General features: G+C 43.3%; 6 protein-coding genes across 8 annotated transcripts; 4 read left to right on the forward strand and 2 right to left on the reverse strand.

Annotated features, from left to right (window-relative positions):
* Nucleotides 1-201: 201 nt before the first annotated feature.
* Nucleotides 202-15697, forward strand: smc6 (structural maintenance of chromosomes 6). 2 transcript variants are annotated; one of them, XM_084569505.1, is made up of 27 exons: nucleotides 202-367; nucleotides 1243-1394; nucleotides 1487-1598; nucleotides 4003-4108; nucleotides 4194-4330; nucleotides 4856-4917; nucleotides 5035-5115; nucleotides 5913-6014; nucleotides 6123-6242; nucleotides 6400-6495; nucleotides 6684-6830; nucleotides 6918-7006; nucleotides 7092-7262; nucleotides 7372-7550; nucleotides 8075-8276; nucleotides 8388-8502; nucleotides 8840-9000; nucleotides 9373-9508; nucleotides 9609-9689; nucleotides 9798-9968; nucleotides 10089-10226; nucleotides 10342-10487; nucleotides 12188-12313; nucleotides 12406-12511; nucleotides 13336-13488; nucleotides 13615-13712; nucleotides 14224-15697. In XM_084569505.1, exons 2-27 carry the CDS (start codon nucleotides 1257-1259, stop codon nucleotides 14333-14335), a joined length of 3285 nt encoding a protein of 1094 aa, XP_084425631.1. In that variant the 5' UTR covers nucleotides 202-367; nucleotides 1243-1256; the 3' UTR covers nucleotides 14336-15697. The 2 variants fall into 2 exon arrangements, with proteins under 2 accessions (XP_084425631.1, XP_084425632.1); XM_084569506.1 differs by lacking the exons at nucleotides 12406-12511; nucleotides 13336-13488; nucleotides 13615-13712; nucleotides 14224-15697 and having other exon boundaries at nucleotides 10772-12215.
* Nucleotides 15698-17566: 1869 nt separating this feature from the next.
* vsnl1b (visinin-like 1b) lies at nucleotides 17567-19705 on the reverse strand (the record flags this gene model as incomplete). 2 transcript variants are annotated; one of them, XM_084569749.1, is made up of 3 exons in its annotated part: nucleotides 19160-19705; nucleotides 18796-19011; nucleotides 17567-17764 (listed from the first exon to the last, which is right to left on the reverse strand). In XM_084569749.1, the coding sequence occupies exons 1-3, from the start codon at nucleotides 19319-19321 to the stop codon at nucleotides 17567-17569; spliced, it is 576 nt and encodes a 191-aa protein (XP_084425875.1). In that variant the 5' UTR covers nucleotides 19322-19705. The 2 variants fall into 2 exon arrangements, with proteins under 2 accessions (XP_084425875.1, XP_084425876.1); XM_084569750.1 differs by lacking the exon at nucleotides 18796-19011.
* Nucleotides 19706-25965: 6260 nt separating this feature from the next.
* On the reverse strand, nucleotides 25966-28101 carry LOC311505049 (sex comb on midleg-like protein 4; the record flags this gene model as incomplete). Its single annotated transcript, XM_084568451.1, is given in 13 exon segments — nucleotides 25966-26091; nucleotides 26183-26331; nucleotides 26424-26441; nucleotides 26444-26641; nucleotides 26729-26857; nucleotides 26860-26888; nucleotides 27064-27067; nucleotides 27070-27193; nucleotides 27195-27265; nucleotides 27434-27464; nucleotides 27466-27564; nucleotides 27872-27975; nucleotides 27978-28101. Coding segments are annotated over 13 exon segments (1206 nt in total).
* Nucleotides 28102-30242: 2141 nt separating this feature from the next.
* afg1la (AFG1 like ATPase a) lies at nucleotides 30243-37491 on the forward strand (the record flags this gene model as incomplete). Its single annotated transcript, XM_084569421.1, is given in 14 exon segments — nucleotides 30243-30369; nucleotides 30702-30844; nucleotides 30846-30908; nucleotides 31887-31938; nucleotides 32037-32138; nucleotides 32768-32898; nucleotides 33011-33110; nucleotides 33392-33450; nucleotides 33541-33623; nucleotides 33711-33781; nucleotides 33870-33970; nucleotides 34408-34548; nucleotides 34633-34743; nucleotides 36232-37491. Coding segments are annotated over 14 exon segments (1434 nt in total). The 3' UTR covers nucleotides 36382-37491.
* Nucleotides 37492-39730: 2239 nt separating this feature from the next.
* foxo3a (forkhead box O3A) lies at nucleotides 39731-48946 on the forward strand. Its single transcript, XM_084568844.1, has 3 exons — nucleotides 39731-40114; nucleotides 40232-41169; nucleotides 46468-48946. Exons 2-3 carry the CDS (start codon nucleotides 40603-40605, stop codon nucleotides 47779-47781), a joined length of 1881 nt encoding a protein of 626 aa, XP_084424970.1. The 5' UTR covers nucleotides 39731-40114; nucleotides 40232-40602; the 3' UTR covers nucleotides 47782-48946.
* A 423-nt stretch (nucleotides 48947-49369) lies between these two features.
* LOC311505091 (uncharacterized protein C6orf183) lies at nucleotides 49370-54299 on the forward strand. Its single transcript, XM_084568493.1, has 5 exons — nucleotides 49370-51442; nucleotides 52420-52492; nucleotides 52558-52731; nucleotides 52849-52962; nucleotides 53734-54299. The coding sequence occupies exons 1-5, from the start codon at nucleotides 51309-51311 to the stop codon at nucleotides 53974-53976; spliced, it is 738 nt and encodes a 245-aa protein (XP_084424619.1). The 5' UTR covers nucleotides 49370-51308; the 3' UTR covers nucleotides 53977-54299.
* Nucleotides 54300-66737: the final 12438 nt, after the last annotated feature.

Genomic DNA, 66737 nt, shown 5'->3' on the forward strand with positions numbered 1-66737 from the left:
GCTTGTGCGCACATTGGCGATTTGCGACGCCGCGTAAAACGCATGCAACAATCAACAACCATTGGTTTCAGTTAATTGTTGATATTGTTCAAACTGGATGATTTAACCGCGGGTGCAGTCTCAGTTTAAAAAAACAAAAAAACAGAATGACACAACGCTGATAAATTGGACGCGCACTCGCAGGTAGGGGCTGGGCCAATCACGCGGCGCGCTCTTGGTTCCGTGTTTGGAAATGAAATCACACCCACAACTGTCACAGCGACAGTTCACTTCACACAGGCTGACCAGGAAGTCTCAAAACAACGTCCTGTCTGTCAGCCCCCGATCATGGTATTTGTTTGAAGGCTGCACACCCAATCGAACAATGGTAGGCGAAGTTTATAGTTTTATGTTTGCGATCCAGCATATAGCGTAAAGTTTAGCGGGCGTTTGGAGGCTTGCGGATGTGAAGTGTCCAGAGTTCTTTGGTGTGTTGTCTTGAAAGCAGTTCGTCGTTTTTTTTTCTGTCGTGCAGAGTTTTGGGAACGCACGGAGAGCCTAGTTGTTTTTGATTACATATAACTTTGCTTGTCTGACTGAAAGTCTGCAGCAGTCACTTAGAGTTCTGTCTATATGCATGCACAAAACGTTTTGAAATGCCTCTGTTTTGTCCCTGTCAGACTTAAATTCTGCAAGGACACATTAGAACATATTTAAAAGACAAATAAAATAACATTTTCTGTCTCCACGTTGCACTGTAACACCTGTGTCTATTTTCTGCTGAGCCCACTGGTTCAGGCTGCCGCTTCCTGGCTTCAACACAAAAGGCTTGCATTTCTTTTCTTTTTCTTTCTTTTTCTTTTTTTTCCACATGCTCACACATCACCGAGAAACCAGTTTTAGTGTTTTAGTTATTTATAGCTGCTCACTAACTTTAAATATGTCCCTGCGATTGGTTTGACGTAATATTTGCACACTTCTTAAAATATCAGCGGGCACAGTTTCAAAAGTAGGACTGCGTTCAAATAGGAACTTGAAGGACTTGAGTGATGGTCTTAATTAATAGCAAAAATGATTATGAGGGAAATGGTGAAAGGAGGTTATGTCACGTTGTTCTTTGCAAACATCAAGACCTTTATTTTTCTGAGGTTAAAGGGAGTGATGATGTGGCCCTGTCATGCCTGATCCCTAGAGAGAGAAGCACTGCCTTAGACTAATAATATCCCATGGTACTGACTGGTCCTGCTTTGGTTCTGCTTGCAGCGACTTGTTTCAAAATGAGTAAGAGGAAAGGCAAAGAGATCAGTGATGCGACAGCTTTCAAGAGCCGCAGGGTGACGGCTGTTGAGAATGTTGCACGTGACAAAAACCACCAGGTGCCCTCTTCCAACAGCTTCTGCCACTCCACTAATACGGTGAGTAATCTCCCCCCAATCGATCTCAAACTGGCCTTCGCCTCTTGACCAGCTCGATCAGCGGTTGTGTTTTTGTCTTTCTGTGTTCGCAGGGGGACATCGGCCTCATCGAAAGCATCACTCTAAAGAATTTCATGTGCCACCATTTTCTCGGGCCGTTCCATTTCGGGCCCAATGTGAATTTCATCGTTGGAAACAATGGAAGTAAGAACCGGTTTGGTTTTCTCAGTCTTAAAAGACAGAAGAATCCACTTTAAAAGTCCGTAGCTTCATCTCAGGCCGGACTGTTTAAATATCACGTAGCGCAGAGTGTCACTGTTGTGTATGCAAACTAGATATCATCCATGTTTTCTGTATAAAATCGTCTTAAAACCAAAGCAGATTTTCACGAACGTCTTGAAAATACACAAAGAGAACTCAATCAGTCAGAATGAAACAGAAATATTGGATTTGTGTACTCAGGAAAATAAGTTCATTCATTCATTCATCAATTTTCTGTAACCACATGTCCTCTGGAGGGTCGTGAGGGGAGCTGGAGCCCAACCCGAGTTGTCATTGGGTGAGAGGTAGGGTCAGTCTATAGCAGGGCCCTCACACACTCACACCTATGGCCAATTTAGAATCACCAATTAACCTAACCAGCATGTCTTTGGACGGTGGGAGGAAGCTGGAGTACCTGGAGAGAACCCACGCAGACACAGGGAGAACATGCAAAACTCCACACAGAAAGACCCGATGGATTCAAACCCAGAACCTTCTTGCTGTGAGGCATCAGTGCTAACCACCACACCACTGTGCCGTCCAGCCATCAAACACTATTAAGCAGCACTGTAGATAGATCGATAGCTCATTAATCCAAACTGAAAATTCCAGTTATGCCTCTACACCTTCGATATAACCTGCCCCCCTACAAACCATACGTTACATTCTGTCACCCAAAACCATCAGGGAAGAAAACTGTTGGCAAGGGCACTCACTTTCTAAAAGTACTTGGCAGTTGATGAGAAGAACCATCTGCCTGTTACCGTCTCACTTCAATCAGTCAGATCAACTGACAATGTCATGTGGCAGGAGCAAAAGAAACACAGAAATCCTCAGGGTGGAGTTTTGAAAGTAAGCTTGTAGTTAGCATTGTTGGCGGACAACTCTTTATGACTTAGTAAGAAGATTTCCTCGTCAAAGGCAACCCAACACAAGCCATGCAGCTGGTTGCCGCTAGTTCCTCAACAGACGCTGATTGGTCGGTTCTGCACATCCTGTCCCTTCTAGTGGCCAATAAAGAGTTGACCTGCTTATTTCAGGAAAAACATGTACGATAGTGTTTGTCGAATGTTTTGTTTCCGTACACAAAATGAATGTCAAGAGAAATTTGCAGGTCAAGAAAGTTTTTGTAGCCCTGTGATAGACTGGCGACCTGTCCAGGGTGTACCCCGCCTCTCGCCTGATGACAGCTGGGATAGGCTCCAGCCACCCCCCGCCGCCGCCGCCACCCTTCACAGGACAAGCGGTTACAGAAAATGAATGAATGAAGAAAGTTTTTGTAAAACTGTTGTCGTATAAGACTGAGAAGGCGTCATTAGATCAGCTGCACACCGAAAAGTTTTGCACACGACGTTATCATAACTTTTTCCTCCACCTCGAGTTTCCCACAGCTGCCGATGACCAAGATGTATATTTATAGACAGACGGATTCCTTTCTCTGTTAATCTGCACACAGTTTGGTCTGCAGCTTCAGACTTAGTTTGTTTTGCCTCAGGAGTAATCCAAAACAAGATTTCTGCAATTTAAGGCATGGGTGCAGATCCCGGGGGAGACGGCCCCCCCAATAAAAAATAACCTAAATTATTTGAAATTGAACAAATGTATTTTCAGACTTCACATTCTTCACATTTTAGATTCACAACTAAAAAGAAATGATTGTTATGGTGGGTGGCATGGTATGAGTTGCACACCGGGAAAAAAACAGTCGTCCCCCCCAGTCCTGACATCGGCTCTACACCCCTGCTTTAAGGGTTAAGAGGTAACTGACAACCACAGCGTCTAGGGTTTTAACGTGGCCGTAGACCTTTGATGCATCTCCCCCTACCTTTTCTTTTTCAGTCTAACAAATGCAGACAAATGCTGCAGAAATCATAAAGTAAGATCCAGAACCTAAAGATATTCTTTTAACTCAGGCTAAATCTGCACAAGTGAAAAGATGGAAATAGAGTTTGAATTGGAATTTTTATTTTTTTACAGATCACTTGACTAATCGTTTCAGTTCCAATCCCAAGAAATTAGCAATTCTTCCAAATTACGAAAGTTATTTATAAAGACAGTTTAATCTATATCATATAAGAGGAGATATTAGATATTTAAAGATGTGTCTTCATTTCATTTATGGGGTCTAAAAAGCTCCTAGAGAACCACTCATAGAAGGCAATAATTCAATTCTTAGTAGACCGAGCATTTGTTTATTTAAAAATTGACTTCCTAAGGCATGTCTGCGGCTCTATGATTTGTAATTATTTGCATACAATCTTCAGCCTGAGAGCCACTTCATGTACGTACATGCTTTAAACGCCCTGATTGAATCTATTCTCTTTGTTGATTTCTATTTCCTTCTCAGGTGGGAAAAGTGCCATCCTTACTGCTCTGATCGTAGGCCTCGGCGGAAAGGCCACCGTGACAAACAGAGGGCTGTCGCTGAAGGACTTTGTGAAGACAAACGAAAAGTAAGTGGGACTTTATAATGGTACACACAGTGAGCGGCGTCCTCTTGATACCAGAGTGCCGTCATGAATGTGTTGTGCTCTTCAGTACTGCAGATATCACAGTGAAGCTGAGAAACCGAGGACCGGACGCTTACAAAAAAGACATTTACGGCGACTCCATCGCCATTGAGCATCGGATCTCAGGGGATGGATGTCGGACCTGCAGGCTGAAGAATAAATCAGGTGACCTTCCTGGGACGCTCGGATTTTCTTGAAACCTTTCCTAAATTACGGAAGCACTTCAGTCCAAGTGTCGCCTCTTAATTCTGTGTACATTCTTCACTCTGTCAGGAGTTTCTTCTCTAAACGTGTGCATGGATTTTTATTTGCATGGTGCTGCTCTCCTGCTCTGTAGCGTGTGCGTCGTATATTTACATTCACAGCCGGACTGTTTTCTGTGCGCCGTAAATGTCACTGAGTTATTTGTTATGAACTGCACCAGCGTGTTTCTGAACGAGCACCGAGAAAGATTTGCTTCTGAGCTTGGTCCTTCACTAACTATTTATCAATTAATCAGTGGATTATTTTCTTTAATGTGTCAGTTAAAATGGACTTCTTTAGAGAAGCTGGAGCTTGAGGCATCTATGCTTAACAAGTAATTAATTTTCTGTTAATTATCTATTCATTGGTGCTCTTATACTGAGCCTCGAGTATTCCAGGATAACAAAGGTTTAAACTACATTGCTTGTGTTTTATTTTGTGTTTTAGGACAACTCATCTCAAACAAGAAGGAAGAATTAACGGCCATTTTGGACCATTTTAACATCCAGGTATATGCACATACAGAATACTTTACTTTACTTAGTGTAATTTGACATGGTTGCATGCATGTACTGCTTTTTACAAACCTTAAAAACCTCACCAGGACATTTGTGTGTTTCTTTCAGCTAGATAACCCAGTGTCCATTCTCAGCCAAGAAATGAGTAAACAGTTCCTGCATTCAAAGAATGAATCAGACAAGTACAAGGTACAGCACTTCTGTGTTCGTTCTAAGTTTTGCATTTTTAAAGCCGCAGTGTGGAGCTTTCACATACATAAATGAGTCTCCATTACATTTACGACCTTGTAAAAAGAGATATGTGCCGAACAGACTTATCAGCTAAGCGCTGCAATTAACCAGCGATGAAGAGGAGAGCGCTGTTCGTCTTTAGCAGCTAGGAGTATGGCGGATTTTATGGTGGAGAAACGAAAGTTATCAATGTAACTCAGGTTCCATGAATTCACGCAGAATTAAACAGAGCTTAGGAAGTTTCCAAGAAACGTTCTTAGCCTCCAGATGAAAAGAAAGAAAGGACTGATGGCGAGGACAAACATTTGGATGGACAAAGCCTCTGTGACATCACTCAGTGGATTCCCGAACGGTGGTTCTGAATCTCAGCGTGGCGGCTCCATACGTCGCCGTCTTGGCAACGCTTGACTTCATTTAACTACAGGCTGATTCAAAAATAGGCAAAGAAGTGGTGCATGACGCAGGTGGCTAGACTTTTTAGCAGACAGCCAGAAACCTAGAGGGTTGTTGTTCAAAGCAACTGTGCTTTTAATTATGCACATAAAAGCCGACATACAAATTTAATTGGACGAGTTAGAGGAACTGCAGTTTTTAGCTTTATTCCCCAGGTAACGTCGCTGGTGTTTACAGTGATTGTGTTACTGCTGAGGACAAAAGCTCCGCACTGTAGCTTTCAGGCCTGTGCGGAGAGAAGCTCAGATCAGGAGCATGTGATTTATGCTTAAATGAATCTTTTCTCCTTTTGTTGTTTGTAGTTCTTCATGAAAGCTACTCTGCTGGAACAGATGAAGAGAGATTACATCCACATTAAACACACTAAAACAGTCACACGGCAGCAGGTTGAGAGACAAGAGGAGGTACCGCACCAACACACAAACCTCACGTCAAATCTTTCAATATCGATTCATCATTTTCCGAACCTTAAATCTTCCTAATTTGGAAGTTGTAACTCTTTCTGTGTGCAGTGTCTCAAGGACCTGAAGCAGGAGTTCCTACAGAAGAAAGAACGATATGAAAATCTGGCGTCCTTCAGTGACATGAAGGTGGCTATGGAGAATCTGAAGAAAGCGATGGCGTGGTGTTTGGTAAGAGCTCACGTGTCATCAGGGTGTATTAACAGACCAACAGTGCTGCTTTCTCTAAAGAGAACATTAGTTTAAAGGATGCACTCCTACCAGGCTCATCATTTTCAATAAATTGCCCTATTTGAACATGATGAGGGCTATTTCTCATGGCGTACAGGTCAGCGAGAAGGAGCAGCTCCTGCGGCAGTTGAAGGAGGACATTGAAAAAGAAGAGAATAATCGCAAACATCAGGACAACCTTCAGCTCTGTCAGGTGAGTCGCAAGTGTCCCTCTAATGTTAAATATACACGGGGCTATTTTTAGATGTTGGAGCTCTTCAAACTCTCACCGCCGTGTAAACCGACTGTCCTCCTCTCACAGGGCTGTTTACAGACGCTGACAAAACACACTGTAACTCGCAAGTAATTAATTTTATTGTCTTTGTATTCTCTCTCTCGCAGAACAAGATCATACAAGTAGAGAAGAAGCTCCAGTTCATCAAGAGCAGAACTGACAGTCTGAGAGAGGAACAAGATTCTCTGTCAGAGGGAAATCTTAAATTGAGAGAGCAAATGAAGACTATTAGAAAAGCCCACAAGGAACAGGAGGTATTCAAGCTACGCCTGTGCAAATTTGCATTTTTTGCATTTGTTGATTGATTTAATTTCAGCTAAAGAAAATGTCTTTTCCCGTAGCTCGTTTATTTCCGGGCTCTGAACAAACTCAAGCAGTCAGAGCAAGATCAAAGCCTTCTACTGGAGAAAATTAACAAGTCAAAAACCAGGTAGGGGAGCGCAAGACAAAGAAAGACACTGAATTATGTGTTTCTTTGTAGCACGGTGTTAATTAGTTGTTTTGTTGTGTTTCAGCGAGAGTGTGAACAGTGAGGGAGAGACTGATTATACTAAACAGCAGAAGACCTTATGTGATCTGAGAGAGCAGCTTGCAGAGCTTCAGGACAAATGCTCGCAGCTGAACGAAGAAATTAAGAACAAACATCAGGCGCTTTTCACGGGGAAGGAGGAACGGGACAAGCTGAGGTGCACCGAGTTACATTCGCTTTCACACCAACACGCTGCAGAGGAGGTGTAGTTTGTTCTCGAGTCCGGTGAAGTTTTAATGTTGAGCTCTGTTTGGATTTTCTTCTAGCGTGGAAGAAAGGAACGTCCAGGCGCTGCACGAGTCAAAGCTAAAGAAGAAGAATCAGCTCCTCGCCAGCCGGTCGAACAAACTCAAGCGGTTTGGAGACCTCGTTCCCGACCTGATGAGCTCCATCAACGAGGCTTGTGCCACAGGGCGCTTCCTCAAGAGACCTGTTGGTCCAATAGGTAAATGTATTTCCTCTCTTTTTATTTACTTTTTTAGTTGACTTCTGCTTTATAGCAAAAAAATGGGAAGTTTAACATTTATCTCAATACGATCTGTTTTCTTTAAAAGGTGTAGATGAGAAATTATTGAGTCTGTAGAGTAAATATGCAGCTGCCATTTAGCATTAGGACTTAAAACAGGAGGAAACGGCTAGCCTGGCTAGCTAGCATTAGCTATAAATCTCACAGTATTTGTTATTGTTTGGTGATTTATTGTACGGTTTAAGCAAACATGGTGTAATTGGTGAGCTTCCGGGATGCTGGTAGATGGTTTTATCCTGCTTCCTGTCTTGATGCTAAGCTAAGCTAAGTGGTTGCGTGCAGAAAACTTCATATTTTCTGTACAAACTGACAGAGAAAAGCTGATCTATTTTACTTGCAGTGATTCCATATAAACGACTGTGACTTTCTCTGCATCTTTTAAATCTGATTCCGTTCAGTATATTATCAGTGCGGCAGCTGACAGCCTGTGTGTTTGCTCTCAGGTGCATGTATCAGCTTAAAAGATCCCACGTTAGCCGTGGCCGTGGAGTGCTGCCTGCGGAGCTTCGTCAAGGCCTTCTGCTGTGACAACTACAAAGACGAGGCCGTCCTCCAGGACCTCATGTCCAGCTATTATCCGAAGGGCAACAGGCCGCAGATTATCGTCAGCCCTTTCTCCGATAAACTCTACAACATTCACGGACGGTCAGCGGCATTTGTCGGCTTCTTCCGCCACGTTTTGCGTCCAGTGCATTCTTCTGCTGCTGCTGCTGCTGCTGTGGTTTAAGTATGCATTTTGTTTCCCGTGTCTCACAGGAAGGCGCATCATCCGGAATACCCGTCTGTGCTGGACATAATCACAGCAACGAGCCCGGTCATCATCAACTGCCTGATTGATATGCGAGGGATAGAATCAATTCTCATAATTAAAGTTAGTGTCTCATGAAGATGTGTTTATGTTGAATGATGTAGCAGAGGACGATAATTAGAGGCATGAGTCCCGGAGTACAGAGGACAGCAGTTAGTGGAATTACAGGCAAAATGAGGAAACAATACTCATGATCTGGTGAATGGACCTGCAGACCTTAGGTATATAAATACTGCAGGAGTGGATCAAGTGTGCAGGTAGGCAAGGGAACGGATCCACGCCCAGACAGACGCACGGGACGGACAAGAAACTCTGGGGAGGTGAAAGCAGGACGCCCAGGAGGCCCAGCCCGAACTATGACATTAGTTAATTTTGTCTGTGTTCTGATGTTTGATGTCAGGAAAAGGACAGAGCGAGGAGGGTCATGCAGCAGGGCCGCCCGCCTAAGAACTGCCGCGAGGCCTTCACCGCTGAAGGAGATCAGGTGTATCCGAATCGTTACTACACGTCCGACTTCAACACGGCCATATATCTTGGTGGAGATCTGGAGGCTGAAATCAGGTAGAACCGCTACTGATGTAAAGACTTTGAAAGATGTGCACTGTTTAATAGAGTCGGGGAGGAAGGAGTGGACCCAAGTTGAAACACAGATTTAAGTCGGCTGCTGGCAGTGTGCTTATTCTTTTGGAAAGATACTGAACAGATTATGGTTCACTGTAGGACAGTGGTAGATAAACCAAAGAAGAAACTTTTATTTAAAAAGCAAAAAATGTCAAACTGTTCTTGTACTCCTGTGTTTGTCAGTCCCGATGCTTTATAGACGCTCTCTTGTTTTACGGGAACCTCAGTCCTGCTGGTTTATTTAGGGACGTGGTACATTTACGAGTGCGTCGAGTTCTCATCTGACATAAAAATCGATGGCGTCTGTCGCAGCATGCTGGAGTCAGACCTGGAGAATCACCAGGCTCAGCTGTCCAGGTTTCAGTTCCAAGTGAACTCTGTGACTGAAGACATCGCCAACATGGAGAGCAACCTGAACAGCACCGTCATGACCCTGAAGAAGACCCTGGTCAGTGAGCACTGCTCTCGCGGCATGTGTGCGCGAGTAAGCCGCTGTTGAGGTTTAACTTCATTTTCTTCAGTTGAATCTTTTTATGTTTTCACTGCAGGCCTCTGTGAATCAAATTAAAGCAGCGATAAATGAGCTGGAGACCGCCGGTGAGGAGCAAGTCAACGACATCCGCTCCTTGGTGATCCTTGAGTTTTTATTTTTATCTCTCTCGCTGTCTTTTAAAAGCAAAACAACAGACAAAACTCTGAACATGAATTATTTAACTTTGGTGTTTAAAAATGTGCAGGAAGAAGTTGCCCAAGAGAACCAGCAGAAAATCGAGGCCGAGAAGCAAATCGTTCAAGAGGCAAAGGCGGAGCTTGACCGGCATCGTGAAATGGTGGAGGACGCGGACTCCAAGTATTCTTCTGTTAGGGAACGGGTCGATCAGCTTGCAGAGGAGATGGAGCCACAGAAGGTGCAGTAGTTTGGGATTTTACTTCTGTACCTCTGGTTTTAAACATTTCACATCAGCAATCAGCAATCCTGCAGAAGTGTTGACAGTGAAAGTGATTCATTTTATTTTGTTGGCCTAAAGGATGAGCAGCTGAAATTGGAGGCAGAGTGTGCGAAACATGAACGAAACCTTAAGATTTTAGAGAACAAAGTGAAGGCTCATGAAGACACCATCCAGGCCATGAAAAGCGACCTGGCCCAAAGAGAAGAAGAGCTACAGGTAACAATTTTTTAGATTAAAACCCAGTGTTTGAGCTGTACCGCCGCTAATCGAGTCGGCGAAGAAAAATGTTTTGCCAGATTGTCAACACACACATTGCCTGATGTGATGACAGGAGTACGTGGCCAAAGCGACGGAGATCAGTCCCGAGCGGCACCAGGTGAGCGGCAGCACCAAGAGCATCGACACGGAAATCACTCGACTGAAGAAGAAGATCAAAGTGTACGAGAGCAACCACGGCGAGCAGGAGCAGGTGGTCAGGTGAGAAATCGCAGGATGCATTTTAAACACCTGGGACATCCAGGCTGCTTCGCGTTTCGGTCTGCTTCGCTCCGGAGGCTGAAAACTAGTTTTTCGCTGAGCAGTTTCATCCAACACGTCAGTGCATGCAGAAAACCTGCAGTATGTCCATATCAGGCTTTTTTTTTTTATTATATGATTTTTTATTATGAAGTTTATGCACAACTGAAGCAGTGATAACATCATATACTGAGATATTTTTCTCTTATCTGATTTGGTCTTGTCTTCTTGTCTGGTCTATTCAGGTCTTGTCTTGCCTGGTCTGGCCTGGTCTGGTCTTTCCTGGTCTGGTGTTGCCTGGTCTTGTCTTGTCTTGTCTTGTCTGGTCTGGTCTGGTCTGGTCTTGCCTGGTCTTGCCTGGTCTTGTCTTGTCTGGTTTGGTCTTCTGGTCTTGTCTGGTCTATTCAGGTCTGGTCTTGTCTTCTTGTCTTGTCTTGCCTGGTCTGGCCTGGTCTGGTGTTGCCTGGTCTTGTCTTGTCTTGTCTTGTCTTGCCTGGTCTTGTCTGGTCTGGTCTTGCCTGGTCTTACCTGGTCTTTCCTGGTCCGGTCTTCTCTAGTCTTGTCTTGCCTGGTCTGATCTGGTCTGGTCTGGTCGGGTCTTGTCTTGTCTTGCCTGGTCTGGTCTGGTCTTGTCTTGTCTGGTCTTGCCTGGTCTTGTCTGGTCTGGTCTGGTCTTGTAATGTCTGGTCTTGCCTGGTCTATTGTTGCCTGGTCTGGTCTGGTCTTGTCTTGTCTGCTTGTGCCTGGTCTGGTCTTTCCTGGTCTGGTGTTGCCTGGTCTGGTCTAGTCTGGTCTGGTCTTACCTAGTCTTGCCTGGCCTTTCCTGGTGTGGTCTGATCTGGTATTGTCTTGTCTTGTCTTGTCTTGTCTTGTCTGGTCTATTCTAGTCTGGTCTTGTCTTCTTGTCTTGTCTTGTCTGGTCTTGCCTAGTCTGGCCTGGTGTGGTCTGGTCTTCTCTGGTCTTGTCTTGCCTGGTCTTGTCTTGCCTGGTCTGGTGTTGCCTGGTCTGGTGTTGCCTGGTCTGGTCTTTCCTGGTCTTGCCTGGTCTGGTTTTGCCTGATCTGGTCTTGCCTGATCTGGTCTTGTCTTGTCTTGTCTTGTCTTGTCTTGTCTCCTCCTGTCCCGTCTTAATTATTGTCATTATTTCAACATTTTGAGAGCTTTAATCACAAGATATTGCATGCAAAAACTCTGGTGGCCACTTTATTAGGTACACCTAATGACTTTTAATGCAAAATAAGATACGATGGACCTTTTTTGATCCACAGTGGGGAAATATATAAAACGTTACAGCAGCACAGGTGATAGGAGAGTATCTAGCTTCTATATAAGCTAAGCTAACTAGCTATTTTAGACAGTTTGCTATAGATTAACTGTTTCTTATTTGTGTCAGAAGAGCCATTAAAGAGCTTTCTGGCGTCCGTTAATCCAGTCATTTTCACACGGTTTCAGCTTTGTAATCCACTCATGAAAAAAAAAATGTGTTTCTGTCCACTGAGACTTCTTCCGTCGCCGACTTTTTTCCCCTCCCACATACATTATCTGCCTGTTGGCGATCGCTAAATCTTCTCCTGCCCTCGTTTTTTACACTGAAGTCTGAAGTCGGAAAAAAAAATAAAAATATTCAGGCTATGCCACTTTCTTCCCTGTGACCTGATTAGGGAGTACGCCGAGGCCCTCGCTCTCTACAGAGAGAAAACCAACCAAGTGAGGGATCTGCGGAGGTTCATCGATCGGCTGGATAACATCATGTCAGACAGGCAGAACAGATACAAAATAATGCGTAGGTAAATGACCGCCTTGTACCGTTTGTTCTGGAAGTAAAGTGTTTATTTGAAGGTTTTGCTCTTGTCTGATGCTTCGCTCTTCTTCCCGAAAGGTCCCTCTCAGTCAGATGTAAGTTATACTTCAATAACTTCCTGATAAAGATGAACTGCTGCGGCTCGATGATCTTTGATCACAACAATGAGACCCTCTCCATCTCTGTGAGTTTGTTTATGACTTTATTTTGTTTCTGTTTGTTTTCTAGCATGATTCTGCTTTTTTTGGTTGCCATAATGGAAACAGAATCTTTGAGAAGTCTTAATAGCAATATACAGTACACCGATCAGGCATAACATTATGACCACCTGCCTAATATCGTGTAGGTCTCCCTTGTGCCTCCAAAACAGTTGTAACTCATCAGAGAATGGACATGGACCTTCTGAGGGTGTCCTGTGGTGTCTGGCAACAGAATGTTGTTAGTGGGGGGGTCTTTGAGGGGAGGGGTCTCTGTGGATCATCCCACAGATACTTAATCAGTTTGGGATCTAGTGAATTTGGAGGCCAGGTCAACACCTAGCTGTTCCTTAACTGTTTTTGTGTGTGTGCCTGTGTCAGGCTGCATCCTGCTGGGGATGGCCACTGCCATCAAGGGGTGTCATTGCTAAGGGGTGGGGGTGTCTGCTCTGGTCTAAGTGGGTTCTACATGTCTAAGTAACATCCACACGAAGGAATGCCAGGTCCAGAAGTTTCCCAGCAGAACACTGAATTGTCACAAGATGGTCAATGTTATTCACTTCTCCTGTCAGTGGTCATAATGTTATGGCTGATCATTGTGCAAAGGTGCTCTAAATTACATCTTACTGATAAAAAAAAGACTGTTTTCTGTTTGAACATTTGAAGGTAATATTCTAAGCAAATGTTAAATTTCAAGAAAGATGAATTCATTAAAGGTGAATGCATCAGACTGGTCACTACTCATCCTGGCTTTGGTCGCCAGGACGACGAGACCTGTACAAGTAACACACAAACCCGTTCTGACTCAAAGGTAAAGCCTCCAGGCAGAGAGGAGGATGGCGTGAGTGACATGAGGTCGCTGTCCGGAGGCGAGCGCTCCTTCTCCACCGTTTGCTTCATGCTCTCCCTGTGGGAGATCACAGAGTCGCCCTTCAGGTGCCTCGATGAGTTCGACGTCTACATGGTGAGCTCACAACGAAAAGATTAAAAACCCAACGTGATGGGGCAGACGCGCAATTTATTTTATTTATTTATTTTAAAGCTTTTACTCACTTGGATTAACGAGTCCCTTTTAATTACACCCCTGCAGGACATGCACAACCGGAGGATCTGTCTGGATCTCCTCCTGGAGCTGTCAGAGCGGCAGCACCTTCGTCAGTTCATCTTCATCACTCCGCTGACCACCAGGTGACGCTCGTCTCAGTTTCGGACTTTTATTTATTTATTTATTTATTTATTTAATTTGACTTTTATTTATACACCATTTTGACCGTGGAGGCTAATGTTTGCTATTAGAACAATTAAAGTAATTCTTGTAATAATTAATAATTTTAAAAACTGTAAAAAAAAAAAAAAAAATGGCAATAAATAAATAAAAATAGTAATTCTATTTTATTTAGAATTTAACTGATTTACAGTTATATGAGTGTTTTTTTTAATCCAAAATTATTTGTTGTTAATTCTGCAGAAATCCTTTTAATTGCATCATTTTAATACTAAATTGTTTCATCTAATATTAATTTCCATTTACAAAACAGTGAAACAGTCTTTATTTATTTATCGTGCCGCCCTCGATGCCGCCGTATTTTTTTGCACGCTTTCGCAGTTAAACTTCCTCTTGTCCGTGTTTGGGTTTAAAAACGAATTCAGCATCAGTATTGTCAAATAATAACTGATCAAATGGTTTGTGCCTTTACAGCAATCTACCCAAAACAGACCTCATCAAAATCCACCAGCTTCGGGATCCAGAAAGAGAGCGGGGTCAGACGGGAGATGAAGACGAGCGGCCGCAGCACAGAGCCTTAATGTAGTGACAGATAATGAATGTTCACGTGCACTATTACTGTATCTAGCAGTGTTATCATATGTTCTAATGTGTTTTTAAAGGGGATACTTGCTTTTACAAAAGCCGGGACAAAACGCTTTGTTAAAGGGGAACTACGTTTTTTTACAACCTGGACCTTATTTCTGGCATAAAATACGATCGGTTACTCACCCATATAACTTTTTGTGTCATTTGGAGTCATTCGGACGATATGTCGATCTGCGTATATCCATATAGTGGGAGTGAATGGGGCACCGAAAAACAGCCGCTAAATAACGCATTATCTCCAGCGAAACTTGTTCATTTCACCGATATTTTGTTATGAGACGCTAGTGCTATTCCCCGTTGAGTCCGGAGTTACCTGTTATCATCAGCGGTCAGCTTGTTTACCTGGAATTTGCTACTGCTATTTTTTTGCAACATGGCTGAATATTTCTCCAATTCTGAGGTTGTGGACGAACCATAGCAGTTGCAAATTACAGGTAAACAAGCTGACCGTCGCAGGTGTGCGCGGCGCTCAGAATATTGGTGAAATGAACGAGTTTTGCAACAGATAATGCGTTATTTTGAGGCTGCGTTTCGGTGCCCCAGTCACTCCCACTACATGGATATACGCAGATCGAAATATCTCCCGAACAAAGGTTATATGGGTGAGTAAACGATCGTATTTCATGCCAGAAATAAGGTCCAGGTTGTAAAAAAATTATAATTCTCCTTTAAGTTTCCATTTAAATCTTTACGATGTTTTTCTAAAGAGAGAGAGGAGCGTGTATTCTGAAGGTTAAAGAAAGGTCACAGGTCTGATTTCTGCTGCATAACCATCACTCTAAGGAAAGGAAGCACACTCTCGGGTCAGGTCAGGTCCAGGTTGGGTTTGGGTCAGATATTGGATTTTGAGTTCTCAGTTTATGAAATTAGTGATGGTCAATGATGCAGTTTTTCACCTTTTCCTTTCCCAAAAGGTAAGACCTCTTTTAATAATGAAGTACTGAGTAATAACGTTTGTGGATCATTAGACTTTTTCTTTGTTAAATTTTAGACAGTTTTTGTTGTCAATAAGAGTTGTTAATTTTTTTATGAATATGTTATAATATATGTTATAATGAAAGCGTTTTTAAAAAGATGTCGTCTAGACTCTTAATCTCTCTACTCTGCCGGCCAGTGTTAATATAACAATGGACAATGTTGCTGTTGAGAGTCGCACTATAAGCATCTACACTCGGCAAGGGAAGGCAGTTTTAATCTGTGCTAGCCCTCGCCATCCAGTGACTGTCAGCGAAGAACCTGAAAACCATTGTTGCAATAAATCTGAAGTAGAAAATAATAATAAAAAAAAAGCCGTTCCATCCACGCGTTTCATTTATCCATCATTTATCCATCCACGCACTGCAGCACATCTCCGACACAATCCAGACACTCCTCCCTCTTCTCCATTAACTCCACCTGCCAGCGACGTGTCTTTTGAAAAAGCCCGTTGATGGTTTATTCGTTTTAATCACTACAGATTTGATTTCGGGTGCAACACATGCCACATGTATAAAAGAATACAGTCACTTGTATTATGATTTCTCATATTTGATATAAACATTTACTTGACAAAGAATCTTGACATGGTGACAGGACTGGGGTTTATAAATAATACAGACACTGATAAAGTGAGGTTTGGGTTTCAGCTATGTGTTGTGTCACGTACAGAACGATGAAAAGCTCCTGCAACCTCCGCTGCTGTAAGTGGACTACAAGCAGACACTCGGTCCGTGCTTGCATAGCCTAGAAATGGGGAAGCGAGACTGTGAAAACGGATTCTCTGCACTAGCTTCAACCTCTATCGTCGACCCAGCTGAAGAATCTCTTTCAAGCAACCACCTCTCTTTAGGGTCCTGCATCTTTAATGACTGCTGCGGAACGGAATAGATCAGAAGATGAGATCTTTCAATAAAAAGTTTCTCCTTACAAAAAAGTCTTATACCAAGGAATGCAGTGTGTCCAGTAAACATATATGAGGCTTTTTAATTCATTTATTTCTCCTCTTTTTGCTGCTTTGGAAGTGGAGCCCCTCTCACAAGGTTCCCAGCCTCGAGAGCGAGCTCCCAGCAATGAGGTCAAAAAGCCAAGACTGTACTCGTTTTGCAGTGCTCTTCATTTCTGTAAACATGTTGATATGTACCCGGTAAAGTTAAATCAAATAAGCAGCCCCGAAAAAAAAAAAGGAGACAATTTTGGATCGTTGCCGAGAATAACGTGCGAGCACTCTGCCCTAATGACAGCTGTAATTTTGGCCTTTCTTCTAGATTAAGCGGCTGCGGCGCAATAATATAATCATAAAGGATGCTCTGTAAATATATTTCTGCTCATCCCAGAAGTCACTGAAGCAAAACGTAATACGATGTTTATGCGAAAGCTCTTCCCTCGGAGATTGGCCCACAACTGTAACCCGGATATCGTTCGAACACTCAAGTGTCACACATAAACGTGTTACCGAATGGAGGGACGCATGCTCCCACGTTACTGGAGGTGAACTAACGACCTAATGAGTCACATACTGTACAGCCCATGCAACAATACTAAATGAATTTAGTGTGAGGGTTTCTCTTTTATAACCACCTAAAGATGCAAAAGGTAAAGAGATTATATTTTTTGACACGTAATATATGCATGCAAAGAACCTACTCTTCTTGGTTCCATCGTGTGAAAACATCTGGAACAGACAGGAGCCTCTCTATCCTCCAAGAGCTCAACAAGTCTGGATAGTAGAGACAGTTACAATTATCATAGGAATTATTGTTTTGTTACTATTATGTAAAGCGTACAGCAGTTGCAGCAGTGAACACTGGGGTATCCTAAATACTGCAGAAACATAATTTAATGCAGTGCTCCACCGATATACAAGCTAGGGTCGAGTGGGAATGTATAGGGTCACTGTGCACAAATCACATTGGCATGTTCTGAAATAGAAATGTATGATATCTTATAGCTATATTCAAAATTATTCAGCAGTTGACATTCTCATGCATACAACCACAAAAAGCGAGTCCATTGAAAAATAGTCCAAGCATTGTTTTTTTTTTTCTTTTTTGTTGTTTTCCTGTGGAAATGGCAGAGAACCTAATGAGACATTAAACCGTGTGCTGCTGTCCAGAGTGTGTGGATACAGACGGTGGGGGGAAGAGAGGTGCGAGCAGGGGAGTGGGGTGGTGGTAGTGGTGGGGGGTGCGTCTCACTTCTGCATGTCACACTGCAACAGGAGCACGATGGACGGGTCGCTCTTCGCCGCCTCCTTGAACTCCTCCAGCGAGATCTGGTCGTCGTTGTTTTTATCCATTTTGCTGAAGATCTTGTCCACCCGCTGCTCTGGTGTCAGGCCGTCCTCGTTCATCTTCATCATGATCACAGTGCCCACCATTTTGTAGATAGCCTGTGGGCGAGGCGCAGCGAGAAATTAGCTGAGGATTTGCGGGTTTGCTGTGTGAAAATGCAGTGAAGCCTACGTGTGTTCGTGAGTGAACCCTAATCTGCTGGTGTTTGGTTTTGCAGGTGCACGACGTGGAGTCACAGGATTCTCGGACGACTGATTGTCACCATCTTGGCAGAGCCTAACTCCACCTAACTCCCGGCTAATTTAAAGAGTTGGCGCGTGACTATAGATGAGGGGGACTGGTGACGACTAAACAGGTTGTTAGCAACCTGTGATGGCACCCGCCTGTCCCTTCATTGTTTGTGCCGTTTGGCCCTAATATAAGGTGAGTGAGTTATATAAAACTTCCATCATGTACTACTGTTACGATTAATTGTGGAATTAGCAAAAACATCAGCTCTAAATCACTTTAACATGGACAGGTATGGGGAGTGACTCGGTTTCGGAGCCAGCCCTCAAGTGGCCGTTAGAGGAACTGCAGTTTTTCTTGGCTTACAAGTGTTAAATCCCACTGTAAACAAATAACAACTAAGATTTTAAATAAAAGGGAACTATTTTTTAGTATATTCCACATATTTCTGCTGCAATAAGATAAATAATCTTTACTAAAGATAATAGATTCTAATGTAAACAATGTTACTTAGCTAAAAGCAGCAAAAACGTATAACGGTAGAAACAGCTGAAAGCAAAATACTGACAATTTAAAACCTCTTCTATGTAATTACAGAGGCATATTTTGAAAACAATAGGTTTTACGAATCGAATGTGTGCCTCGGGTGTATCTTTGCAATAAAACACTATATTTATCACTACAGCAATATGTTCCGATATCACCGATACGTATCAGATTTACTTTCCTGATTTCTCTGTCCACAAATAGCCCAGTGCAACTCAATACAGCTGCAGTTTTGTCATTACGAAACTGTGCCCGTAGTCAAGGCGTTGCAGGTGTGCAGGAGACTGATAACAACACGAAAAGCAGAGCCAGTCCCCTGATGAGTGAAGGCTTAATGACTCGATAATCCCCTCACCTCGATTATCTCCAGCATCTCCACTCTGGTGATTTTGCCGTCGCCATCCAGGTCATACATGTTGAAGGCCCAGTTGAGTTTCTGCTCAAAGCTGCCACGGGATGTGATGGACAGGGCGCAGATGAACTCTCGGAAGTCGATGGTCCCGTCTCCGTTTTTGTCAAAGGTTCTGAAGGCGTGCTGCGCGAACTTTGATGCGTCGCCGTAAGGGAAGAACTGCAGATGTGAAAGTGATGTGCTCAGTAATTCAGTCGGAGCTTTGTTGTGACAGTTTACGAGGGAAAATGGCTGCAGCGCGGTCAAACTTTCAGACAGATAACTCTAACAGATGTACAAGAAGCAGAGGCCGCTGGTGCACACAAACCTTGACATAAAGCTGCTGGAACTCGTCCAGATTCAGCCTGCCACTGGGGCAGTCTTTCAGGAAGCCTTTGTACCACTGCTTCAGCTCATGTTCGTTAAACTCTGTGCTCTTCACCAGATCCTCCATCACCTCGGGAGTCAGCTTGCTGTTCTGCTTTCCCATGGTTCCTGTGGTGCAAGAACATGTGAATAATGCATTTCTCTATGCTTCAGCAATGGCCGTACAAAAAAAATTTTTTATTTCCACTTCAAACACGACTACAGAGACTAAATATGTTTTTTTTTCTTTTCTTGGATGACAGAAAATATTTCCCCGGTGTTCACGTTCTATTTCTGTCCCCTCCGCCTGTTTGTGCCAGTCTGTGGCCCGGGTAGCACTGACCTGGATCATAACTGTCAGAGCATATCCAGTTCATCAAATGTTCGATCGCTGCTATCAAGTTTCCACTGCAAACGCTGTCCTATAGTCTGACAGTGACAACAAAGCCTGGGCTTGGTTGTAAAAAAAAAAAGGCGCTGCTGCTTCTGCTGCGGAAAATCCACAGACCTGAGTAAGGGCAGCATGCAGGAGCACACAGCAGGCCTTCTGTAATCTGGATCAGAGGGGAATATAGCTTATAACTGAGTGGTCTGTCTGTAATATAGTGTTTAAAGCAGCTGTGGGAAATCCACACACCAATCAGCCTGGATTTGTTTGTTATCCACACTGAAGGCCCTCAGTAGCAATCATGACAACTTGAGCAACCACACCAGAGCAGCCCGTCAGAATCCCCACATTCATTAATTATTGACTCATGATGTGGCAAATGACATAAGGTGGCAGAGAATGCGTCAATTTCCCAATACATAATTTAACAAATGAGGCAGCAGATTATGATTTACATAACCCAACGCAGGCCATGGCGGGAATGTCCACCACTGGAGACCAACATATGGTCCACGTCTCTGCAGCGGCAATGACAGCAGGCTGGACAGCTCCACCACACCACACACAGCACTGCATTGGCTTGGGCCTTCCACAACAAGCAGCAGAAATGTGTGCTGCAGCCAAAATCAGTGCAAACCCCATCTTTTAATGTGCATCCCCAGCGTGCTACAGAACCAGTCCTGGCGAGCATGAGTGGTAATTACAGGAACTGATCTTGGGTGTTATCTCTAATATAGGCAGCAGTGAATGACCTTGAGGACAAACATTTTTTTTTTTTTTTTTGCAGGAAGATGACAAAACTGTTTCACGGAGCGTTGAGCTGGGAAGACAGCTCGACAACACGCAACTGCGGCGTTTTAAGCGTACACCCGCCACATACCCAAACAGGCCACATGTATGTACGAGCCGTTCTGCCGAACTCAAGCCAGCAGATGCTGTTTTATTTCACGCTTTGGGCAATGACATCTGAGTTAATGCTATTAAAGCTAACCGCCTCCTGTGGGAGAGCAGAGAGGGAGACGCTGCTGCTGCTGCTGCTGCATTCCGATGGAAACGACGCAGTGAGAGCATTTTCAGATTAGATCCCTCCATCCTGCTCCTAATGGCATCTTTTTCTGTGCGCATCGGAGCGACAAACACGTCTAAAAATGTAATAACCAAACAGACCTATTTTTAAAACACGAGGCAGCTCCCCGGGCGCCGCCGCCGCCGCAGAGCCGCACAGGAGGCGCACAAAAAGCCAATTAATTGCGCAAATCTTCATGACATTTCGTCCATTCGTCAAATAAATCGCTCGCCGTCTTATTTCTGCTTTCCTGGTTGTTTCCAGGCAAAACGCAGAGGCTTCGTTTTAAGGGATGCGCAGGTGTCAGTGAGCCAGCCCTCTCCCCAATCTCCATTCATTCACACAGAAGGAAAATATGAAACATAATGCGCGACACATTAACGCAAACCATTCACCGCGCCGTGCATGTATAACCCCAACAAAACCATTTACATGTGCAGGCAGACACTCCTTACCTTATTACAGCCTATATTTGGAGATTCTCTATCGCAGTGAATCTGCTCTGGCTTCTGCAAACTACAGAAAACCCCCCTTCCGATGGAAACGTTTGCCCAAAAGGGATTATTCTCAACACTGCTCGCCTCCTTTAGAGAAAAAAAAAAACACCCGCTAATGAAAATTCTGGATTTTCCCCGACGTTATTCCAGATGAGGCGCAGCAGGGACCGATCCCACGCCAGTCTTTGGTTATGCGACTTACAGGAGCGCGGCGTCACCCGTGTGCATCACAGCCTGATCATAAGTTCACCGTTGCTCTGCCGCTCGGTTTGGGTTCAGCTGGATCCTGTCACGTTATGACCGGATCCTTCATCGTGATGAGGATGGTCAGCCTGAGATTTCATCATCAGGGAATAAACACGTTGGATCGTGGTGTGGGTAAACAATGCGCAAGATTGTGCGCTGCGTCTAAATGAACTAATTAGGATTCAAAAGACTCAGTGGTGAAATATTTAGGTCCTTTGGTCATTACACGTTGCCAAGAAGATTGATTAATTTGATGAGCAACCAGGGGCTCTTAAAGCAGGGCTGTGCAAGGTCATATTCGTAAGATGTGACCACACAACCACTTAAATGTTCTTATTTTGCTTTGTTTAAAACCTTCAGATTCATCCTAAACTCAAGATCTCAGCTATCCCCCAGAGCCTTCAGCTGTTTCCCTTGTGTGTCCCCAAGGTCATTAAAAATTATTTGGACTATTAATTTATTTAGATTTGGTTTCAAACCCTTTTACTTTACCTTCAGGAAGTGGAGTCTTAGTGGGGAAATGCTGGATTCACCTCAAAGTACTAATATTAATAGTAGAAATTATGAAATTGGCCAAATATAATGTGGATCATCAAGAAATAGGTTCAAATCTTGTCAAATTTTTTCTCAAACAATGTTCACGTTCCCTCGTGTTTATTCGGAAAGAGCCAATGTTGGCTGCAGTTGTTCCTCTTGTGTATTTAAGCGTTTCCAGAGTGACTCCACGAACCTCTTGTCCTCTTTAAAACGGCCCCATCCCTCACAGCAAGTGACCGATCAAGCATAATATTATGACCACCTTCCTTATATTGTGTAAGTCTCCCTTGTGGATCCAAAAAAGTTGTGACTCATCAGAGAATGGACATGGGCCTTCTGAGGGTGTCCTGTGGTGTCTGGTAACAGGGTGTTGTTAGTGGGGGGGGGGGGGTGGGGGGGGGGGTGATTTGAGGGGAGGGGCCTCTGTGGTTCATCCCACAGATACTTGATCAATTTGGGATCTAGTGAATTTGGAGGCCAGGTCAACACCTTGTGCTGTTCTTCATGTTTTTTTTAGTTCTTCCTCAAGCATTTTTGTGTGTGTGCCTGTGTCAGGCTGCATCCTGCTGGGGGAGTGTCATTGCTATGGGGTGGGGGTGTCTGGTCTGGTCTAGGTGGGTGCTACATGTCTAAGTAACATCAACACGAATGAATGCCACGTCCAAAGGTTTCCCAGTGGAACACTGAATTGTCACAAGATGGTCGATGTTATTTACTTCTCTTATCACTGGTTTTAATGTTGTGGCTGATCAGTGTAAACTTTAATCTAATATTTCCCCCGGGATAGTTAAAAAAAAAATCTAAATTTGACTAAAGGTTCATCAGCTCGCCTAAAAAAAGACCTTAGGTTCTGCTGACCCGATTAAGAGCCTTTGTCAGAATCCATCTTCTAATTGTTATTTGAGCTCATAAACATGATGCATGTTCCTGATCTAAAATGATGCATCAAATAATCACCAAGCAAAACCCTGGGATATAATATTTCAGGAAATATTAGACAATGCAAAGATTAGGAGACAAACAGTTGTTTTTAACGGCAGACATCTTGGCTCAAAGCGTCCCAGCAGCAGCAGCATGCACATTACCAGGACCTTGAAACTGAAGAAGCTAAATGGAATTCAGCCGTCATTAAACATATCGTAATGGATGTCAAAATGTCTCCTGTGAAGGAGGATAACAGGGGCCCGGAAGCTCATTTACGCCCTGAAAATCAATCCGTACTTTAACCTTACATTAACATTTATTTGACTCGGTCCTGGTGGCGGCATAATCCTCGAGGACATCGAAATAAATCTGTAGTGAAACATCAGACCTTCAGCAGTAAGAGCTTGATTAATAAAGAGCCTGACAAGCTGGAGCCGGTGAAAAATGCGATATTCTCTAACTATGTTAATCTGCAGTAGGTAAATCATTTAAGGTGTGGACCTGTTTCTGATTTATGGGGACCCCCTGAGAGCCCCTCAAGAAATTCTGTGAGTGTCCCCGGACACCAGAGTCACAGATATAGGTCACCTTTGTTAAATCATGTGTGTTGAAGAACAGATGAGGCTCCCAGCAAAATATAACTCTCCAACGTGTGGACCCAAATCCAAATCTGGATCCATCCGGGAGTGCTAGAGCTGTGAAATAATACAAAAAAAAATAATAGAAAAAAAATCTGCGCCACACACAAACATCTCTGATTACTGGATTTCTTCATTTAATACTCACATACAGTACAGCATACACATAGGATTTCCTTTACATCTCACTAACACAAAAGCAAACAGTTAAATACGTCGATAACTTTTTAGCACCAGCATAGAGTACTGACCCTAGACCTCTTATTCATAGTGGTTTTCAAAATAAAACACCTCGGTTTGATCTCACTAGGCATGGCTTACATGTAATATCTTTACAGCAGCATTCACTTACAAAGGTTAATTGATTAAAAAAGGATGCATACTGTACACCCAAAGTGGTATACAAAAGCAATATTATATTATATACCCATTTACATGGCGGTTGTAACATTTAAGTGTTTGTTTCGTATCAACACTGACGCTTGGTAAAAACTCATGAATTTAAAAAAAAAAATGAGTATACATGAAGAGGCTATGGGGATAACTGGCATTTAACAATCTTGCATATTGAAAACATAAATATATCACGTTCACGATGCTCTCGGTTTCCTTTATATACTGTGTATTTACAAGAGAGCTGCAGTCTTTCTATGTAGGCTACTTTTCGGTTTTTAATATTAAAATTATAATTTTAAAAAAAAAAGAAAGTCAATGGGAACATTACTTTTTTTCTTGTTATACAGTAATGTGAAAAAATAGTATCAAAATGATTCTTCTAAATCTCTCAATCAAAAAGCAATGTCGCACCGTTTGTTTTTTTCTTTGTTTTCTTAAAGTACAGTTGTAGATATGTCTTCAGCTCGGTAAACACGAGTAAACAAGGTGATATAGTGACGATGAAGATCTTTCTTAAGGTATAAAGTGTTATGTCTGTTGTACATTTTCTTGTCAAACGACGGATATACTTCTATATAACGAGATGTGCAGCAGACGGATGCACACACGTTTGTGAGCATAGACTGTATAAAGATGGGACGGCGGCGGAACTGCTCCTCAAAAGTGAAGCCAGAGCAAGTAGAGCTCCCCCTGGTGGCTGGCTGCAGTATAGGTCATAAGCTCCGCCCCCTCCATGTTAGTGGATGGGACTTGAGCCGAACTAAAACACTAAAATATACGTCAAATTATAATTTTTTTCCCTCATTAAGTTGATGCATGTTCAATTGTCAGTTTTTTTGGATACGTTTCATTTTAGTAGAAACAGGATGTAACATAATGGCGACTACTAGTTGCCATGCCAACCGCTCTGTAAAGCGATCCTGTGGGACCATGAGTGTTGTCAAAAAAAATAAAATAAATAAATACAGTGTATAATCCAACATTTCCTTGTAACTAGTGGAGGTAGAGCAGAGCGTAGTATTAATTAAACGAAAACGCAAGCGAGTCTGGTCGTGGCTCCACTCTTGGACCGTGCTTGCGCAGACACCGGCTCCAAAGTCGCAAGACGGCGCCGTAACCGTATCCCCGGGAAAATAGCGTCAGTTTGGCCAATGCAAGGAAGCGGCGAGAAGACGTTGTCCATATTTATACAGTCTATGTTTGTGAGACAGAACGGCGTCTTACGTTGGCCTTCCTCTACCGATTACGTTGTGTTGTTTATTGTGCGTGAAGTATGCGTTCCACAGTCCGGAGGGTTTCGTTCAAAATTAGTTTCGAAAAGTAGAGAACGTAAGAAAAGAGTGAGGGTGATTGGTGATTATTACTACATGACATCATGGAAATCTGTAGCAAAATTAGTACCAAGGTGGTTCAAACCCTCGGTTCTGGTCTGTGAGCCAATGGGAAGAGAGTATGGTGTCTTACGATGTGAAAGAGGTCACGTGATTATGCAGCTTCCCTCGACTTCACTTCGATTTTTAAGGGGGTTTTAGCTTTTTGTTTTGGTTCACTCTCCTAACAACACTGCTATACTCTTCCTGCTTAGCACCAGTAGGTAGACAGGCACGGTTAGAGACTAGCTGGTGGACAACGTGGAGCAATTAGCGGCTAATGAGCCAGGTGTTCCCCCAGGTGCAGATGGAGACCAACAACAGAGCAAAAAGAGAGGGATAATTGGACTTGGATTTGCCACGTGGTCAGAAACATGACTACGAATGAAGGATGATGCTGCTACATGACATTTGCTACCAAGTACTGACTTACAAGCTAACAATATGTGTGTCAATGGTGTGATTGCAACCAGTTTTTATATCGGCATTAAGCTGGATCATACTTTGATGTTGTCTTTACGAAACACTATCTAATACCTGAACAGCTACGGGTCATTGTGTGACATTTTTATCCCCCAATTAAGAGTGAAATCGGAGTTAGTACCCCTCAGCGTCTCTTCCCATTGGCTCACAAACCTGGGGTCCCCGCGGCGCGAACCTTTTCTCAAACGTTCTGCTGGATTTAAGGTGGAAAATACAACAGCACTCAGAACTTAGTCTGCTTTAGTTTGTCAATGTGGTAGCAAAGCTTCAAGGCCGGCCCCAGCTTCAGTCCGAGATACTTCATGATCATGTCACTCTTCAGGAGTAGCAATGCGTTTCCGTCTATCTCCTGAGAAAAGCAGAGCAAGCTCGTGTCAAAATAACTGAGAGATTGAAGTTTAATTAATCATCAGTCGTCGTAAAGGTTGAGAAAAACTTACATGTTTCCTAAAGACATCTGCATGAGGGCCGAGAGCCTGGGGATCTGCATCCCTGATGAACCAAACAACATCCTCCACAGACCAGGTGGACGGGTCCTTATTGGGTGGAGCTTTGGACTCCTGGGACTCTGGAGACGCGTTATATCCTCCTGCAAGACCAAAGAAAAGAAACTTGTTTTTTTTAGCTCTGAGAAATAAATCTCACATCAGCACTGGGTTTTCTCCTGTGACAACTTCCTACCTGTCCTGTTGCTCTCTGGAATGTGTTTGGGCTGGTGGTCGACTGTCTGCACATGCTCATGGAGGCAGAGCCGTTGGAGAACTGCTGCGAGGAACGAAACCCGTAGGAGGACTTTGGCGAGTAGGACGAGCTTATGGAGTTGAAAGCAGAATCGCCGGGGTCGACAGAGTAGCGTTTGCCGTCGTCTAAATGGTAATCCTCGGCCATGGATGTTTCAGCTGAAGACAAGATGGAGATCTCATTAAAAAAACAAAAATGAATTTAGATTCAGTTAAGCCATCAACTTCTACTCAGGAATTTAATACCATCTGACTGGTAGGAGCCACCACTGTGCTGGGTAATGGGCTGATCACTGAAGAGGTTCTCACAGTGCAAGCTACGACAGAGCTTTTTCAGAAACCGAAGCACATAGTCGATGCTGTTCACCACGGGAGGCTCAGAAGATGCTGCTTCCCATCAAATGTGCTGCAAGAGCAAAACAGGGCGCCACTTGAAAAACAGCGTGCACACAGTTTCTTAAAAATCAGGCCATTAAACTTTTACTAATGGTATTTTTGTCTTAGTGCCGCCTTGGGTAAGGTGGTAAAGAAGCTATTAAACAAACAGAGAACAACACCTGATCGAGGCCTTTGTACAACACCTGATATTTTTTCTCCCCCGTAGCCTTGTGTGAGGAGAGTGAACACGGTTTTCTGCTGGAAGGCGCTGTCGATGCAGCCCTGGACGGCCTGATGCAGCACCACAGAGGGCCTGTCGGGTCCGAAGTGATCGCGGCAGCTGCTGGATCTTCTTCCTGTCCAGATTGGGGCCGGTGTTGGCCTGCTTGTTGATGTAGATACAGACTGAGGCGGGGGAAACACAACAAAAATAGCAGAATGAAGGACGGAAAGGGAACGGACGAAGCCTTAATTGTCTTCTGTAGGGAACTGTGTGACACATTAGCGCCAATCCAGACCAAATAAAAGCCATTTATGCGTCTTATTTGGGATTTGGAGAATTTTGTGTCTTACCTGTGAGCACCTGGGGTGTGGCAGAGTGGGGGCATGGTGGCAGCATCCTGAGGAATGGAGCTCATATCCGGCTCAGGGGTGCTACTGGGTGGCGAAATAGCCAACGGTGTCATCACCATCCTGGGTTTGAGCTGCAGAAGAAGAAGTTGTATAGGCCTGTGTTTGTTTTGGGCACATCACTTATTTATGCATACTAAATCATGTAATGTAGGGTACATATAAGAGTGTAGCTTTGATGCTTTTTGTGTGTTTGTTAAGAGAATACATATGAGTTTTTGTCTTAAGACATAAAATAATTGCGTGTCCAACTCTCTCTCTGATACGCTGGGGTCCACAAAATCTGAAAGGCACGGAGCCTCTGTGTCTGTGTACACATGCATTTTTAAACACACTGCACCCACACAACACATCATCCCCATCCCTCCTCATCTGGCTGACCTTGAAGCCCGGCTTTCTCCCCCTCTTCTTCGGCACTTTGAGCGGAGGGAGCGATTCAGGGTAGCGGTTAGGAACATCCATCTTGGCGACATTGCGGAGAGGGGTCTCCCTCTCTTCCTGCCCGGTATCTTCCCCGCCTGGCTGGGGATGAAGGAGGGAGCCACTGCAGCCGATTGCATTTCACTGTTGTTGCTGTCTGATTTCTGTGCCGTTACTGCAGGTACACTCATTGGAGCTGGAGACAAAGGAAACAACCACTGAGCCCGAGCAGGAGAAACACATTAAAATATGCACTTTGCTTGCATGGTAACCCTCCTCCTCCTCCCTCCTCCTCCTCAGAGCTGCTGCACACCGGAGAGCAGCATTAGCAGTAATTTAGAGGAGACGTACAGGAACCAGAGTGGCTTGGCAAAGGTGTCCAGCAGCTAAACACTGCAGAACACACAGCTGAGCAATGCAGTGAGAGGAGCAGCATTTAGCAGAGCAGCATCATAACCAAACAGCACAAAAGAGGCAGCCATGCATGAGCTGTGGAGGAAACAGCACCTCCATCCTGCACTGATAACACACCAATAAACCTGACAGAGGGAGGGGGGTGACTATTACCTGCTGTCTTCTATTGTGAAAAGGCCCAAGAGCCAAGCCCTTTTTGTATTAAATCCCAGGAGCCGACTATTAAAGCTAAATCCCTCACAGTGCAGGGAACGCCATCTTGCTCGTGCTGTATGTGGCTTTCTCCTCGTCCCCTTTTGGTTAACACACTGCTGGTGCTGCTACTCTGCTGCTGCTGCTGCTGCTGCTGCTCGGCACAGAGGCTGCAGACATCTCAATTAGACTAATGCATTCAGCAGCAGGAGAGGGAGGAGGGAAATTGACTTCACCATGGCTACCCCAGCTATGAATTACCATTATGATGACAGCTTCCACCCCTAATCTTAAAAAAACAGGAAAGAAACAAGGAGCAGCTACCAGAAAATGAAACATGGGCGCATCCTCCATGCAGCAGCACAACACACAAGTCTGAGAGAAGACATTTTACACCCACGGAATTTATCTCACGTTAAAGGGGATTTGTCCAGGGACAGGATACGTAAACAAACAATAACCAGACAGCACTCACCATCCAGAACAGATGTGGAGATGTGGAGTATCCCTACGCTCCGCACTGTGCTTCCAATAGCAGAGCACGGATCTCAAAGCAAGGCAGATTCCACTGTAATACTGTATATAAGTCTATGTGTGTGTGTGTGTGTGTGTGTGTACAATGGAGACAGACAGACAGAGAGCGAGTGACACTATGTGTGTGTGTGTGTGTGCATTAGAGAGCGGGAGAGAGAGGGAGAGGGAGAGAAGGGCTCCTCTGTTGTCATGGCAACAAGCCTGTAAGCCCTGTAACAGCCTGACAGTTGTCTGCCATGTTTAGTCTGCAACTCCAACTCAGTGCAGTGGAGGTATAATTAGACAAGAGGACAGAGTTGCTGCTGCTAATTATGAACAGAAACCGCATGTGGTTATTTTTATCTCCTTCCCCCCCCCCCCCCCCCCCCCTGAATTTTCGGTATCAATCATTCTGCAGCTGTCTGAAAGAAAAGATCATTTTAATCCCTTTATCTGAGAAAAAAATATCAAACATTTCCTGGTTCCAGCTTCCACCAAATGATTTTCTTTATCATCCTCGACAATAAAAATAATATATTTTGATTTGGGACTGTTGAAGACGTGAACTTTGAGTTATTGGAAATTATAATCTGATATTTTTCACACATTTTGGAACATTTAATAGAGGGTAAATGATCAGCAATTACAATAATTGTTTATTCCAGCCTAGATTAATTATTCAAAATCCAGTTACTATATTACAGTTTCTCAATGAGAGGCATTTGCTGCTTTATTTCTCTCGTTGGTATAGGTAATCAAAAATAGGCAGATTATACATGTGGTTGTGAAAACAATCATAAACAACAGATATCTAGTATATGTCAAATTTGTCTTTTTCGTAAGTTATTTGAATAAAGCATTTTTAATTACTCATTGACTAATTTGCATTTGGACAGTCTGTATTCTCAAATTATTACACTGTGTTTCAAATATCAATCGCGTTTCATTGACTTTGTTTTATATTTTTATGAATCTTATCTTCCATATAATCAATTCCTTGCTTTACCTCACTGTTTATTCTAAAAGTATTATTATTAAAATATTTATATGCGGCATTATTATCTTGGTTCCTATTATTCATGCGTTATGTTTTATAATAATTCCTGTCACAAAAACCGAAGATCTGTTGCCCCCTGCTGGCGGAAGTCGAGAAACGCTTCCGTTTTTTTACGACGCTGCTAATAAAGTTACGTTGACAGAATTTGAATCCAAGATGGCGGCGTGCATACCGCTGTCTTTAAAGATGTCACCCTCAGCCTCGGTGGGCTTTAGGGGTCTTTTAAAGGAGCAAATTTCTTCAGGGAAGCTGCTAAAATGTTTGGCGGAGCGCTGCAGACGAGGTGAGGCGTATTTTTGGTGAGTTTGAAGCGATAAAATGTGTTTGTCTGGAGGTCTAATCATAGTTTCATAGTGAAGAGTCAACCTAGCTTCACTTTTAGTTGACAAGTTTTGCTAGTTTACGTTATTTTAGAGTTAACTCGGTATTAGTATAAACGTTATTTTGACAGTAGTTCCTGTCAGCTGTCAGATAAGTTACTTGCTAATCTTTGGTCTTATTGATATTAGTATAAGAGCAACATTATCATAACTTTCTGAATCAACAATATGCTGTTTTTTTGGTGTAAACAAACGAGCTAACGTATCGTTTTTGCTTGTGGTTAACATTTTAAAGGTTACTCGGTGAAAGTCCGGCAGTCTGCGGAGGAGACCGGCCTCAGCACGGCCGGGTTCAGGGGCCCTCTGGATCACTACAGCGGGCTGATCAGAGACGGGACCCTGCGGGAGGACGAGCATCAGAAAGCGGTGCTGCACAAACCTGGACCAGCTGCACAAAACCCTGCGAGGATACAGCAACACACCCACATCCATCTTCTCCAAGGTAGACAGAAACATGCCCTGATTATTGCTGATGGTTTCCTTTTTTTTTTTTAAATGTATTATTTATTTATATTTATTGCAGAGAAAAATGAAGCTTTACCTGTAGAAACAAATCCAATTCTGAAGCATCTCCACGCTCATTGAAGTTTTACTTGTCTCTTTTAACCATTTTATTGCACCCTTGCTCGCCAATTCATTAGGTACACTAGTGACAATAAATGCATTATAATATAGCAGTCCTCTATAATCTGTATGATCATTCTGGAGGCTGTAGCAGTAACATAACAGTGTTTCTGTTATGTAGCCTAGCCCAAAATAGACTAAAATGTGGTTGTGAAAATAACAGAAACGTGTCATTACAGCACAACAGAATTAAATAGTACTGCAAACCACAGCCTCCAAAATGAAAACACAGTTGAACTCACAGCTCTCTCAGTTATTTTAAACCAGCGCTGAATACCATAACCTTCATTAAGCTAATTTTTAGTGAAGGACTGTTATATTTGAATGTGTTTGTCTTTATTAGTGTACCTAATAAACTGACTAGTGAGTGTATCTTTCATAGTTGTATCACAGAAGAGCACAGTTATGTGGAGCCCTGCTTTTTCTTTTAATATATCCAGTTATTCCCTAGCTGGTATTGTCTACCTTAATTTCTTTTCACTCACCTTCATTCTGTATTATTTGTAAATACAGCTATGTCTTCTTCCACACAGTCTCTCTACTGTAATCTTCTTAATCAGCCTTATCTTTTGTAGACTGTGTAACTGTGTTTGAATTTGGAGTCGAGATCCATAGGTGCGTGCTTTGTTTCCTTCCTGTGTGTTCGTAACAAACTCACAGCGGTTCGAGTCTCGCTCCTTTTTATCTACATGAAATGAGTTCTATACACAAGTTAGTTCACAAGTTACAAAAGAAACCTGAATAACTGACAGAGGAGTATTTGGCCAGTTCTCATCGCTGTCTCTGCTTCTTTCAGTTTTTCACTAAACCGAAGCCTCCGAAAGGTTACTACATCTTCGGCGATGTCGGTAAGACAAGTGGACCACAGAGCTGATTTGAACTTAATTTCTTCCTGGTGTTTTATGGCTGGATTTGCTGCCAACGTAAACGATCTTTCTTGTTTCAGGCACAGGAAAAACTATGGTGATGGACATGTTTTATTCTTATGTGGAGACTGAAAAGAAGAAAAGGGTTCATTTCCACGGTTTCATGTTGGATGTGCATAAAAGTGAGTAGGATTCACAGCGAGGATGTGTTTCTGAGGAAAACGTTCCTCACTTCCACCTTTAGACTTTTGAGTGAGAGCACAAATGAATGCATGAATTAATGAATTGTTTTGCCTTGTGTTTGTGAAGCTGAATAAAGAACGACAGAGGTGTAAATTAAATTGGAATCTTAAACATCATACCATCTTTGGCCTGTTGTAGAACAACTTGGCCAGATATTTCATATTGGAAAAATCTATCTATTTGCCTCTGAGGCAGAGTCTCTTCTCCTTATCATATTCATTCATTCATTCATTCATTCATTCATTCCTCATTAATTCAGTTCTCCTGACAGTGGATACAAGCAGCCTCCTGAATCAGCAGCTCTGTGCACCGTGATTTGCATCTAGGAGACTAAGTCTGAAGCCAAATATTGAATTTAACAATCAGCTTTAGCTGCACTTCACAGACATCTAACTTTAAACCATTTCACCCCGTATACTTCATACAGTACTGTACATTTGATCTGTGATCTGTCTGTTCCGTTTTACTTTCATCCCTGTGGTTTCCAGTATTCGTGTAGATTGATTAGATTTTACACTCGCTGCAGAGTTACAGTCAAGACTAAATATAATGTGTTTTTAATCTCCAGGAATCCATCGGCTGAAGCAGAGCATGCCAAAAAGAAAAGCCGGGAAAATGGCCAAATCTTACGACCCCATCGCTCCAGTGGCGGAGGAGATCAGCGAGGAGGCCTGTCTGTTGTGCTTTGATGAGTTTCAGGTAATATAAATGAGCTTTTAAATAATCAATGTGATATTCAGTCTTGGTAGAATGTAACCCCTGCAGTCGTGTTCTTTGGCTTTACGAGATTTATTTCTGGCGTACTTTATAGGTCACTGACATTGCTGACGCCATGATTCTCAAGCAGCTCTTTGAGAATCTGTTTCTGAACGGTGTCGTTGTTGTGGCCACTTCTAATCGTCCCCCTGAAGGTGAGCAGCAAGCAGCATAATGCCTTTATATGCGTTGTTGTATAACTTGATTCAAACATTAGTCTGAATAAAATGTCTCATGATGATGTCAAACTTTTTTAGTATTCAGTCCCTTTTCCAGCTGCTTGAGTTGGGGAAGAAAATGCTTGAACATGTTTTTATTGTAATTTTGTGGCAAAACTGTGGCACCATTTCAAAATTCACACAATACTTTTACAGGCAGTGTACTTTAAGAGATATAACAACAAATAAATTAAATAAATATTGTTGTCTTCCCTCAGATTTGTACAAAAACGGTCTGCAGAGAGTCAACTTTGTCCCTTTTATCGCAGTGTTACAGGTAAGAAATTTAAATTTGGTTTCCTCCGCTTTCTTGTGTCGTGTACTGAACATTAAAACGTCTGTGAACTCTTTGTCTCGTCTCCTGCAGAAACATTGCCAAACACTGCGCCTGGATTCTGGGATAGACTACCGCAAACGGAATAGACCCTCCGCTGGAAAACTCTACTTCCTGTAAGAGGAGCTTTCTGTTGAACTGTTAAATCTGCTGAGTGTGTGCACTGTTATTTAATCATTCCCTGCATTTTGCATTTATTGCAGCTCCAGTGAGCCTGATGTAGAAGCGACGCTAGATAAGATGTTTGACGAGCTGGCTTTTAAACAGAATGACAGTAAGTAAATAACATTTCATCTGGTTTTTCATTTCATGTCTCATGTAGCCTCATTTAACCTTTTTTTTTTTTTTTTTTGGTTCTGTAGTAACGCGACCAAGAGTTCTAAACGTTAACAACAGGAAAGTCCGCCTGGACAAAGCTTGTGGGACCATCGCTGACTGCACGTTTGAGGAGCTGTGTGATAGAGTAAGTCTCTTTTATACATATTATTAAATAACTGCTGTTATTAGAAGTGTTTTCTCACAATGGACAAAGCCCTCCCCAAAGTCTGGTTTTATTGGTTTCCGTGATTTTCTAATTGCTGTTGAGTGTTCATGTTAATTGTATAATAGTATTCCTGCATACTGCTGACACAGACCTGCTACCATTCCCTCATAAAGTTGTAATCTGGTGTTATCGGCACCAATTTTACCATCATTTCGGATAAATCCACATGTATTGCTGCATTTTAGAGCCTTTTACCTGCATCTGAGTCTCTTTGATTCTTGGTTGATCTGCTGGGTTAATCCAAAAGAAACTGTGGTTTGACTAAAACATGTGGAAATGTAAACATTAAAGCTGTGTGCAGCAGTACAAAACATCCAGTTTTTGAGTAAATGTGTGTTTGAACATAAATGTTTCAGCCTTTAGGGGCCAGTGACTACCTGGAGATGTCACGACTGTTTGACACCATCTTCATTCGACACATTCCTCTGCTCACGCTGAACAAGAAAACCCAGGCCAGGCGCCTCATAACGCTCGTGGACGCCCTCTACGACCACAAGGTACCCCGCGCTCATCCGTGTTCGCACAGGAAAAACGAAACCTTGAGGAATTCTCTGAGTTGACTTGTAGGTCTCTTGTTTCAGGTGCGGGTGGTGATCCTGGCCGATCACCCGCTGGAGGATATCTTTGTGCAGGACGGGGATCACAGTCACGACGAGAGCCACATTCTCATGGACGATCTGGGCCTGAAAAGGGTGAGAGCGGTTAACACGTTGGGTTTTCTGATTAAGTCAGAGAGTAGAACTGAAACACGCAGCTGAAAGTAAACCACTTTATTGAGGGCACTGTAAAACCACCTTAAGCAGGACTTCACGTAAGGCTCATTTAAGATACTGCAGGACATAGATGCCTTAACCCTAGTACAGTATGTAGCCTACGCCGGTGCGAGTCATGTATACTTGTGTACTCGTCAGTCTGGCTCGCTCTGTAAAGTCTGGTTAATTTTTGTGTCTACTTCCTGCTTCACTTTCAAAAGCGGCGACTGAAACTTTCGCCGTAATGTCGCAGAAGATGACTCGTACAAATGTTTGTATCTCCAAACCTCGATATGTTCCATCTTTATTGGTCCAAAACGGATCAATTTGAAAATTGCGGAGATGGAGAAGCAGCCGGAAATACTAAAGCAGAAACACGCTACTACCATGCGGACCAGTCGCAGCTCTTGTATTCTGCGTAGTTACATTTCTGTGGAGGCGTTAGGGTCTGAGCTGTTGCCGTAGCTACGCTGTTAAACTGACGCAGAAACCTAAACCGCCTATTAACTTTATAAATAGGGTGAGGCTATAAATCACTGAGTGTTCATGCTCTGATCCACTAAATTTATTAATTTAATAATAAGAAATAATCAGTAATATTTAAAGTGAATTTAAATGAAATGGAAATCGTCTTCATTGGCCGCCTATATATGCACACGCACACTGAATTTGTTTTCCACACTTAACCCATTCATATGTACACACATAAAGTAGTAAGCACACTTGAAGCAGAGGGCAGCCTTGCTCAAGGGCACCTCAGCCTCTGGATGTAGATGCAAACCAGTGACCCTACAATCCCAAGTCCACTTCTCTAACCCATAGACCACAGCTCCCCTCCTTTACAAGTTGAATCAGCGTCAGACGATCCAAAGAAAATAACATGTGATCCGTCACCTTCTCCCATTTCTTCACGGTCCAGTTCTGATGTTTACGTGTCCGTTGTAGGAGCTTTCATCAGAGGACAGGGGTCAGCTCCAGCTACCCAGCCCCTACACAGAACACACTGTCGCTCAGATCCTTCCACTTGCTCATTCTTCCTGCTTATAAAACATCAACTTTGGAGGACAAAATGCTCACTTGCTGTCTGATGTATCCTCCTACAGAGAGCTGCCCTGATGATAAGACAGGCTGCGTTTAGGGTTAGGGCCCTTTTTAGTAACTAACAAACAGATGACGTATAACTTGCATGGAGCCCTGACTTAGGAAAAGTAAAAATGGCATAAAGATGATCAGAATATTAAATTAGAAAATCGTATCCAGTGTGTTTGTGCAGGGAAATCGGTGGGGAATCTGACTTAACACATAAAAATGAAAGGTTAAAAATAATAAAGCATGTCTTTAGAGCAGACTGAAACATTTGAAATGTAAAGATAACGACTGTTTTATTAATTCTTTTAGCATAAAGCCTCCTAACTCTGTGCTCGACAGGATGAAGCCAGCAGTTTGTCCATCTTCAGCGGGGAGGAGGAGAAATTTGCCTTCCAGAGGACGGTCTCTCGGCTCACGGAGATGCAGACGGAGGAATATTGGTTGGAGGGCGACAGAAGCACAAAATCACAGGAAACGGTTTCTCCGTAAACCTTTCTGCCAAAAAACTGAACACTACTCCTCCTCCTCCTCAACTTATCAGAACAAACGATGTGGGACTGCTCAACTGTATGTGTGCAAATCTACAGAGAATATTTATTGCCGTCTTAAGGCCTTTTATCATTTTACTGCAACATAGCACTTTACGGGACATTATTTTTAAAGATGAACTTTGGGGTGTCGTGTTGCTTTTAAGTCACGTTGAGGTCCAACTCAGAAACACACTTGATGATTTAAGGGATGTTTTAATCTGCTGAGATACTCTGTGGTTTTTACACCATAATGTATCTGGATGGGATTTGGTTTGATTTTGGGACTTTGTGTTGATTTATGCGGTGGCTGCTGGTTCCGAAACCGGAAACATAAAAACTAGTCCGTATTAATTCCAGGACACGACACTTTTATGTGTCCGCTAATGAAAGCGTACCAAGTGTCGGCGCTGGTCGGTGTTTGACTTGTTGCCATTTTACATTAATCTCCTCTTTATCTGAACAGCGGGCTGACGAAGACAAAAAGGCTGCTGCATGTGTGGGAAGTGAAAGTGCGAAAAAAACCTTCAGAGTTAATCTCCTATGCAAACAAAAGTGCAAAGCAGACGGTTGGTGGGATTTAATTTAGTAGGAATATACTACATAACTAAACTTATGTCCTTTTTAAAGCTGTTTCTGATTGGAGGATGTAATTGACTGGTGCCAATAACTGTCAGTGAGCTGAGCAAATGTATTATTGCTCCTGATCACATGTGATGACACATTTAAATAAGAAGTAGGAGAGTAAATTTAGACTCAATTTGCTTGAATCAAATCAGTTTTATTAATATACAGTACATCTGTATGTGAAAATCTGTACAAGTGTTCTTTAGATCTTTGTTGATGTATAACAGGATATACATTTTTACTACATAGGTTTCAGCAGCCTGACTGAAACTGATTGTATTAAGGATGTTTTTCTTTATATATATATATATATATATATAATATATGATATGAATCATTTCAGACAAAAATACATCAGCAGTTCTGTTTAATGTATTGTGCTTGTCTTTAACGTTGCGTCTGACCTAAATATGTTTAATTAATATGAATGAACGGACATAAAGATGCTGTTTGTCTTTGTGATTTCACTCAAATGAAGTTTATTTCTCGCTCAGTCGGTCATTTTCTGACTCTTTACTGAAAGTCACTGTTTCAATGATTCGCAGTCGTCAACAAATACTGAGGTCAAGTCTGGAGAGACGCCTCTGGAGCAAGTGGTCAAAACTTTAGAATATTTTAATAACGGTAGATTTCTTTTATTGACTTCCTTTGTCGTCTTTCGTCATCATCTTAGTGTTGTTTACATCTTCTTATTCATTGTTCTCCTCATCATCTTCTTCATCTTCAGCATCATTAGGAACGTCTTCATCTACATCATCCTCTGCTTCGTCTTCATCCATCTTCTTCTGCTTTGTCTTCTTCGTCTCTTCTTTATCGTCCTCTTCATCAACATCTCCTTCTCTTCATCGTCATTCAGTAACTACTTCATCTTCGTCATGTTCTTTTCTTCATCACCTCCACCCACCCTGTCGTCATCATTGTCACATTAATCATCTCCTACTTTGTCTTGGTTTGCTTCTTAATCTTCATCATCATCTTCTGCGTTTTCTGCTTCGCCGTTGTCTTCATATTCTTAATCATAATAATTGTCTTCTGCTGCTTTGTCTTCATCTGTTTCTTCTTCATCATCCTCATAATCCTCCTCCTCATCATCACCTCTTCATATTCATTGTTGTTTTGTAACTACTACATCTTCATCATCTTCATCACCTCTATCTTCTTTATCGTCATCATCATCATATCAATCATCTCCTGCTTCATCTTGGTTTACATCATCATCATCATCATCTTCTCTTCATATTCATTGTCATTTAGTAACTACTTCATCTTCATCACTTCCATCTGCTTCATCATCTTCTGCTTCTTTGCAGTCTTCATCTTTGTCTTCCTTATCATCATCATCATCATCATAATCATCTTCTTCTTCACCATCATCTTCAGTAGTGTCTTCTCTTCATATTCTTCATTATTGGCAATTTCCTCATCTTGGTCATCTTTTCTTCATCTTCATCTCCATCTTCTTCATCGCCATCATTTTCTGCTTCATCGCTATCTTCATCTTCATCATAATGATCCTCTTCTGCTGCCTTGTCTTAATCACCACCACCCTCCTTCTTCTTCTTACTACTTCATCTTCATCATCATCCTCGTCATGATCATCCTTTTCAGATTCTTCGTCATTAGCAACTTCTTTGGCTCCTCCTACAAATTCTTCATCACCATAATAAACTTGATCTACTTCTGCTTCGTCGTCTTCATCATCATCATAATCATCTTCCTCTTCATCGCCATCTTCACTAGCACCTTCTCTTCATATTCTTCACTATTAGCAGCTTCCTCATCTTCATCTCCTCCATCTACTTCATCTTCTGCTTTATTTCTGCTTCGTTGTCGTCTTCTTCATCTTCACCATCATCATAATAGCCTTCTGCTTTGTCTTCGTCAGCTTCTTCTTTCCTCTTCATCCTCTTCATCCTCTTCATTATCATAATTATAATAATGATCCTCATAATTCTACTTTTCTTCTGCTTCATATTCTTCTTCGTCTTCTTCATCATCAACCTCTTTCATCATCTTCAGTCCTGGATGAAACACCTCTCCACACAGACCATCTGTAATTACAGGAGGCCAATACTCAATCTTGTTTTAGTTTCTTTTTTTTTTTTTTTTGGTTTTAACTCAGTATGTTTTGTAGAAAAATGGTCGTATTTAAATGTCTTTGGTCTGAGGCACATCAGAACCTCTCGAGATTGTTCCAGGTGAAGAATGTGGTAAGTTAAACCGCACAACTTTCTTAAACAACACTGAGGACATGAACTTTCAATTACGTTTACGGGCCTGGTTTCAGATAGGAAATAGACGTATTTAGAAACTGCAGCAAATACAACAACAACTACCATACCTGGCATTGTGTTTTATATCATAAATAAAACAGCAATAAAAAAAAAATTACTGTTTATTTTTTTATTTGTCAGCATTTTTAGGTTTTTGCTTCAAAAGATTACAGTTAATTTAAGCCATGTTGTGCCACATAATTAATAAATAGGAAATGCTTTAAAATGCTTTATTGGAAATAAAATGAATAGATTAGATTTTAATCTAGGTGTCCATTAAAAAACATCTTTAAAATCCATGTTACATCCCTGGTATTCCAGACTTCTAGCTGACTAAGCTTTCATTTCAGCTTTAGTACTATTTCTGAGCACAAGGAGACTGTCTTGTTAAAGTCCCAGGGTTGCATCAGGGTGATGTCACTGACCAGCGGACATCTCCACACTGTCGCTTTAATTTCAGTGCGATCCAGGGGGCAGGATCGTGTTTATTCCTCCTCCTCGACTCGGAGCGTTTGCGCCAACCGCAGCAGCAGCAGATTGAATGAAGTGTCTTTGCAGGCTGCTGGCCTCACGGAGGACACCGTGCTGGCTCGCTCAAGGATGCCAGAGATGTACGGCCAGAAAGCATCGCTATGTTTTTTCAGCTCTTAGGAGGGCGGATCTGAGCCTCGCCACATTTCTCCAGCAGCCCCGCTTTTAAGAAGCTGCGGGGCCTCGAGAAACCGTCCTCCCCGCCGCCTTGATGGTATCTGGACGGCAGCGCACCGCTCAGGCGACTAGCAGCTTTCTGCACGGGTGATTAAGAACTTGGGGAAAGGAAATGGTCAAGATGGCAGCTGTGCGCGGAGAGATGAGGCTGATGTGTTGGCATTAGGTCCAGTATTTTTCTTTAATTCTTCTTTTGTCATGCAGGATCGCTGCGCAGGACGCGGGCGCTTGTGAAGGAACGCCGTTTGGATTTCTCCAAGGCTCCGCCGACTCTCCGCGTCTTTCGCTCTACATTTAGAGAAATTGCAATGCATGTTGGCCAGGGTGTGGGCTGTGCACGACAAAAGGCAATGTCTTGTTAACGCTGGCCAGCCCGATCGGCTCCGTGTGCTGCGGATAGACGCCTTGCAGGAGGACAGAAAGACGGACACGTGTTGGGACTGAGCTGCAGGCAGGACATTTGCATATCGTGCATAGTAAATAAACTGCCCCCGAAGCCTGCACACAACATTGATGGAATGCGACCTGAGTGATTTTATAACCCTTTGTGCAACAACCGAGATACTGCGATTACCATGGCTGAGGCGGCGCGTAACGATAACGAGCCTCCCTTAAACGTTGAGATAGATCCGGATTTCGAGCCCCAGAAGCGGCCGCGGTCCTGCACTTGGCCCCTACCCCGTCCGGAGTCTGGTGCGGGCAAGCCCGGGGCAAATGACACTGACGTAATCCCCGAAGAAGAGGATGATGAGGAGGAGGGTGGGAGCACGGGGAGCGGCGCTGCCCTGAAAGCCAGCGGCGGTGCTGGTGTTAAACCCCTGGAGCCGAGCAGCAGCGGCAGCTCCACTTCCCAGCCGGTGGAGGTCCAGCGCGGCCCCTGCAAAGAGGAGGCAGGAGACGGCTCCCCTTCCTCCGCGCAGACCCCCGCTGCAGCTCTGGGCGGCTCTGCCTCCCAGCAGCTGAGGAAGTCCTCCGCCCGCAGGAATGCTTGGGGCAACTACTCTTATGCAGACCTCATTACCCAAGCCATCGAGAGCTCCCCCGAGAAAAGGCTGACCTTGTCCCAAATCTATGACTGGATGGTGAGGTCTGTGCCATATTTCAAGGACAAAGGCGACAGCAATAGCTCTGCTGGCTGGAAGGTGAGCAGTGACATGCTGGTGCTGTCATCATAACAAAGAGCATACTTTGGTCATGTACACACACACAATGCACCCAGCTATTGTAGAAGAGATTGAGGAGATGGATGCAAGCACAGGTGGTTACTTGGGATGATTTTAGGTGATATTTCTTCCTTGCTCATGAGACAGATTTAGTGTAGGAAATCTGCAGGGAATTTGGGGAAATGTGTGCACAAGCTGCTGCTGTCAAAATGTGAGTACACTTAAAAGTGGCGTGCGTCAAATTACACTCGTATTGCATCAATCAGGACCCACACCAAGAGTTTTGAAAGTCAACACTCAAAACATGCAAAGTTGATTTCACTTTCAAGACAAACTGCTCACACTGCAGCACGGCGGCTTCTTACAAGCTTCGCCGGGGCCCTTGCTTCTGTTTGATTTTCAGGATTAGTTCGGCCTGGACCAAACCAATTCATCTGTCATAGAATCAAGTCTGATGAAAGCTCTGAGCTTTGCGGGATTTAGATGGAGGGGGGGGATAGGTCTGTAATCCTGCACAACTGTGGATGCAGACAGACTCCAGGGAGCTGCTTCTTGAATAAAAGACAGAAATGTTCAAGATTATGCTTTTTAAACCTCATCGTGGTGGTGGTGGTGGGAATCGGGGTGTAAAACGTGTGTGTGAAACAAACTGATACCTATAACTAATTGTTCTGCGCAGAATCAGCTGGTTCGTTAATACTTCATATTAGAGGCGGTCAGTTTTCATTCATGCAGATGCGTTCGGTGGCTGCAGACAGATATTTGCTACAAGAGGAAAGGGTTAATGCTTCAGATATGCTGACATCAGCGTTTCTGAGGAGATGCTTTGTAGCTGAGTGACATTCAGCTATCAGCGTGAGGCTGGTCATCTGCACGAGGCACTGTGCAAAAATGTCCTCAGGGTGCACAAAGTGGGACTGAAGGCTCGTAAATTCAGACCTGTCACACATCACCCTGCCCTCAGCCAGCTAGGACTCACTGACAGGCTTTGTCTGCAGCTGCAGCACGAGGTCAAATCTACATCCTTTTGTCTCTCTCTTACGAATCCAAACCAAATATTTCAGCGGCCGCATGGATGACCACCACCCAGCGGCTCGTCCCTGCCGTGTGCCACACTGCCTTTTCATGTGGCACTGGCGCAGGGAATCAATCAGCTGACTATAAATTATGTAGGTCAATGTGTAGCAGTGTGAGAGAAGCTCAGTGTTTCTCTTTGGATCTGGCTCTGGCTAAACTGGCATTGCTCCAGTCCCCGCTCAGAACGAGGCTTTGCTCAAAGGGTGCTGCAGCACTGCTGTGACTGCGTGGGGGAGGGGAAGGCAGGAGTTTGCTCTTTGTGATTTATCCTTAAATGCAGTGCGGCTCATACTGTGCGTACCTGTGCAGCTCTTCTAGTCCAGTAGCCTTTTTGGACAGAGGGCTGCTCATTTTTCGCTGCAGGAAATATTAGTCCTTGTTATCTTAAACCATTAAAAGCTCATTCAGTCTTGCTTCAAACAGGGGGTTAATAAAATAAAATAAGCACATATGTAGCATCTTTTTATTAAGATCCAACACCTCTGGGGTAAATAGCTGCCCTTATGAAGCTCGTAATAATCTCAGAGAAGTGGATTTAATGCTTTGGTTGTATACCTGCCTGCTGTAATATAATACAGCAACGCTACAATTTACAACCTCGTAAATGGCCACAGAGCTGAATCAGAACTGCCTCAGCCAAAATTGAAGAGTCGTAAAGGTTTATTTATTTATTGGATACAGTGCTGATGTATTGGATTGCATTGGATTGAACGGGACAGGTGTTGTTATTGTGTCTGCTGCCTGGAGCTCGGGGGATCACCAGCACGTTGCAGTGCTTAGCTTGGCCCCGTTGACAAGTGTGACATTTGATATTTAGTCTAAAGCAGCTCTTAATAGACATACTATATATTTAATTGTGGACAGTAAGAGAACATATCAATATCAGTCCCAGTACTTAAACCAAATCAGTTTTAGAGACGTTTCTTTGTCAGTGCAGCTCAGTATTTTCAGCTTATTTAAATATTAATTGGTATTAGGAAAAGGGAAAAGAAAATATTGGCCCATTACTACCAGAAAATAAGACAGATTAATAGTTTGGATCCTTATATGCTCATATTTGTAGTGTAAACAAAAGGACCAAATGCAATTCCACAAGACGTAGGGCATCGACCATAAATTGTCAAAAGTACCCAGAGGTCTTTTACTGCATGGTGCACATGAGCAAACACTAACACAGCTTAAAAGTGAGTGAAAATGGATATGAATATTTGATAGGCACATTTGAAATAATATAATATGGAAACTGGGGCTGTAATCCACTGTAACAGTGGCGTAACTAGAAACTGCTGGAGATTTATACTAAGCATGCAAACAAAGCTAACTGGCTGTAGATATTCCTAAAATGTTCACATTTGACAGGGCTACACGAGTTTTCCCCCATGAAACTATTTTATATTTATCTTAATAAACCTGAAAACATCCATATCCCGTCCAGTCACAAATGCTTGCGACGGGGAAATGAAAGGAAATCAAAAGTAAACCTTCTGCATAGTCTGAGGTGCTCCCTGATATTCAGAACACTCTCTTCGTCATTTTGGCAATTGTCATCAAACAAATCAAGATTTATCTACTTTTAATTATCAGCCCAGACCTCTTGTTTTAAATGATTCATGGAAATGGGCAAAAGCCTGCTGGAAACTGTGCTACAAATCTTGATGGTACAAAAAAAGTCTAAACATTTGAAGCAATGTTAGATTTTGAGACAGCCTCACACATTTTTATAATGTGAACCAATGAGTTCTCACTGTGGTGTATTAACCCACAGTTGAGCATTACTGAAATACTTTAAACCATGTCTGTTTCATGAAATTACTAAGCCTAATCATAATATCTGTGACCAGATTTTGAAGTAAAGGTTTCATTTCTTTATTAAATACATCTAGCAGGCTGCTAGCTTAGCATAAACACCTGACTTTTGGATAGTAGCTAGCTTACAGTAGCTCAGCCCAGTGTTGGTAGCAAAATCTACTTGCGCTTCTTAAGCCCACAAAGATACACTGTAGGGTTCATATGTAGTCATTGCTTAGTTGCTTACTCTACCTTAGCATAGCATAAATACCTTAAACAGGTTGTAGTAGCTCATCTGACTCTGTCCAATAGTAACAAACTCTTCCAGCACCTCTTAAACTCACAAATTATACAGTATGATAAATATAATCGAAATAGCAAATGATAGCTAGCAGCTGCTTAGCCTAGCATGAGTACCTGAAACTAGGGGTGGCAGCTAGCTTAGCTCTGTCCAAAGGTAACAAACTCTATCGGCACCTCTTAAGCTCACAAATCATACAGGCTATACTATAAATGTATGATTAAAAATAAAGTCACAGCTTGCAGCTGCTTAGGTTAGCTTAGCATAGCGTAGCATAAAGACCTCAAACAGGGTGTAGTAGCTTGTCTGACTCTGTCCAAAGTTAACAAAATCCATTAGGACCTCTTAAGCTCGCTAATCATACAGTCTGTACTATAAATATACGATTAAAAATAAAGTCACAGCTCACAGTTGCTTTGGTTAGCTTAGCTTAGCTTAGCTTAGCTTAGCTTAGCATAGCGTAGCATAGCATTAAGACAGGGTGTAGTAAATGGTAAATGGCCTTGCTTTTATATAGCGCTTTTCTACCTATTGGCACTCAAAGCGCTTTACAGTCATGGACGCATATACCCATTCGCTCACACAAGCACACACACGTGCCACGCACTGGGAGCAACTGGGGGTTCAGTGTCTTGCTCAAGGACACTTCGGCATGTGGCACATTCCGGGGATCGAACCGCTAACCCTCTGGTTCGTAGACAACCCGCTCTACCTACTGAGCCACAGCCGCTTGTCTGTCTCTGTCCAAAGGTAACAAACTCTCCCAGCACCTCTTTAGTGCACTAATTATACAGTCTATACTATAAATATACGTCAAATATAAAGCCACAGCTAGCAATAGGTTAGCTTAGCATAGCATAAAGACTTGAAACAGGGTCTAGGAGCTAGCCTAGCTCTGTCCAAAGGTAACAAAATCTACCAGCAGTGCTCATCATGACATTATATTTAGTTTGCTTTAGCTGCTCATAATATAAAGTGAACATGATGTATTATTACAAGTTCTTGGGTGCAAGTACTTCTCTGATTCTCTTCTTAAAGTCTTAAAGCTGATGGCCTTAATATTTACCGTGCAATCACGAGAGTAGTATAAAACACAAAAAATACATTGAAGCATATGTCAAACTATTTGTAGACTGACATCTTAAGTTGGAAAAAAAAAAATAGATGGACTAGAAAACTGCTGACTTTGGTCTTTCTTGGGACTACTTTTAAAGTCAGTAATTCAGCCTAACAGTGCAATTATTGCTCAGTTTAAAATTACTGGCAACTTTAGCATTACCACCTTAAAGTAGGTGGATCAAGAAGGCAAAGAGCAGCGAGGTAGCCAAGTTTTATTTCTCAGTCACGTGTGCTTTGTTGTTGTTAGACATGAAAGTGTTTGCTAGTTGACCTAATCCTTTAATGGGCTTGTAGCGGGGGGCTCTGTGGGACGTTTGATGTCAGTGGGTCATTCCATTGACTCATAGCATTCAGGGGAAAACTCTGGCCAATGCTTGTTTGTGATCTAAGTCGTCACAAAGCTTTGGAACAACTTCCTCCTCTGCTGCATTTACAGGATCCCTCGTCTGGCTGCAGTTTGTACGTGTTGAGCTTGTTTGGTGTTTGATTAGTTTAATCTTCTGAGAGATGGATTTAAATAGGACCTCGGTTTACTCCAGTTAATTCAAGCTTAGAGAATTACGCTGGACCCTCTCCCAGTGAAGCTGGCCTTTGGGTTGTGGAGATCAGAGTTTCTCCCTCTGTTACTGAAGTCTGACAGGCTGGTTGTGCAGGCTCCAGCTGTTTAATTTTGTACATGCTTGGGAACATCTCCAGGGAAATCCTGCAGACCTTTCTGAGCAGCCAGAAATAGGTCACAGTGTGAAGTGCAAAGAAGCTGTGTCTTTTAGAAGACACTTCAGGGCCAGAAAGGTTCACAATACTTTGTTGTAATAGTTTAACCACAAAGACCTTCATTTGTTGGTTTAAGAAGGGAGTACACATTGTATTTGTTGCCTGTTACTAGTCTAACTACAAAGACCCACACACAAGATCAAGTTTAATAGCTCCACATGACAGCCAACAAACAAACAAATACAAACTTAATTTTAATTTATTTATTTTTATTGCAGAATTCCATCCGACACAATCTGTCCCTCCATAGCCGATTCGTGAAAGTCCAGAATGAAGGAACAGGGAAAAGCTCTTGGTGGATGGTCAACCCGGAAGGAGGGAAAGGAGGCAAAGCTCCTCGCCGCCGGGCTGTTTCGATGGATAACAGTAAGTACATCAAAGGAGCCAGAGGACGTGCAACCAAGAAGAAAGCCTCACTGCAGGCTGCTCAAGATGGCAGCTCTGAGAGCTCCTCAAGCCTCTCCAAATGGACAGGGAGTCCCACCTCCCGTAGCAGTGATGAGCTGGACGCCTGGACAGACTTCCGCTCCCGGACCAACTCCAATGCCAGCACACTGAGCGGCCGTCTGTCCCCGATCTTGGCTAACCTGGAGCTGGACGAGGTGCCTGATGATGACTCGCCTCTCTCTCCGATGCTATACTCCAGTCCCAGCAGCATGTCCCCATCCACAGGACCCACAGGACTCTCTGACCTGGCAGGTACCATGAACCTCAATGACGGGCTCTCCGACAACCTGATGGATGATCTTTTAGACAATATCAGCCTGACAGCATCCCAGCAGCCTCCTCCTGGAGAGGAAGACAATGGAGCCAACAGTCCAGGGAGCTCAGTGTTTACCTTCAGCTGCTCAGGAAGCAGTTTGGGAAGTCCCTCTGGCAGCTATGGGCCGAACCCTCTTTTCAGCCCTCCATCCATCACGAGCCTGCGACAGTCACCCATGCAGACCATCCAGGAGAACAAACAGACCACCTTCTCCTGCCTCTCACACTTCAGTGACCACCAAACTCTGCAGGATCTGCTCAGCCTGGACTCCCACAGCCCGGGCAACGTGTTACTCACCCAATCCGACCCTTTGATGTCGCAGGCCAGCACCGCCATCGCCCTGCAGAACTCCCGCCGAAATGCCATGCTGCTCCGCAAAGACCACGTGCTGGTGAACCAAACCAGCGCGGGTCAGGCCCAAAGCTCTTCAGTGCCTGGTTGGCAAGCTGGCTTGTCAACCTCTGAGAATGACGCCGGCCACTCCGACGCCAAGCAGCCGCATCTGAAGTCTCCCAGTAAGAACGCCTCTATGCAGCTCGGCACTGGTTTATCCGGCCAGGACCGCTTTCCCGCCGATCTGGACCTCGACGTGTTCAACGGCAGCCTGGAGTGTGACATGGACTCCATCATCCGCAATGAATTGATGGACGCAGATTGCCTGGACCTCAGCTTCGACTCTCGCCTCCCCTCCACCCAGAACGTTAACAGGAATTCAGGAAGCTTCTCCAGCTCGAAACAGACATCCCCCCAGAGCTGGGTGCCAAGCTGAAAAGTTGTCAGAGCTCAGTATGAGTAAAAAAAACAAAACAAAAAAAAAAGAAGCAGCAGCGGAGGAAAATGTAAATTGGGTTCAGTGTCCATTGCATTGTGCATCTAGAGGGAAGAAAGTACGTGAAAGTGTATTTATGTAGTATTTTTAATGTGAAACATTAAAGCAACACTATGTAACTTTTGCTCAGCAATTACACGACTATGGTGCATTAACTTCTGGAGGGTACTGGAATAAAGGCTATCAATTCCTCATGCACACAAAATCACAAAACAAACCAGCAACTTTACGTGTACCCAGCAACGGGCAACTTCATCTCCTTCAGCTGAATAATACTTGTTAGTTTGGCACCGTTCACTGTCCCAAGCTTAGGATATGGCCACAGACGGCAATGAAATAAAAGATCACCTGTCTTGTGATCAGAAACTAGCCAGGCAACAGGTTTTCCAACACAGCCGAACGCCAGGCAAGCGTGTGTCGCAATGCAAGACGCAGCAAGCCGGCTAAAATTACTCCTTAGCCCCAAGAAGCTCAGCCTGGCGTTTGTCTTGCATCTTGAATGATCTATCAGGCAAACATGAGCTGCAGAATAGTGTCCACTTGCTAACAGTTTAGTGGTTCCTCGTTAAAAATAATATATATAATTGGGATCACTCTTCCGACCTCAGCTGTTGTAGCTTAGAGCTTCATCAGCTGCCGTTTCCACAGATTTGATGTTTCTGTCCCTTCTGCTACGTAGCCAAGATGGCGTCCGCCGAGTGTGGGAAGCGTTTCACTCTTCCTGACCGTTACGATCGCGCCACCCGGGTATTCGTAGTGCACTGCAAGTTGCCATACGTGTCCGTGCGAACGCAGTTATTCACTCGAAACAGAAAGCCCGAGCACGGATGGTATGACACACTCGGCCTCTTGCTTCTCTTAATATCTTCCTCATTTGTCTTTTCACCTCTGCCTTGATTTCCCTGTTCGGTATATATACTTTTTCCCGTTCTACGGCAGCTGGCACCCAGGACCCGAGGTGTGTGTGGCGCAGTGCCGTAAAGCGCTGTGCACTTCTCACTTCTACATAGTGGAGTGAAAATGAGAGAGGCCCCCCACCACCCCTTCCCACCTACACTTCAGCATACCATCGAAATGATCTCGAGGCCGTTGTTTTAAGGTGAAACTGTTGCATAATGTTGCTTTAAGTCCTGTACTGTATTTTAAGTGTCTTCGCGGTGGAGGAGGGAAAAAACAAATTGTTTAAAAAGCGATCAATGCCCGGACAAGCGTGATCGACAGTATTGACTGGAAAGAAAGCATCAACTCGTGTTAGACTCAGGGATTCATTCATATCACACAGTGGTACATGAAGCTGAAGATGAATTACAGTGCGTGTTCACCCTGCTTTCTCTCCTCCTTCACTCCCTTTCATACCTGAACAAACATTTTTGCCAAACCAGCTGTCGGCCTGTCGTTGGCCGGCGGCCTGTTTACAGAAAAAAAAGCTGCAAAGAATGTTATATTATTACGTTCCAGTGGAGGATACTTGACAAGCTCTGTTTGTTCGTTTTTTTTTTTTTTTTTTTGTAGGTTTCTTTTAGCCTAAATGGACTAAAAAGATTTTAAAAAACAAAAGCTTTTTTTTCTTTTTCCCATCGACTCACACACCAAATATCAATCTGTAGAGGTTAATATGTTATCAAGATGTGAACTGATCGACATTGTGTGTGCGTTTTTTTTTTTGTATGTAACGTTTTATTTAGCAAATTTTACCCTGTGATTTTAGTGACATTACTGTGAATTCTGTTTCTTCTGAAGAGGTGCATTACTGAAGTATTGATAATATGTTTTTGCTGCAGATCCCTTTTCACCGTTTCTGTTTCCCTCCTCCCTCCTCCTCCTCCTCCTCTTCCTCTTCCTCCACTCACCGCAATATTGGACTTTAGGACAGAATTAAGGACATGATTTAGCTCTAGCTGACACCTTTAGCAACACCTAACACTTGGAGACTCCACGGCGCTCAGCTGCAACATCTCGGCGTTCATTTCGAAGGAGTTCTCGGTGCTAAATACAGAGATAGCAGGGAGTGGCTGCGGACGGAGCTGCGTCAGTGGCCTCTCCTTTGTTATCAGCACTAAAGCAGGTGCTGGTGTTTTCAACCCTGTGAGAGGAGCGTGTGTGTAGTCTCTTAGAGCCATTTCTTTTTTTTTTTTTTTTTTTTTTGCCATTAAGGAAAGAAACGACCACAATATTTTAAATATTGCCAAAACTTTTTTCTGCATTTAAATACGTGTAAACAAGAGGATATACAGTGTATAGATATTAGAAACCAGTGTAACAAGGGCAAAAAAAGAAAAAAATCTACATCAGCACAGTTTTTGTAGGAACAGCAGGATGAAGTTTACATTATTTTAACAGCTGGAAACAGATGGAGGATGAGTTTGCCTTCTTGCTGTGTTGAACTTGGCCATTTCAAAAGATTTATTTATTTAAATTCCTCACATTGCAATACGTCCTCTTTTTTTTCCACTGTGTGTAGTGGGTCGGAGCCGCGTCGAAGCACTTTTTATTTGACCGATTGATCGTTTTGACCGCCTCAAATGGGTATTGATCAGGGCAAATGGTCCCTGACATTCTGTGTGTACCATTGAGGAATCAAAATGCTCCACAATGTTTGAGTTCAACAATTGGCTTAACTTTTTATTTTATTTCAAAAATAAAAGAAGAAGAAGTCTGCACAACTGTGCTTCCAAATAAATCAAATGTTCCGTTGCCTTTTGTGGATGATTTAAAAAAAAAAACAACGTTTTGAGTAAAACTCACTGCCAGTATCCACGTTTCATTTCTTCCTATTGCTCCTACAAACGAATAAGAGACATCCGAGTTAACGTTGCCTGTTGTAATTCCAATTCTTCTCTTGATTTTATCAGAGATGGTGCATGTAAATAAAGCTTAAAGGACAACCCAGAATGTTTTTGATGTACCTTTTTTATTTATTTTTTTATTATTTCTATACCTAGAGGAATTGCACAGCTGCAGACTTGACTGCAGGCGCTGGAGGTGAGTCGCCATTGGACAATCACATCATGAGCTGAGAACCAATCATGCACTGTATCCAAGAAGAAAGGAGCAGCTGAGATGAAGGGTTTTCAGTGCAGGAGCTGTGATTGTTGTGTATAGGTGCTCCTCAAATACTCATATACTTGTGCATGACTTCACATTTATATACTGTATTGTAGATTACATGTATTTTATCTGTCCTGGAAAGTCTAAAAAGCTGCACAGCACTGATACATATACATCATCCAAACAAAAGGATGAGTCTAGTGAAACACTGGAGCCCTCTACAGCTCAAATGCAGTCGCTGTGTGAGTCCAGATGAAAGGGCGGAAATGAAAGAGGAAGCCAGGGCTGCATGGATGTTGATCTCCATGGAGACGCCACAACAAATCACCACGGAGGCAGAGATTCAGCAGCACTGAAGGAGCAGTGAACACAGTTGCTGTTATTAGTGTGTCGGCCGTGAATGAACGGAAGGGCCAGCCATGTGTAACGTGTACAGGGTTTCCTCCTCCGTCAAAGTGAAGCAGATGGAGGCAGAGCTGTCACGTCAGCTCGCAGCTCTCAGAGCAGAAATTGAAGGATTTCCAGCGGGAGCAGGGTCCTCCAACTCCTACAGGTTTGCTCTCAGTTAATCCATCTCCAGCCTGTGTCTGATACACTTGCAGATGTGTTTAGTGTTTGTTTTAAACAGTCAAGGACCCAGATGGGTGAAAGTAAAAAGTAAAACACTCAAAACCTGAAACAGTTTAAGCTCCATGTTGCAGAGTAGGGTTTTCTCACCTTAAATCTAAGTTTAAGATGCATATGAGCAGGAAAAGCTAGGAAGCCAATATGCAATAAGGAAACCTGAAGAATCTAGTGAATGCATACGGGGTTCCGGACACATTTTAAGTTGAACACTCAGTGTGTGTAAATATATTCACCCAGATCTTCCATTTGCTTCCATGTTGATAGAAAACAGATGCATCTCCTACTGCACGCACACTGTGCTGATCCACAATAACAATAGCTCATTGAATGTCTGACTGTTTGGTTGGTTACTACCCTGAGATACCTGTAAAAAAACTACCAATACTTTATCCTTTGTGGGCATTAACAGGAATATTTCTATAATATTATATTTAAGATGGAATTTCTAAGTATATATTTTCTTTTTTTCTTCACAAAATCACTTCTTTTCTTTTTTTTTTTAATATAATTTTGCAAATAAAACAAGGCAATCGTTCAGCAGGCTTCACAATTGTACTTTTTAGAATATTTCTGCTTATTTATTTTCCTTTTTTACACCTTATTTCACACAGAAATCACACAAGCAGGGTGTCAGCAAAGTTGTGCACACTCACATTCTGATAAATCAATCCTGGTTTTCTAGCTCTGCAGTTAAAAGGCTCATCTTATTCCACCTGAGCATGTTTATGCATGTTTATTAATGACAATATCATCTGTTTGTGCTCCAAAAAGGGTTTGAAAGCAAATTCTATATTGATCAGTTCATTTGATTTAGCAAGGGTGAAATTTGTAGTTTATTAACTCAACTTTTTATTTGTGAAAGGGAGATTTGATATTTCCTGTAAATGTTGTTTTGTGTTCCAGTTCTGTTCCACTTCCCAGAGATATTTCCTTCTTTCATGCGGAGAGAGAACATGCACTGAGGAGAGGACTGCAGGTGAGTCAGAAACCTCATTTGTCTCCGGGACGTTGGTCTGCAGATTTCTAGATGATGCGATATAACGTTACTTAAGGTTTCAAACTCGATTTAGCCGCTCTATGGTTTCTGTCTTCTCCTGGTTTCAGGTGGCTGGAGCTCTGCCGGTTCGGTCCCAGGCCGGCGTCATGCAGAGAGAGCTGGAGAGCTGCTTGAGTTTGGAGTACACTCCTGACAGTCTGCCTCCTCTGCTGCACCAGGTGAGGACAAACACTCAGACAAAGATGATTTAAAAAAAAAAAAGAAAAAAAAAAGTTCAAATGAGGAGATTTGGAATAAAAGGAACAAGACTTATTTTTGTATTTTCTTTCCTGCAGTTCTACACGGACAGATCCTATCACCTGGCTCAGATCAAACATCAGCTCATGCTGAGATGGAGGAGATTTTGCCGGCACACCGGCGTCATCGAGAAGCTTTATCCTCATTACAAGGTTACGACACATGCTTAACATCAGCATAACCTGAGCCTGAGTATACCAATACGTTTTACCATAAAAAACAAAGCTAGGGAGGCCCCTCCCTCTCTCTGCTCTGGTTGGTCAGCTGAGCAACTACCAAACATTCATGTTAAAGTGCAAATGAAGCAGTGCAGCTGTTGAGGGGAGTGAAGCAGAGGGAGGGAAAGACGTGAAAATTCAAGAAAGTGTTTCATTGGATGCAAAACTAGTGCACGCCCCCAAGTGCAGCATGAGTCATAAATATTTTTAAACCATTTTCTAGGAAATTACAATCAATTTTGCTTCACTTCTGGGCCAGATACCTGCGTTCCGGTTGCACATAGAGCAAGACATATCATATCAACACACTTCTGATTAGATTTTAATCAAAAAAATGAGTCAGTTCAGAATACAGGAATAAATATTAAAGATACAGTATGTTGTACAAATATTAAAAGACAACCCAAAGAGAGGTTTTCACTTTCTTGATGCAGCAATTGTGTTTTTTTTTTTTTTTTTGCTTCAACAATCACACAAATAAGGCAGCTGACAATAAATGCAACAAAATCAGAGCTATATAAGAATCTTTCTGAAGATCTTATGCAGATGCATAAACATACGAACATACGTGAAGAGAAAGAATGAAGAAGGACATTTGAAGGAACACTGAACCCTTCCTGGTCAGTGCTGCAGTAATTGTGACTTGCACAGTTAGCAGAGACTTTCCAGCTGATTGGTCGCATGCATTTTATTTATTTTTTTCAGGATCAAGTGTCGTACTTGACACTGGAGTACGAGGACGCCGTTCAGAGAGCTCGCAGGCTGTCGGCGAGCAGAGAGGCGATCCTGACCGGCCGAGGAAACTCTGCCAACCTGCTCACCCAGGACGACGTGGTCATTTACCTGCGGTGGCTGGTCTGCCATCTGCACTCTGTTCAGACCATTCACAACTTCCTCAGGGTGAAAGAGAGACCTGTGGTGTTTAACAGTATACTTTTCTTAGTCTGAGTCGTTCTTGTGTCATTCAAAACTCTTCTTTTACAGGTCCTGCACTACATACCAGCACGTGAAAGAAAAAATAAAGAACCACAACTAAAGGTTCCTGAGGAAACTTTACGAGAGACTCGACGTGTTGATGGTAAGCGTCAAACTAGCAGCTTTCTGGACTTTAAATGCTGAAAAGTGACCAGTGAGTGCAGCAGCTTGTAAATAATGGAGTTCAAATTAAACAGGGGTTTTCTTGTTATGACTTTTCACTCTGTAAGTGTTTCATCAGTTTGAAGTCAGTTTCTAAGAATAGACTTTGGGGATTGTGAAGATACAATCCAAATGTAATTTTGTGTTGGTTTCAGTGGATTCAGTTTCTTTTGATGATAGGACCAACTATTACAGCAACAGACTGTGAAACTGTATCTGTGCAGGTTTCTAAGTCAAATCTGAATGCTTATGCATTTCAGGATTGGCTGTTCCTCTTCACTCCGTTCACTTAGAGGAGTTTCTACCGGAGCTTCAGGACTTGATCACCTACTTCCATCTGCCATATGACACTGGACTACTCAGGACTGCTGCAGATGAGATGGAGTTGTTCAGCATGGTAATCTGTCCGATAGATGAATGGTGCAAAATAGAAGCTGTGGGGTGTCAGATGTGCGATCAGCCCTAATTTATGCTGCTGTCTGACCAGGTTTGGAGAGAGTTCAGAGCCATCTTCAGACACCAGGAGCAGATGAAAACGTTCCCTCAGTATGACGGAACAGGCGTCAAAGATGGCCAGTGGGGGAGGAAGAGTCCAAACATGGCTGTGAAGAAGGAGGCCAACTGGATTCCCTTCATCCAGGTTGGAGTAAATAAAAGAGTAAAGTGGTGAAAAAGTTTTATTTTCCTGGGTGGCTAGTGTTTTGCGAGAAGTAGATATTGCTCACTCTGAGGCCTCTGCCCCCGCTGCAGGTGAAACCCAGACGGGATCCGTGGCGGCAGAAGCTCGTCACCAAGCTGAAAGAGAAGAAAGCGGTTGATGAGCTGCTGAAGATGCACTGCAGGTTTCTCCAGGTAACGAGGACTCTGCTCTGAATCTGTGTCATGTTTCCTTTAATATGGTTTATATTATTAGCACAGATATACAGTACGTTATTTGTTGATCAGGCCTTAAAGGGGAACTACTGTTTTTTATAACCTGGACCTTATTTCTGGCATAAAATACGATCGTTTACTCACCCATATAACTTTTGTGTAATTTGTAGTTGTTCGGGAGATAATTAGATCAGTGTATATCCATATAGTGGGAGTGACTGGGGCACCGAAATGCAGTCTATAAATAACGCATTATCTGCCGCGAAACTTGTTCATTTCACCAATATTTTGTTATCGTACGCTAGTGCTATTCCCTGTTGAGTCCGGAGTTACCTATTATCATCATCCGGGGTCTGTAGATTGACCTACAGACCCCGGATGATGTCCTCTGACCTGACTCATCTCTGAGCGCCACACACACCCACGACGGTCGGCTTGTTTATCTGTAATTTGCTACTGCTAGTTTTTTGCAACATGGCTGAATATTATATATATAGTATATGAATACTTTGCTCAGGAGTCCAACACTTAAATTCCTCTCCTTTTGCAGATACAAGCTCTTGTTGTTGTCACCTTTGTGTTTCTGCCCAGGTTCCTGATCTGCTCCACGTGGCTGCAGCTCTAAAAGAACACGCCGCTCGTGTCGGCGACTCACAGCCGTCCTCGTCCGTCTCACACCTCAGCAGGACGCAAAAGATCTCTGAGATCTGGACGAGTCTTTACACAGCTGCCGGTGTCAGTCAGGTGGGGTATCGCCCAGTTTCCAGCTAAGATTAAAAAGAGAAAAGCTTCTTAAATCATCTCAGTGCTTCCCAGTCTGATAAAAAGTGACGTTTGACGTTGGCAGGAAACCCACTCGTCCAGATCCAGAGGCAGCGAGAGGTTGAAGAGAAAAGCATCAAGCTCAACGAATGAAAGGTGTTTATAGTTAATGCAATGTGGCAAATAAACCAAAGAACCGTCAGAATATATTCACATACAGAGGAAAATACTGCACATGATCTGGTTTCTGCCTCTCTGGTGCAAATCCTACTGTCATTACATGTACTACAGTCACACATTCAACAAAATGGGACCATAATAAGCATCATGTCGTGTCCAAGTGTGTGCACAGACATCTAACATCTCAGCTGTCTGTGTCTCTGCCTCCACTATACATATGTTAAAAAAGTGGATACTCTTTGGAGGACAGTCTGCAGATTCTGGGTCTCGATGACGGTTTAGACGAAGACACTTCCGATCCAGTTGTAACCAGAGGGGCGTACCTGTCCCTGATTTATCTGCGGCACCTGAAACTCAGAGATCTCCAGGTGGGACGTATATTTTGGATGACGATTGCCACAAATGCCAAATAATCAGTTTATCTTCGAGGTGCTTAGTCCGTCTCTCTGTTGCTGGTTACCTCGCGTCCACAGCGCGTCTCTCTGGGGATGCTGAACTACCTGCGCTCTATAGAGAGGACTCTGACCTTTGACCTGGCAGGGCTGCAGCAGGAGGACGAAGGGCTGTGCAGCACGGCGGAAGAGACGGGGTGGATGAACGCAGCCAGAGGAGGACGAGGGGAGGCAGGGGGTCTCGGCTCGCTCCAGTGCGTCCACAGCACTCCCGTTGACTACAAGGTAAGACCAGGTGTGAGTGAATCATAGCTCAAACCAGCCAACCGTAAAATGAACTGATGACTGTTGTGTTTATTTATAGGAATTCAGACAGTGCCTCTTCTAAATGTGATCACAGTGCTCTCACATAGGCCCAATATTAAGGAAAGTCTAGATACTGGAGGTGCAACAGAACTAAACTCAGAACTGAAGAACTTCAGATACAGATGTTGACGTTCTCACACCTTTATATTCCAGGTGCGTTGCTCGGAGTTCATGGAGTTTGCAGAGGTTGAGAATCTTCACGATTTCTACAGCTCCGAGCAGCGTTTCATCCACACTCAGGACCAGAGGGGCTTTTTCATCATGTACGACGCAGCTCTGAGGGATCTGGAGGAGCTGAGGGGCGAGCTTCTCCTCGTCAGCTCACACTTCATCCACAGAAACACGATCGATAAGAACGGGAACACCGAGGCAGCAGATGTGGACTCCTGGGCCGGGACAGACCTGGACCGGGTTGCAGTTCTCCTTGATTTGTGGACGTGCGAGACTGAGTTTCTGGAGAGCAAAGTGGAGGTAGAGTGACGAATTACTGACTTCTTATGAACACTCAGTTCTTACTGGAGGCACAGTATTCCAGATAAACCAAAATATAATGATTCAGCCTTCACCGTCCAGCTCACGTTCATGCATTAAGCAGCATCTTTCCATGCTGTAAACGTTTCCATTCGTCTTTCCTGCAGCTCTTGAACTGTTACTATGAGGCCTACCAGCATGCAACAGGCACCGAGGAGAGGTTTGCACTGGCCCGAGTTATCACTGACATAATGCACAGGAGGCCACAGCTGGACCTGGAGCGGGATTACTTTGTGCAGGTCTACAGGGCAGAGATCGGCTGCCTGCAGAGCCACAAGCAGCTGATCCGAGACATTCTGGACAATCAGGTGACGACAAGATGACACAAATGCACATTATTCACCCACAATATGGAGAGTGAGTGTCACTCTGTTGTTTTGGTGTAATCTTTCCTGTGCATGTTGAGTCAGCTTGTGTTTTTCATCTCAGATACAGAGCCAGCGCCAGTACCATGAGCGCATCTGGAGAGACGGCCGCAAACCCTCCTGTCATGACTACGGCCTTCCACCAAACTATGTTCCCAAACATCTGGTCTCACTAGGAGGCAGCAGGTAAATAAATACAGCTGCTGCTGGAGCCGTCGTCCTGCAGAGTTTCGTTATTCATTGTCGTTAACACTTCTGTAATTCCCCTCCTTGGGTTCTGTTTGTTTGCAGCCCTGCGCTGATGAACATATTCCTGCTGGAGGTTCACTCGTCTCTCTGTCTGGCCTCTGGAGTCTATCAGGGCTTAGTTCAGGCTCACGCTGAGCTCTGTCAGCTGCACCGAGCCACGAGCGTCTCTGACAAACTCGGCCTGCAGCAGAAGCTCTTGCAGCAGGCCCTGCAGAGCTGGAACAACCTGCCTCCACCCGGAGCCTCGTACAGCTCTCAAATACAGAGAGATGTAAGATTCCTTCTTTCATCAAAGTCTTTTGATTTAACACCCAGAATGGAAAACATCTCACATTTATTTTGCAATCAGTTGTTCTCAGATGTGTTTTTCGAGGATCCGGTTTTGGTGCAGAAGGTCGGCCTGTCACTGGTAAAGTCTGCAGAGGAGCAGGACATGAAGCAGGGACAAGAGAAACAGGTGCAGGCCGTGGAAACTTTCTCCAAACTGCTGGAGCTCGTCACCGTCCGCCATCGTCTGCTGGAATCAGCCTCAGAGACGGCACATCTGGCACAGTTAGTACAACACTCACAGCGGGATAGAGGGACTATTTACAAAGAGCTGTCTGCTGTATTTGTTTTAACGGCTGAACCAAGCATGTCAGAAATATAACATCATCCAAATTTTAAATATAACAGTTAAAATTTTAAATTTAAATAAAAAATAAAATAAAATATTTTTAAAAAAATACACTTACATTTTTAAATAATTATTTATTGTATTTATTATTTATTTTTATAAAACATTTTATTTTATTTTATGAAAACTGAAAATTGTTACTTAATGCGGCAGTAAATAATTTTATTATTAATTTAAGTTTTAATTATCCTTCTTACTTCTTTTCACATTAAATTTCATCCTGAAAATTCATTGAATCCACTTAAAATACTGAATATTGAATAAATGTAGTAAATTATAAAATAGTTAAATGGTAAAACACAAAGAGACTGCAGCCTACTGAAGCTTCAGCGTCATGTTTTTTAACCAGCACCATTATACTTGCAAAAAAATCTGGTCCGGTTTAAATTAGAGAACAATATATTGAGCAGACAGGGCTGAATGCAGTGTTCCATGTTGATTTGGGTGAAATTACTGCACGTGTAGAAATATCCAGTGTAAATCATTGAGTTATAGTCTGTAACGCTTAGTTTCATCTCTCAGCTTGTACAGAAACGTGGCCTCAGAGCTCAGCTTCGATGAGTTCCACCTCTACCTGAGGCCGCTGCAGTTTGAGGTCGCCGAACAGAAGGAGCGAGTCCAGCAGAGGCCTGTTTTTATAACGTCCATACTGGAGGACGACAGCTCTGTGGACAGGTTAAAACACATGTCACGTATTTAATTAGTTTAATCATTAGTTGGTTTAAAATTGACTTATCTTACAGTGAACCAGACATACTATGTGCACATCTATTTCTTTAGATGTACTGTTTTATTTCTGCTTGCTTGTTTGTAAGGAAGTCTAAGTGCACCCTCTGCTGCAGGTTCACCCCGTCCCACCTGCCTCTGAGCATCCAGGAACTGGACGAGAACCAGATCGGGAGGTTTAGCTTCAGCTCAGAGGAGACAGTTGTCCACGTATGATCAAGGATGAAGTGCTGAGACACACGTTAGTTAGAAAATAAAAGATCAAACACGTGGGTTCATTTATTCCTTTCTTATCTCCTCGTAGCTTATGAACAAGCAGAGTACGGAGAACCTGCAGGTGACTCTGGCCTGTCAGGTCACACAGAAGAACGCCTTGATGAGTGCAGTGAAGCTCGCTAGTCTCTGTCACTGGGCGTCTTCAGCTGAGGTGTGTATTTACTCAAGCACTTTAACTTCAGTTGAATATTTGCATTTTACACAATGATCAGCCACAACATTATGACCGGGACAGGAGAAGTAAATAACATCGACCATCTTGTGACAATTCAGTGTTCTGCTGGGAAACTTTTGGACCTGACATTCATTCATGTGGATGTTGCTTAGACATGTAGCACCCACCTAGACCAGACCAGACACCCCCACCCCATAGCAATGACACTCCTTGATGGTAGCAGCCATCCCCAGCAGGATGCAGCCTGACACACACACAAAAACGGTTTGAAGAACAGCACAAGGTGTTGACCTGGATCCCAAACTGATCCCAACTGGATCCCAAACTGATCAAGTATCTGTAGGAGGATCCACAGAGGCCCCTCCCCTCAAAGGCCCCCCACTAACAATATCCTGGTCCCAGACACCACAGGACACCCTCAGAAGGCCCATGTCCATTCTCTAATGAGTCACAACTGTTTTGGAGGCACAAAGGAGACCTACACAATATTAGGAAGGTGGTCATAATGTTATGCCTGATCTGTGTACATTGTGTATTAGTGCCCTTTCCTACTGCAGAGAAATGTTCTTAACATTTCTGGTTTTGTTCAACAGTTCAAATGCTCAGTTTGATTTATTTTCAGAGCCAAGTTAAAGATGTAACGTTCGTCTCCAAATCTGGACCCCTGCATGAAAACTCGTCACCCTCCAGAGCCTCCAGGAGGACTCCCACCTCCACAAAGGAGAGGTAATTGCCTCCACTCGAAGAACAAACTACACAGGGGGTGATTAGCAGCACTTCTTCTTCTTCTTCTTTTTTATTTTTTTAATAAACAGCCTTGTTTGCTACCACAGGGTGACGGAAACCTTTGTGTCCATCCAGCTGGAAAAAGTGGGTCTGCGTGATGAGATGCTGAATTCATTTACCAAGAAGAAACAGGCCGTGGGGGGTTTCATAAGAACCCCGGTGAGCTGCGCGCAGGTTTCTCGGGCGGCTGAGCAGCATGATAAACGCGACCGGCCGCAAATGAAGTAAAATTAATTTCTCTCACTCTGCAGGAGGAGGCAGCGAAGATCAAACGGGAGCTCATAATCGACTTTCTCAAGAAGTACGGCCATGAGAAACAGACGCTGAGGGAAAAGTGAGAGCTCTGAGTGAGAACGCACTGAAGGTAAACACAGCGTGTGCTAATATTTCCACAGATTCAGCTCTCAGATGTCCCAGCACTGTGTCAGAGCCCAGATTGTTGAATATTACTACAGTTTAACTTCCCTCCTGGACGACGTCCCCTCCATCCGTCAGTCCCACTTCATGATTGGACAGCCCAAAGAGATTTTGGATTCAGGAGCTGAAGTTTGCCCCGACCCCAGGTAAAAACACATTTAATTAATATTAATGCAAAATTATTAGACTGAGAAATAAATCGCACATACAGTGGGCACTAATAAAAGGAACACTGACTGCACACTGACACATTTCTATCCAGTCAGATCATTACAGACTTAAAATATATGTATTATCCTTAGAAAAAAAGAAAATTTCTTAAGAAACACAAGTGCAATTTGGGCACATTGCTGTCTGCTGTTTAGTCCTGGGTCTCAGTGTTGTCTTCTGTCCACTTCTCTTACTAAAACAGTGCACAAATTAGGAACAGCACTTATTTTTGTCTATGTAATTTTCACAGTTTGCAAATTCAAGCTACAGGCCAGATTAGAGCCTCTGACGGGCCGCTATCGGGCCGCTGGCCGTATGTTTGACACCTGTGAAAAACGCATGTTTATGGGGGTGTTCTGGAGGCAGGTGACCAATAAAATTATGATCCGATCCCGTCTGTGAACATTACCCTAAACTCCAAAATGATAATGCTGCATCGATATCTGTCTGGTGTTTCCTGCTTCATCAGTTTTCTTGTTGGATTAAATTTTATTTCCTGTCCGTTCCCGCCTCTGTGATTCAGCTCACCTGTCTTGCCTCGTGTGTTTTGTCTGCGTGCTCTTCCCCTCGTTGGTCTCACCTGAGTCTCGTTTTTCCACCAGCCCTTGTGTGTGAGTGTATATGCCTTTCCCCTGTTTGTCCTACACTCATGCTTCCTTCTGTTACCTGTTTTTTTGTAGTTGTGCTTTTGGATGCCCTGCCTTTTATTCCCTAGTATTTTTGTTCCCAACGCCTGCCTTCCCCTTTGTGTCCTGCGTTTGGGTCCTACTTCACCAGACACCAACACATCTCACTCTGAAACTTTGCTGTGCTGCGGCCGGTGAAAGGAAAGAAGCATAGGTCTTTACTGGAAGGAAGTTGAAGCTCTTTCAACTGGTGCAACGGCCGATGATTATGGCACAATGTATGGAAAGAATAACAGGAAACGGGGAACACAAGGAAATCTGGAAAGCATTTAATCAGTTAATTAAAAGGGCGGATACAAGGGAGCTCCTACCAGAGGAAAATGCAGACTGGGCTACCTAAAATAAACTAAATAGTCGAAGGTAAGTGTGTGTTTATCTGCCAAGGGTATCGGTAAACTTAACTTTCAATATTGCATTCAATATTTTATTTAGTTCACTTCATTTCTCTGTTGATTTAATACCAACACTTCTCCATAACACCCCCTTTAGACTGACTATGGACAGCTTTTAAGAAAGGACAAAAGATATTGCGACAGAAGCAGAAATGTCGTCTTTCATGTTCCTGTCCTCCTTCTTTTTTGTCCAACCGAGCTCTCCTCCTGCTACCCACAGTCCAGACTAACTGCTCAAACGTTCACTTTGAGATACAGCTGCGTTATGTTAGCGGCCCGTAGCCTAGGGGAGAGTTAAGACACTGAGGCTGAAGTGATTTATCAGACTTTCACCGAGCTCCCTCTGGAGCCGCATAAAGCCTTTTCGTATGACTCGTATGTAACAGTCCGGGACCTGTGAACAGATGTGTGGACGTGAGATCAGTTTAATCCACCACCTTACATCCTGTTTTAAGCTACCAGATCAGTTTTTAGCATCGCTTTGAGACTTTCTTACAAACAGAAATCAGCAGCTTTTAGTGAGTGGACGTGTGTCCGGCGTCAGGGTTTCTGACACAGACTCCCCCCAGGGCTGTGTCCTGTCACTGCTACTTTTTATTCTGCACACAGACAGTTGCAGAACGTCACAAGTTTGCAAGTGCATTGTTAAATTTTCAGATGAGGCCGCCCTTCTGACCCTCCTTCCTTCAGGGCCAAGACTCAGGTCATGGTCAGGCCCTACCTGCCTTCATTAAATGGTGTGATGATCACTTCTTGGATTTATATCTAAACTGTAGAACGGATTATTGACTCTAGGCAGCATCAGGACTCACAGCTCAGTTAAAAAATTTAAAGAAAATACAGAGCTTATTGTGAAATGGTGTCGACAAAGATTCTGGTGATACTATTCTGTGTAACTTTTATTGTTCTTTTATTGAAAGCCTTTTAACCTTTTCCTTTATCTGCTGGTTCAGTGGGTTGTCTGTGAGGGAGAAAAATAGCTTGAAGTCTTTTATTCCTTCTGCTGTTAAGCTTTTAAACACAGAGCCCACTCATTTTAGATGAACTTCTTTAAGGTTTTATCTATTTATTGGATTTATTGATCTTTATAAGCACTGATTTTGTGATTATGTGCACCTATTGTTTCCTCGGCTTGCTTGCTTGATTATTTGACTGATCGACTGTGTCTGGAATACATGTGGAAAAGCTGCAAATGGGTTGCACTGTTGGGATAAATAAAGTTCTCTGAATCTAAACTTCTAATCAAACCAGACTTTCTTCTCAACAGGATGTTTCAGCGTCGACCACCGCAGCTGCTGCGCGCCGACGGCAAGGCTCTCCTCAACCTGTGGTACATCCCCCACTTCACTGAGGTGCTTCACATGTTCAGGACGCTGGAAGCCTTGGTGAGAATCTCAACCAATAACTGAGACTGAGTATTAAAGCAGCGGAGCAGACGAGGAGATTAGCTGGTTACAGTATATTTAATTCTGTACTGTTTGTGCCAAACATCCTGCTCCTTCTGTTCTCACCAGGCCTGCGTTGAAGCTCTCCATCACACCCTGCAGATAGCGTCAGCTCTTCATGACATTATTTATTACCTGGTCAGTTTCTCCAGACTGGGAAACACAGATGATTCCTGTGGCCGGAGGAGAGGACTGGACGCACCGGGTCCACATCTGGCTGCTGATTGGGGCGGCACTGAAGGCATCGGTGGGTTTGTTTAACAAAGAAAAAGCATTGATCACACCTTCCCTAAAGGAAACACTAGCTGTGATAGTAGTGTTCAGGCCCGTCATTTCTTTAAATGTGAAGAAGACGAAGGATGGATTTAAACACACCTGTTCTAAAGTTACCAAACATGTCTGGCTGTATTATATATATAAAAAAATCTTTAATCTTCTTAAATCTCATCTTAATATAAAAGTCAAGTTACGCAGTCTTTGGTTTTACAAAATTTACAATATTTTTATGGAAAATTTAGGGGAAAAAAATCAAGAATTCAAGAAGTTTGTGAAAATATTTGCCTGTGAGTGAGTGAAAATCGTATACCTCCATAGATCACCTAGACTAATCTGTTATTTTACTTTTTTAATACAGATTTTTCATAGAAAATAAAGTTTACTTGAAATAAAGCTGGGTCCTATATAATTTTAAATAGGATATTTAAATATAGTTTTAATTAGAGGAGGTGTAGGAATTACAAACATGTTCATACAGTGTCCTCAAATGTGGACGCTGTCAATAGAGAGTTTGCATTTTAATCCTACATTCATAAAACGACTGTAACTTGAATATGTTTTGGTTACTCAGTGTTTAAATATACATTATATGGACCCAAACAAGAGACCAGTATGAACGTATATATTTGGACAATCAATCTCACGTCAATCTCTGTCTCTTTGTGCGTTTGCTGTGCAGGGACAGAGCTGCAGGACATCCAGAGGCAGGTGGACCGTCTCTCTGATCCCAGCAGCCCGCGGTCTGTGGGCCGCCTGCTGCAGCTACGCAGGCAGGTCGTCCTGCTGCAGTTTGACACCGCTGTCAGGAACCTCATCAGGTCAGGAGTTTATCCCATATGCTCATCACACCCTGCTACAGCTGAAATCATCAGTTTTGCCGCCAGCATGTTGAAAATGTTCATCTTTCTCAGCTTTTTTCTGTCTCCCCAGAATATTTAAAGGCACTGCAGACACTATTCTTTATTTTTGGGGTTTCATTGCCGTGTTGTCCTGTTTTCTGTCTCCATGTGGTTTTGGATTCTGCAGTGTAGACTGGAATATATGGGGAAAGAAAAAAGGGATGAGGCCTTCACTAAGGAAAATGAACCAGAAATAGTGGTCTAGAAGCAATACATTGGTGATAAACACCAAATTATCACCAAATTTTTGAATTTGAACCCACAAAATCCACACCCAGGTTTTGTCAGTCCACTTTTTTTCTCCCCACATCTCCAGTTGTGCCTTCCTTCACAATCTAATAAAGGATTTACATACTAGTACATCCTGTGTTCAGGGAGGCGTTCCTCTCGTCCGGCGACGTTGCTTCTTACCGGAGCGTGAGTGACAACATGGCGGCTGCTCTCCCTCCGTTGAGTGGCAGCACCCAGGCTGATGTATTCAGTGTCACGCTGCCTGTTCCCCAACCTCTAGAGACTCAAGGCCGCCAGGTATTCGCATCACGTCACAGTGGACAAACAGAAAATGATTGCAGGTGTAAAAGTGCATTTAATGGCGAGGAGAAATGTGCTTTATTAGAATTTTATAATTTTATTTCTCCTGCAGGCGCAGAGGACGTATCCTTGGAGGAGTTTCATAGCTTGCCATGGACTGCTCCCTCTGCATGTCTGGGACATGCCACACATTGAATACTGCATGCAGGTTCAACGTCGACTATGTTAAAAATTAAATTAACGTTTACATTTTTTCTGGAGACTCTTTTTCTGAAGATCTTCAGAAAGAGTCTCCAGAGGATGATCGCCAAGGATGTTGGTGTCTTTTCCAATAGCACCATCATCATTTTACTCAAACAAAAAACATAAAACCCTGGAAATAAACACACAGTCAGAAGAGAAATAATGTATGTTAATGTTCAGGACAAACAAATGAACAAATGCATTTAAACTTCTTGTGGCCTTTCGGAGCAAGAATGATTTATTTTTAACATCTTCTCACATTAAAAGTTAAATGTAAGATTTGAAACATTGTGCTGCAGACAAAAGGAACTTAAGGTGTAAAATGTTTGCCTTAAAATACACAGCAACGTCTGACACCTCCGTCACATGTGATACAGAGGACTGCCGTGTGTTTGCAGCTCTGTCTGAGCGGCCTGAGCGATCGCAGTCGGCTGCAGGCCAACGCCGCAACCCTCGGCGTGTCTCTGCTCGTGGAGGACGTCCTGAACAGCGGAAGGGAGGCAGAGCCCGTGTGTCTCCATGGCAACACAGATGACCTTCCGCACGAAGGGATGCCGGACGAGGTAAAGGGCTGTTTGTAAAGAAATATTGTGGTTAAGCAGGAAAACGAGACAGCTCGGTTTATCTGCAAATAGGAACCCTGTAAATAATTTATCAAGCGCATCTACAAGATCACTCACTCAGATTTCTGCTTGCATTATGTCCCGTTAACTGTTTTGCCCTTGTTGGCAGGCCGATGAAATCTGCACAGAAGCTGAAATTGGAGGGAAGAGGACAGATTCCTCTTGTCCACCTCGGGATCCGATCAGAGTCCAGTCTGTCCTGAGAGGTTTCCTCCTGCTGATGAAGCAGCTCGAGGTCTTTAAGGAGAGCTGGGCTCGAAGGCGTTTGGGCGCTGAGGTGTTTAACACACCTCCTCTCTATCAGCAGTTTGTGAAGCTCTACAGGTGATGTACAAGTTTGCATTTGGTCACGAATATCAGCCCTGAACGAGCACCGACCCTGTGAAGAGATTTTATTTAATGCTTTCAGGAATTAGTCAAAGTTTTAGATTAAAAGTAAAAAGTTTAATGCCACAAAATAGATTTACCACTAAATCCATTTGGCAACGACTCT

This window comes from Chelon labrosus (genome assembly GCF_963514085.1).
Source record: "Chelon labrosus genome assembly, chromosome: 20".
Classification (NCBI taxonomy): domain Eukaryota; kingdom Metazoa; phylum Chordata; class Actinopteri; order Mugiliformes; family Mugilidae; genus Chelon; species Chelon labrosus.

What these genes read in the sequence shown, in the direction of transcription:
- smc6 (XM_084569505.1), top strand. Translation starts at nt 1,257, where the DNA reads ATGAGTAAGAGGAAAGGCAAAGAGATCAGTGATGCGACAGCTTTCAAG. An exon ending in ATGAATCAGACAAGTACAAG is followed by an intron (nt 5,116 to 5,912) that starts GTACAGCACTTC and finishes TGTTGTTTGTAG; the next exon opens with TTCTTCATGAAAGCTACTCT. An exon ending in CTCTACAACATTCACGGACG is followed by an intron (nt 8,277 to 8,387) that starts GTCAGCGGCATT and finishes CGTGTCTCACAG; the next exon opens with GAAGGCGCATCATCCGGAAT.
- foxo3a (XM_084568844.1), top strand. Translation starts at nt 40,603, where the DNA reads ATGGCTGAGGCGGCGCGTAACGATAACGAGCCTCCCTTAAACGTTGAG. An exon ending in ATAGCTCTGCTGGCTGGAAG is followed by an intron (nt 41,170 to 46,467) that starts GTGAGCAGTGAC and finishes TTTTTATTGCAG; the next exon opens with AATTCCATCCGACACAATCT.
- LOC311505091 (XM_084568493.1), top strand. Translation starts at nt 51,309, where the DNA reads ATGTGTAACGTGTACAGGGTTTCCTCCTCCGTCAAAGTGAAGCAGATG. An exon ending in GGGTCCTCCAACTCCTACAG is followed by an intron (nt 51,443 to 52,419) that starts GTTTGCTCTCAG and finishes TTTGTGTTCCAG; the next exon opens with TTCTGTTCCACTTCCCAGAG. An exon ending in CACTGAGGAGAGGACTGCAG is followed by an intron (nt 52,493 to 52,557) that starts GTGAGTCAGAAA and finishes GATGCGATATAA; the next exon opens with CGTTACTTAAGGTTTCAAAC.